The 63,408-nt window shown below is 40.0% G+C and overlaps 1 protein-coding gene across 1 annotated transcript; it reads right to left on the bottom strand.

The window, feature by feature from the left end:
- Positions 1 to 7,845: 7,845 nt before the first annotated feature.
- On the bottom strand, positions 7,846 to 62,705 carry malrd1 (MAM and LDL receptor class A domain containing 1; the record flags this gene model as incomplete). The annotated part of the gene is made up of 33 exons (XM_080514821.1): positions 7,846 to 7,899; positions 8,001 to 8,108; positions 8,994 to 9,054; positions 9,159 to 9,255; positions 9,350 to 9,438; positions 12,338 to 12,404; positions 14,111 to 14,239; positions 15,341 to 15,619; positions 16,120 to 16,321; positions 17,426 to 17,583; positions 21,298 to 21,459; positions 21,568 to 21,696; positions 24,262 to 24,442; positions 32,443 to 32,600; positions 33,969 to 34,214; positions 40,569 to 40,857; positions 42,753 to 43,000; positions 43,092 to 43,305; positions 44,213 to 44,323; positions 44,429 to 44,585; positions 45,668 to 45,824; positions 45,933 to 46,106; positions 46,201 to 46,288; positions 49,391 to 49,830; positions 49,913 to 50,280; positions 50,771 to 50,876; positions 52,501 to 52,653; positions 52,788 to 52,922; positions 58,019 to 58,121; positions 61,145 to 61,303; positions 61,645 to 61,733; positions 61,812 to 61,943; positions 62,543 to 62,705. 33 exons carry the CDS (start codon positions 62,703 to 62,705, stop codon positions 7,846 to 7,848), a joined length of 5,406 nt encoding a protein of 1,801 aa, XP_080370947.1.
- Between the last annotated feature and the right edge of the window lie 703 nt (positions 62,706 to 63,408).

Genomic DNA, 63,408 nt, shown 5'->3' with positions numbered 1-63,408 from the left:
GATGTCACACACTTTGGGCATGAGACATGTGCGACTTAAAATAAAGCACAGTGGCTTACTTGTATTATAGTATTCCTCTATTAAATAAAATATAAGTAAGTAATAATGTTGAACAAGAAACAGCAATGAGGCTTAAAATAGGAGTATAGTCTTGATGATTGGTGCTTTGTATATGTTCTCTGAGCCTTTCATCAAAACAAAAGAAATGAAAATACAGAAAATAAAGAAAATCAGCCGTAGCATTAAGACCACTGACATGAAATGAATAACAGTCGTCTTCTCAAATCTCCTGTCATATGGTGAGATTTATCAGGCATTTTGTCTTTTTCAGATTCTGTGTTAGAAGACAATAGCTTAATGACTGGACCAGGGAGTCTCTAAATCTAGTTTTTGTGAAGTGTTCTTCATCAGTATCAATTAAATATGGTCAAACGGGGAGATAAAAAAGAGTCTTAATTGTGACATGGTCACGGGCGAACAAGGTTTATTGACGTATGAGGAGAGAGAAGGCTGACCTGTGTGGTCCGATCCAACAGGCAAGCTACTGAGCTCAAATCAGTGCAAGTTTATAAATACTAAAAATGTCTATGAGGCTGCAGAACCACGGAGCAGCCAGGGTGTATATGCTGGTAATGATGTTATGGCAGCCCCGTCTACAGTCTTTTTGTCTGCTCAAAAATCAGCGTGTCATGTTGGGTGATTACAAACTCCTTCAGAGACAGGACAGAGGTTTACATGGTGAGGTTTGGAGCATTCTGAATAGAAATGTCAAAGACCAAACACTGGAAAGAAGAACAGAAACAAGCAATTGTGCGAGAATTGGTGAGTATGTTAATGAATGTTTTCACCACAGAAATGCCTGTAAACAAGTGTGGGTTGTCTGCTGTGTAAGTTGTCTTTCATTGTGGCATTGTGCGTGTGTGGGGGAAATTGTTGCACTCTTGTTGCCCAATTACACACAAGTTGTAGATGTTATGATGGGACAGAATTTAGAAGGGTTTTCTTCTTTAAATGATGCACCTCACAAGGTGAAAAACAATCAATATTGTCAAATGTCATATCTTCTTTGTCCACGTGTTGTTGGAAACGGCCTTGCTATCGCCAAAACAATATTGTTTGAAAAGTAATTCCCTACCGGCTGTTAATGTATGAAGAGAATTTATAGACGACAAGCAAAGGCTTCTTCAAAAATCATCATAAAAGAGCCGGAAAACCAGAAAAAAACTGAAACATTATAATTTAGGAGCGTGCAGTAGGTCACAACAGTAAATGGAAATAAACAGCACATCAATGAATACAAGAAAGTCACCTTGACTTCATGATACACAGGTGGAAACAATCTGGAGAGGGAAGCCGCGATCACTAAACCAGATGAAACACCAAAACACAAGAAATGAGAATATGCAGAAGCACAAATAAAGAAAGGAGTGGATGAGCTTTTGTATATATTTTAATCCTTTAGTTCACTTTGTTCTTTTACACCAAACAATGTTACTGTTCCTGATCTGTGCTTAAATTTTCAAATCTGACAGCTTTTATATGCAAACAAATTTTCAGAGGGTGCAGCGTTCAGGGTGAATGAGCCATTTATTGTGTCTCCCTTCACTTGTAGAGCAAAACAATAAACAAGCTAGACTTCTGCTCTCCGGATGGCTGAAAACTGATCCTCCAGGACCAGGAGGGCCACAGTCAGCACTGTGTAATCCACCACAAAGTAGAAAACTGTTTGTTTTCTGGAGGTCAAGGAGAAAATGTGTCAAGTCCCAAACCCAGGCTGAGGAAAATGAATAATATAATCTATTTCTGGGGAGAGAGAGAACACATTTCTCTGTTCTTGGGGAGTATTATTATAGTAAAGATAAATATCCAGTACTCATTAATATATAAAAAGGTTTGGTGATCCAAGTGGCCAAAGGTTTGATTCTTGTATTTGTCATTGTAACAAACAAACACCAACGTCATCAGGTTGTTCGTTATCAAACATCTCCAATCTGATAGTGGAGAAAGTGATTTATGTTTTCAAGCCTGAATTAAGGGTGGATGATAAAACCACAAATAGTTTATCCAGAATTATTGTCACGTGCTTTCTCCGATTGCTGTGAAGAACTACCAAGCTGGCTCTGACCAGCAAATAGTGCTATCATGTTGTGAAAATTACCACGAGGAGCTGATTTTATTTCTAGCTTGCAACAGAAGAAACTACCGACAGAGGCATTTTCCCTCCACGCAGTCAATATAAAAAACATGGAGCTCAGAATAAACAAACAAAATCTAACTTTGCACCAGCATATTGAAAATACGTTCAGCTGTGTTATGCACCATCAGATAAGTTGAACTGTATGTTCAGTCACAGTCAGTGTTTCAGACATCAATGGTTGCCATTGGGACTGTCTTGGCAGAGGCACACAGACAGGTGGGGATGGGGATCGAACCACTAATCTTAGAATTGGAAGTCAAACCTCTATGCCACCTGAGCCAAAGCCATCTGTTCTAATAAAGGTATGCAGCACGAGACAGGTCAATGTTTATAGCACACCAGAAAAGGGTGTAATTGGTTGCACAAGGCACATAAAACAGTCTTTACAGTATCTTTCAAGCCATAATAAACGACATGATTGTATGACATGGGAGGTAGTTAAGAGGTAGATAAAATTATTTTATAACCTAAAAGACCAATAAGAGACATCTGGGTGGTGTCTTCTCTCTACAGCTAGAAAGCCCCAAAAGAGGGAGTGGTTTCTGACAAACGGTTAGAGGATGGCCCCCTGGGCCCATTGCCATCCCCTCTCACATAATAAATCAGAACCATTCATGAGACATTTTTCTCTGTCCTCAAGACAAAGAGGAGGAGGGAACTGATTCAGATGTACCATCTCTGAGAGCTGTTGGGCGGGTTGCATGACCCTGGTCCCTAACTTCTGACTGATAACAGGCTGACAAACTGGGATGAGCGGGCTGAGAAGTAAGTGGAAGTAACTGGATAGTTGTGCAAATAACACCAAAATATGGCAGAAGAAGCTCCTGAAGGGCGTCTTGGTTGGACACTACAGGAGTGCTTTCATTACCAAGGGGCCTCTCGGAGCAGAGAGGTACACAAACAAAACAGTGACCTTTAGATGGACCCTGCTCTGATTAGCAAAACTGTGACAACAATAGCCACAGTGGAAAAAAAGAGAAAGAAAAGCTGACTAACGTTGCTTTCCCGACAACACAAAGACAAAGGCTGTTGGTCTGCAGCCGCCCTGCCGCATGCTATTCAACCGCCCGAATAACGAAAGCGCCAGAGAAGAAACATTGATAGCTGCACATTCTCAGTCAGCAGGCCGTCATGTGAGAGCATGCGAGCTGAGCGAGGCGAGTGGAAGGTGGCATTGTTTGACTGCATGTGGTGGTGTGTTAGGGGGACTGGGTTTTGTGCAGAGCATTGATTGTTGTTTTGTTAGGTCAAATGTCAGCAGGGAGAGACAAACAAACATTGATGTAAGGGCTGTGAAAAGGCTGAGCTGGTGTATTTGGATGCTTTTTAAAAAAATTAAAGCTACAGCTTGATTCATGGTGAAATAGATGGCTTAATCTGCATTTTTACTCATACAAATGGATATTCTTTAGTTAATGAACTGTTACACCCTAGGGTGATATCAGTGTGCTACTCTCCCTGACAAGCTATTTTCATTATTAATGAAAAATTGATATTAAAGGATTTCTGTCGACGAAGATCTACTAAGATGTAATGGTTTTGAGCATTTTGTTAAACTGGTTCAATAATTCAAGTCAAGTTAAGTTATGTTTTGTTCATAAATGTATGTGGACAAGTCAACAATCTGTTTTAAATTGTTTTGATATTGAAGCATTTTCTGTGTCCAGTCTTAAGTCAACCAAGCCTGACCAAACATGCAGTTCACTGCATGTTGGTTTTTGAGGGGCAGCATCAATCCAGAGAAAAAGGCAGTGAGCCAACAAAATATCAGGACACAAACAATAAAAAAAAAAAACCACAAAAAAAACGAGGAGCAGCTCAAAGGATGAAATTGATCCTACTGCCCTCTGATAAATGCCTGACCCCAAATCCACCTACAGACTCAGCAGAGACTCTGCAGCGATGGAGTTTCAGACTGAACAGTAATGGCACTGGGGATTGTGGTCACATAAAGTTTGAAATTAAAGATTTATAATGTGGACCAAAATGAAAGAATTGGAGTGTTTTGATGGGATTTCACTAAGTGCACTCATGGGCGGATACCAACACATCTACCTGACATTTATTATAAATGGGACAGAGCCTAGCTGCAGTGGGTCTTTAAGTGCATGTTTGTGCCAACTTATAAAAGCCTGCAGACCCCCCCAAAAAAAAAAAAAATGAAAAGAGGTCAGCTCAAAAAAAAAAAAAACAATAACAAGCTATAAGCCTGCAAGACACCATGGCAAGTATCCTGAAGAAGTAATCCTCAGCATGAATGATAGATATCCTACAATTTATATCCTGATACAAAACGCTTCTGTTGACAGTTAAATAGGCTACAAAACCATTTTTCCTGTATATGCGAGTTGGAAACATTACAGCTTGGCCGAGATCGAACTAAATAAAGCTTCACATTTGACTCAAAGCTGAGCCAAGCAAATGTAAGATGGCAGATAAGTGCATATTTAACAGACAGTTACAGTATAAGAATAGCATCAATCTTATCACGTAACGCTTGGCGAGAAACACTTGACAGTCTGGGTACTGTAGGAAGCTTCCTACAAGGTCACTGAATGTGAAATCCACCGAGGTCCTGGCTGACCATCTTGAATGCAGCTCACATTTTATATAAGTTATGGAATTGTTCTGAACAACTAGTGTGCCAAACTCTAAGCTTCTGTTTTAGAGTTTGTAAAACATGGAGGCATTGCAGTGGAGCTGTAATTGACATTTTAATCAAATTTACTGATTAAATAAAGTAATTGCATGTGTTATAAGGTGTGAGAGAATGACCTTTCAGATCGTCCCCCATTTTTCAACGACTTTGAACAATTATCAAAACAGTAAACGCAAAAAATCTCACTGAGAGGCTTTAATCTGCAGCTGTTCTTACACTGTTTTGCACTAAAGTTTATCTTATTATTTACCTTTATCTCCATTACATTTACAAAACAGCCAACAATAAAAGAAAATTGCCTTTAACAACACGTTAATAATAGTTTAGGTTAAAAAATAAATAAATCTGCACAGGAAAGGCTCACTGGATTGCCCAAGGGGAAGACAGCCTTACACTATGAGAACCACTATAATAACCCATCAATCATACAATGCAGTTTCAAGAAATACAAAAGAAAAACAAAAAAACAAGAAATAATGTTTGTCGCTGCTCATCTGGAGAAACACCAGGAGGGACCAAACAAAGCAGATGGGAGTTTTGGAGTCACTATGAAGACGCATTAATGATACTCAGATTTAGTGATTGTACTTACATTGTTTTTCTCATCCCCCCAAACACACTGTTGCATAAAGCGCTGTTGGGATGCACAATGGTGGAGCGTCCGACACTCTCAACTCACAGTGAAATTGTAACTTGTTCAATTGCATGTTCTCCCTGTGTATACATGAATATTTCTGGGCAGCCCAGTTTCCTCGCATAGTGCAAAACATGAATTTTATATGAACTGGTTTGTATATTAATAATGCTGCACTATATAAACTGCTCAGCCTACAGATAAGATTCTTACACTGTGAGTGTGAAAGAGTCTTTGTGATGACCTTCAAATACGACAGAACTAATGACATAACTGAAAAGTGTTATTACTGGACACTTGTGAAAATTATAACAGATTGGTTTAACCCAGTTTTTATGATCCATCTACTCTGTGCTGGTGGAAGAAGAGAGTCAATTGTCATCCCACACAAACAGCTGCTGCAGGATGTCATCTTGTAATGGATTTTAATTAGCAAATAAAACAGGGGCAAACTACTTTATTTGAACTTGTGATCTTTAAAATGGAGCACTAATGAAGTCTGCGCTCCATTTGGAGGCTATGAGTGTTCAAGTGGAGTATCGCAATTCAGTAAGCATGATGTTTTCTGCTTTTTTCCAGCACTAAAGAAAACCTTTAATCATCATTCACGAGGCATCCACGAGCATTTCTGGGGCCGGGAATATTACAGCACGTAATTAATAAGTAGCTCTAGTGGCTGCATTTAGTGTCCAAAACGTCTTTCTGGGGTTTGGGCCAAAGCTCTTTGGATCTGGTTCAATAAAACATTTGATCGTATTTAAAGAAAAATATCAAGATGTCTGCTTTTAAATGACAATCTCAAGGAATACATGTAGATTTAGTTGACTCTAGAATATGGGGAGAAGATACACACCACAGTTATATTGATGCAGTAAATATGAAGCAGCAGATTCAGGATGCTGAATCCCCGAGCTAAACCACAGTACAACTCATAAACCTACTCTACAATCTCAATCTTCAATTGTTTTTTGTGAACGAGACGAAGAAAAGCCTTTTTATTTTTGCACTTAATGGAATTATGTGGAATTTAAATCGCATCCCGACAATGAGAGACTCCTTGTGTTTGTATTCATGTCTGCTCATGAGGTATAGAATCCCCACAATGCTCTTAAAACTCTTTCACTGACACCTTGAAATATGTTTATATACGCCTGAGGAAGCTCCTGTGAGAAGTAGAGGAACTCCTCCTCACTTCTTACACCTCGTGAAATCGAATATAATAAATATCTCCTTATTTTTTCTTTTTTCAGCAGTGGAATGGGAATTCATTTTGTTTGAAGGAAATGGCCTGGAGAGAATTTGAATCTTTTTTTTTTCTTTTCAACATTTGCAGCCGTGTGATCTGTAATGTTAATTTTTGCATTTTATTGAATTTGATTTGTCATCATGTTTTAAAAGTCTTGAAAAAGATTTAAATGACCATGTCTAGTTATTGTATGTACCACTTAATCCGATTCAGGACCAATGGGGGGATAGAGAAGATCCCAGCTAACTACTGTTGAGGGCCGGTACGCCCATAAAGATAGTCACACACACTCACATTCATAACTATGGACCATTTAGAGCAACCACAAGACTTCAAATGCATGTTTTTGAACTATGGGAGGAATCCAGAGTCCCCAAACAAAACCCACTCATGCACAAACAACATGCAAACTCCAAACAGAAACGCCCTGGGCAGCCGGTTCTTGTTGTAATGCAACACCATGTGGCCCACATACCAGTTCTCGGTAATCACAGGCAGAGTTTGTTTCCTTTGGACCAAAACTAGATTCCCTTTTTGTTTTGTTTTCCTGTCCTTGTAGCCTCATATACATCCAAACGAATGCAGCAATCGTCTTGATTCTCTCATTGGATTGTCAGAACAAAAGCAACCAAGAACTACAGTTGATAACACATTCAGAGTTTTATTGATACTTATTTACACCTCTTGGATTCAGAACTTTAAGATAAAGATAAAAATCAACTTATAGTGTCGATTTAGATCCACTCCAGTAGAAATTGTTACATCGAGTTAAAAAATGACGGGCGACAGTTTGAACCAGAGCAACCGGAAACAATCTCACCAAATGTTAGCAACGATTGTGATGCAGAAGGACTGCAGCTACTGTCAATGCAAAAAAAGACATCAGGGAGAGAAGGTGTTGAATGGGCAGCACATGGTCTAAAATGTTGACAAATCCCCTGTTCAGCTCCAGTTTGGCCCGAACCTCTGGTGTACGTCATTTCTGTCCATCACTACAGCTCCATCCGAACAAAGGCAAGATGCCAAAGCACTAACCTTGGATATAAACCTTGCGTTCCTCATTTTTCTGACTCTGAGCCTTTATAGTCAGCATCACTAAAATCAAGGCGCTAATTGTACAATGGGTTGGGGAAAGACAGCTTGGGTTCCTTACAGTTGGAGCCCTGCAGTGAACAAACAGACACAAAGGGACATACATCACGTCACTGACTTCTGCAAAGACAATTAAGAGTAAAGGCCAGCTGGCCAAGTGCAGACACCTCACCCCTTCCTCCCTCCACCAGGGGTAGACACTGATAGAGAGCCCGCGACCTTCACTCCTCCTGGGGTTAATACGAGGACAAATGCCTGCTCTGTCATCCATGGAGGGGAGCTGGGGGAAAGAAAGACCATGTATACACTTTTAAAATCAGATTAGCATGAATGTGAAAGTGTGCATGAAGTGCAGGTACAATTAAACTTCACAGCCAGCCAGGCAGTGCGTCCATAAGTACACCTCTAACCTCCATAACACGTCTCATCATCGCTCCAGAGGTGCGATAATCACCGGCTGTTTCCACCGCTCGGTAAAACAAGTGTTGAGTCTGTGTTGTGGCGATATCACTTCACTCCTACACCTCTCTATTTATAGCAACGTCCTCAGCAAAAGCCACATGAAAGTAAACGAGCACAAACGAGCCAGTTCAGGTAAAGAATGTAACGACATGCATTTAAATGCAACATTATGTCGGCATCACATCCCCGGAAGAAAAACAGTTTCCAGTTGTTAAAGTCTTTCTGCTATTTTTTGTGATGTTTTCTGTTATTTCAGTGAAAGATCATGTAGAGCAAAGACTTCAAATGTAGTTTTGGGTCAGTGGTCATATATACCATAACCTCATTTGGACCTTGCATTAACGTCCATAAATAGTCTTTTATTAACCTTTATTAATATTTATTAAATTAACCTTTTATGTATAGATGACAAGCAGAAAACTGTTGCTAAAGTGTTTTTTTTTTACTATTGTAGCTTGTGCCAATGCTCAACATTATATCATGGGGTTATGTGTATGTGCTTGCTCTACACTGTGTGCATACAACACGTACGCTGCAAAATCAATAACTCTAAATCAAAAATCTAATTTAGCAGAAAGGCTCCTCAAATGTTAAATCCTCATATTGAATAAACAGGAGAAAAATTTGATTTGTCCAGCTGAGAAACCCAGCGTTACTCCAGATGAATTCACGAATGATTGATTAGACGTTTGTGTGGGCTGACCTCTGCCCTCCAGTCATAGTCCGGGTCATCCATCACCCCGTAGTCCATCGGGTTGGACCTTCTGTGGAGCCAGTGAACGCACTCATCATCACCATCATCATGAACCGAATCCTCATCAGATTAAACGGGACAAAATGTCACAATATCACCGCTGCCAGAACTTACACGCAGTGACATTTTTTCTTGCATGAGGCCAGAATACACACGGCAATCCCGACGATGAGCAGCACCATACCCATGCCGATGCCGAAGTACACAGAATCTGAATGAGGGGGAGACATTTCACGGTGCCGACATTAAAGCAGTGTGTAAAGACACAGCAGTTAGGCTCAGGTGAGTGTGTGGCTCTTTATTACCCAGTTGTGTGTCCTGTGGTGTGGGCAATGAGGTGGAGGATGGTTTCTCCTTCACATGGCAGCGGTTTCCAGTCCATCCTGGATTACACCTTCAATCAGGCACAAAAAGACAGCGCACGGGTTGAATTAAATGCAGGAAGCTCAGTTTGCAGGGTGGTATGGAGCGCCTCCAAAGAGCAAACTGATTTCCAGAGACGAACAAATTACATCACAGTTTGAGTATGACAACTGATAGTGAGGTTTATAGTGATTTTCAAAGGCAATCTGCTCTCATGGCCACAGCATGAATTTGGAAAAACTTGCCGTTTCCTCAGCTCCAACACTGCTGGAGCTTAATATATAAACCAACTCACAGTTTAACTTTGTAACCTGATCACAAAGGTCAAAAGTCAAGGTCACTGTCACCATGTCTGTAATCCTGTGATGTGATTTCCCTGCAAGACCTCAAGGGAATTTGCTCAAATTTGCCCCACACATTAACTCTGACTCAAAGATGAATTACTTTGAGGTTAAAAGTCACTTTGATTTCACGTTAGTTCCATATATCATGAAAGACTCTGGACACAGTGTCTCGATTAGGTTTACATTTCGTAGCTGACAAAGCAGGGTTTGGTATGCAGAGAAAGGATCCAAGGGCCCTGAAAAAGGAGTATCCAAACAAAAGGCAAATGCAATTATAACCATGAAACAAGAAATCTGATTACCGAAGACTAAAGATTCCTCACAGCTCCCTGTCATACAATTTAAGACATATCTTCACAAGATACACATCAATACCTTTCTAAATGGAGGATACCTACAATCATAACATTGTTATCCTGCTTTTTATACACTAAAAATGTAATAACATTTTAGAATAAAGTGAACAAAATGCCCCTGTGTGCATCAGAATTATCCACATACACAACCTATGGTGACATATCGACAAATGGGTGAAGATTTATCTGCTGGATATCCACCAATGGAAACACAGACTGATTGCAAATAGTTTGCTTGGACTGCTGAGCAGCATCTTGGGAAGAAAAGCAAGTTCTTGTTCTCCCAAAACAGAGACTGTGCTCCAAGCCAACATCTGTTCAGTATCAGCATGATTTCTCAGCAACACTGATCTTCTAATGTGAAGCACACAGCTCCTCATAAAGCAGGACTTTGTCATTATCATTCAGAAGGAGTCCAAGTACATATTGTGAGACAGTCTAGCCGTGGCAGTAGGCTGCTCCTGGCCCGGTTCCCTGGTGGATCCCGCTCAGCACAGTGGAAGAACGTGACACTACTACTGAGCCAGAGGTGCTTTTCCACTGGGAAGGGTTAGGGTCCAGATCCAGAAGGATTGTTATCAATGCTGGAGCAGCTACAGGAGCTCCATAACACACCGGGCAGAGAACAGTGGTGGTAAAGTTGTGCTCGAAGACATAATGGTGGTGCTGGGAATGAATATGAAAGGAAATCCAACGACACTGGGATAATGATGGCAAAATGTACAGATGACCTTTTCAGACAAAAAAAAGAAAAAAACCCATCTCAGTGCAAGTGTAAGAAATGCTGCTTCTGGACGGGCATTTCAGTGTCTGATTGACAGCAGCTGAGCTCTGGCAGGAAAATTAGAGACAAAGTAAAGAAATATGTGGTGCTGCACACATGTCACGAGCAGACAGCCTGTTGTGAGTGATACTGAAGAGCAAAAACCACACCAGCATCCAAAGAGCACATTAGCAGGTATCTTCATATTAGGCATGTGATTACTATACTGCAATGCAACATCAGCAGCACATTTCTGTGCTCATAGACAGGCAGGCTTATTATCTTAGAACAACGGAAAAACCTTACTATATTGATTATGATTAAATTGCTTCTAGTCTTTTGTGAAAATGACAGGCCGGGTGTTTTACATCAGCTAAATGTGTCTTGTCAAGGAAATGTCAGCTAAAGGCTAATGTGGGGCCATTCAAAGCCAGATTTATTTTTGCTCTATAGCATTTAGACAGTTCTACTGTCTTTCATAAAGACAATGTTAAAACTGACTGCTAACGTAGTGATGTGATCATCTATATTTGCTTCATATTTGTGGAAAACAAATGTTTGAAAAAACGAATATGTACAAAATAAAAACATTTCCCATGAATTATTTGAAGAAATGCAGGGCAAATAATTTACAAAACACATGTGTTTGTTGCAGCCGGAAAAATAGAATATAATTTTAAGTCGACTGCAATTTGTTGCATTAGCAGCAGTGGGTTGCTCTGGTTGGGCTTTTGACATACTCTGCAGGTAATAATGTGTCTGTAGCAAAAAGGTATTAGACCTGCAGCACAATTCCCATCCACTTTCTGGCAAATTGGATTTCTCAACAGATTAAAGTAGATATGTGATTTTTCAGTGGTGCATTATGACGTTAGCAGATCCAGGAGCAAGACTCAAGGTTGCATTTTCACGTTCATATTGAAATATCTCAAAGCGGACAAGTCAAGCTGCTGCTTTAGAAAACTGACTACATTCATACACTGATTCGAAAATCTTCAACAAAGTGAGCTAATAAAGTGAGTATGGTATATGTCTGGAATGTATTTTGGAGATATAGACACTAGTATTGTGGCACGATAATCTAATGCATGGTATTTCTATGGGGTACCCACCAAAGCCCCTGAAAGCGCAGACTGTGTTTAAATATTGACCAGGAGAATCTATCAGGAATCCCGAGGAAAACACTGCGCTGGTGGATAAATGAAGGCAGAACCACCCTGTTTAATCTGCTGGGGATAAGCAGATTCCCACATGCTTCACGAAGCGTGTCTTTTCCAGGGGAAGAAACAAGACTGATGGGATTTCCATGTTTTAAGTCTCACAGAGCGAGAGAGTGGGTAGGAGGGAGAGTGGGAAGAGTAGACATGATACTAATCTTTGTTTGTTCATGTTTATAAATGTGCTTAAGATGGTGGGTCTGTTTGCTTATAAATGCTTGTCGTCCTGTGGAGGTGAGGCTTAGCTTACACACAAACAGGCCCGTGTTGGTCCACAAGGCATGGGCCTCGATCCAGGCAATACATCAGCGGGCAATCTGCAAAAGATTTTAAAAAAAAACACGAACATACAGAATATCATATTACACAGGAGAAATTAGATCTTCCACTCTTGCTCCTTCTTTTTCTGCACTGCCCCTCGTTTCTGTCTTCACCTGACAGGATACACACACACACACACACACACACAAGCATAAGACCATGAAGTTGGTAAATTATGTTGTTGAAAGAAACGGTGTTCTGCTGAGCATTAACCCTAGAGGTGCAGCATGTGCAGCACAGCGCATTAAATGTAAAATGAGGATGCCTTCAAAAACAATGCCACAAAATGCAATCTTTCGCAATCTGTCAGGTGAGTCTGGTCTATCTTTCCCTGTATTTGAAGATACTTTGGTCATGACCTTGATCCAAACATGAAGGCAAGGACTCAGCGGTTTCAGTCTCTTCATGTTATCCCACATGGGCTCTGCGATGCTAAGATCAGGCTCTGTAGGGGCCGTACCATCTGCTGCAAGTCTCTTTGTTCCTGTCATGGCTGAAAATTTTATGCTTTTTTTTTCAGATTTCCTGATAATTCTGCAGGTTGGATAAGAATCCTTACATCTGAAGACCTATGGTATTCACACAGTTGTGGAGATCAAATCAATTTTCTATGTTTTTCTTTTTGTATCCATCGTGACATTTCTCGAATAGATTAGTCAGCCACAGTCTGGAATAACGTGTTGAAAAAACCCAAACTGTACTACTGCTGCTTTTGACCGTTGCATGCAAGCAACCTAACTAGGAAATCAACAACACTTATGATTAGTGAAGTTTTCGGAAGATTTTTTTCTCATCTCTACTGCATCACTATTTTGTGAATAAACCCATTCCCTCGTATGAAACTTGTGTCTCACTCGCTTGAGCCAGTAAAGATTAAAAAAAAATACTCAACTTCGCTATTGCAAATGCCTGATGAATTAAAACTCAGGCTTAATGTGTCATGGCCACACCACAATGATAAAACTGTGTGACATTATGAAGAATTCCTAATTGAGAGGGACAATTAAAAGAACTGATTTTCTGCAACCTGCACAACACTGGCCACAGGTCGACAGGGCTGCCTGTTAAATAGTCATTATGTCTTAAACACCATTAGAAGACCCTGAAGTTCCACTCAGCGTGTGATGAAGTGTCTCTGGTTTGGCAGTTGAAGGCAGACTTAATGGGAGGTTTGGTCCTGAATCACATGGAAACGGAGGTTTTTATTGGATTGGATTTTGGCAGATTGTAGGAACCTGTGAGGTGTGCCTTGAAGACTAAAGAGCCTTGAAAACGTCCTGAGAGTCAGCGCTTAAGCATGAAAAAGATTGACTGCTTGTCTTGTTTTAGGCAGAGCTTGAGTCAAAACTGAATAGTGACATAAAAAAATAACAAATGTATGTAGTGGAAGGTAATTTTATGTACGTACATAAACACAGAAATTAAGGGAAACTTGTCTGTGAAATTGAGGAATATGTGAACTAAAAGTTACCATCATTGACATGAAAATATCTGAGCCTTAACATGCAATACAGTCACTGATTGAGATAAGCGACGATACATTATAAGAGGAAAAGTGAAACACATAGACTTGATAGTCTTGATACCGCGATAGCAGATGTAGAATAAATATTATTATGCTTTCGTAGAACATCATAAAAAGGACACTCGTTAACTGCATGGTGCTCGGGAACTGAATGGTAGGGGAAAAAAATCACAATACCATGGCAGCTGGACTCGTCTGAGTGGAACGGCAGACAGTCGGCCGAGCGGTCGCAACGGTTCTGGCGTGGGATACAACCCGGTGAAGTCTCACACACCAGTTCTCCCAGTGCACACTGCAACAGAGCAGCTGGAAGAAGGAGGAGATATTAGAGGAGGTGACAGCTGATCCCACAGATTGTAATGCATTCAACAATAAACATGGCAGCAGAACACAGGCCTGCTGCCTTGAAAGTCTTGAGATTATTGTCTGGTTTTCCAGAGCTAATTGTACAAAATACAAAAAAACTTAGCTTTTTTTCCCAAAATTATTTCTTGTCTTATTATAATTAATTTTTCATTCAATAACTCACCCACACATATTTTATGAATCTGTTTTGTCTAATTTCCCTCACCCCAATTAAAGTTTTAAGCTACAATTGTGCTTGTTAGACCAAATTCAAAGAGCTCACTGTCTTCCTCCAAAAAGACTTGTGTGACTGCCAGGCGCCATAAACCTGCTGCTTTCAATCAAGGACGCAGTAACATTGACTGGATCCAAAAAGCTCAGTTTAAAACAATGAGTTCTGGCAAAGCACAGCGAAAACTAACAGAAAATAAAGTAGCTCTTCTATTACCCGCTGATATAAAAGCACATAATACCAAATCATCACAGCATGGTAAAGGACTTTGAATTCAAAAGGTGATCTATGAGAAGAAGTGAGAGGGAATACAGATGGGAACAGATCTGCTCCAATCACTAATGAGCATACATACATACATACATTATTATTTTACTCGATTTTTGCATCCACTGCACTCAATTGAAGTGAATAGAACTGAGTGAATGAAGCATATATTTTAACTCAGTTGTAGCTGTCGTCTCTTCAGAAACAGTGCTGTCGCTGCGTTGAATAATCGCCATAACACGCTGTCAACAGTTTTTATGTTTCATATTTTGCAGTGAAAAACAGTTCCAGTGAAAGCAGTTCACAGCGAGGTCTGTGGATTATCCAGAAGGAACCATTATGTTTCTTGGACAGATACGATGGTGTTGAATTCTTAAACAATTTTGTTCGACTGCCAACATGCTTGAGGGATGAACAAGAAGCTCTCATTCACAATGGGTGTATCATATACTTGAGAGGTTATTTCCCCACTATTTATTTAAAGTGAAACAATGTTAAATTCACTTTCTACCCAAAAAATGCGCCGCAATTTTCAAAGTCATGCATCGGGAAGAGCCACTCACGACATCCGTGCTCGTCCTCTCCAATGGGACAGTCGAGGACTCCATCGCAGCGCAATATGGAGGGGATGCAGCTGCTGTTCCAACACTGATAAAACCCATCAGGACAGTCTCCCTGGGGAGGAACGATTCCAGGAACCACAGTCGGGCACTGCTCCTCGTCGGACTGATCGACGCAGTCCGGCTCCCCGTCGCAGTGCCAGCTCTCTGGGATGCACTGATGCAGGTACTCACACTGGAACTGGTCCACAGCGCAGGTCAGGGGTTGAGGAGTCACGGGTCCTGAGGGCAAAAATTATTAAATGAAATATCCACACAGACAGCCTCACACATGACACAGTGAATCCCAATGAGAGGTATTTGCTTTAAGACAAAGATAGTGAGGACATATGCTAGTGCTTGCTTTGAGATCATGAAAGCTGCTTCCTCTGATAGTCAGTTGATGCGATAGTCCAGAGGTGAAAGGAGGCCCTCATGGTGGATGTGAGGAAACAATACAAAATAAATGTAATTGCTTTTCCTCCTCATTGCCCTCAGTCCTCTCCCTCAGCGCTGACCCTGTCTCTGCAGTGAATTTATACGGACCTACAGGGCAACAGGCTCCATTAACTTTCTACACTCTCCCCCAAGGGTCCACAGAAACTGTGGAAAGGAGGACAAATGTTGGAGGACAGAAAATGGAAGGGGGCGGGAAAAAAAAAAGAAACAGGACAGGGTGAAAATTGAGGGTGATGAAATGGAGGTAGTTTCTGGAAGGATGAGATATACTTTAATCTCTGTACCTCCGACCGAACACTCCGCGGTGTAGGAGACGTCATCCAGAGCGATGTCTGTCCACATGTCTCCACCCACCTCCGCGTGGAAGGACACCCTGAAGGGCGCCGGGTTGGACAGGACCACATGGGCGTACGTCCACTGCTTGCCATGGTTACCGGTGGTGGCCCACATTAACAGTCTGGTACCGCTCGGTCCGACAGTGTAGACCTGTCAGGTTTGGGCGACAGTAAGTGGCATTTAGGTGTGATATTTTCAGCAAATGGTCAGCAAATTTAAATGTCAAACTCTATTTTCGGCCTGCAAGTAACAATACCTTTTTTTATTTCAATGTGGTACTCATGTTCAATATTCTGCCCCGACTTTAATTTCAACCTGCCATCCTAAAGCCTCAAGCTATTTTGTGGTGTACCCACTCTGAACACTCTGCTTATGCTCCGAAGTCAGATATCTGCTTTTACTTAAACTAGTTTCCAGTTGCACAGGAGAAGCAAAAAACACATGACTTTATTACTTTGTTCACCTTTCATTAATGCCGTTTATAATGTGGCTTTTGTCGATTTTCTGTCAGAAAATGATGCAAGTATCAAACAATTGTTCAACTAATTTCTTCAAGAAGAAATTCCAGACTTCAGGCTTCAATGAAGACCTGCATGAGTTCCTGTTGCCCAAGAAATGACAAAGCTGATGTTAAATAACAGGCTCTTAATGTTTCATGTTGGTAGACTCAAGACTTTTGAAAAATAGAATGAGCAGAGAGAAGCTGGCCAATAGTGATATGCTGATGAACACAGTTTGCTTTAAGGGCCCAGTAAAACATACATTTATATTCAGTTGAAGCTGGTTGTTGATGCCAGAAAAGTATTTATAATATATCAGGACATTTTTAAAATTTGTTTATATTGCAGAAAATATCTTGAGCGTCTCGTTTATGTTCACATGAGGAGCACACTTCCAGTTTAATTAAGTTTCTTCTTTTTTAGTATTTCCTTCATGTTTGTTGTTTTCAAATTAACCCAGCCAAACAAAGAGACCTAAAAACAACATGAAAAGACGGATATGCTAATTGAGTGTGTGAGGCGACGTGCTCTGATGGATTGTTTGCCGGCAGCGAGACTTTCATGGCCCTCCTGTGTGGCTCAGGTGATTGACAGTAAGCAGTAGAAGAGGACAGAAATGAGACTTCAAGTTGGACTGTGATGGATCATTTGATGGCAAATGAAAAGTAAAAAAAAAAAAAGAAGTAACTTGATGATTAAACCATGCCACAAAGACTTTGAATCATTTATGGAAATGAAACTCGGATTAGATCACCTTCAGCGTTCCCATCCTGTCAGAGCCGTTCATGAAGAACCAGAAGCGTAGGTGACACAGGCCGATGCTGGCGGGAAATGGACTCCTGGACGTCACCCGAGCAACATCTCCTTCCTTTTGAACCGCAGAGTGGATGTACAAGAACTTCCCTCCTCCACCTTTTGTGAGATAAAAGCAGGCCAGAAACATTTGAAGCGCATTTATGTAACATATGAGGTATATTTCAAAGTGATGATTGTTGAAACAGAGACAGTGTAGGAGAATCCACAGCTAAACCACCAGCTTTTACTAACAAAAAAAAAAAAACTCAAACAAAAGAAGGGAGTTACAGCATTGAAATGTTGCAGCCCGCAGCCAAAAGCTGCAGAGCTTCTTTTGCTTGGCTAGGCTTGGAGATGATCAGCGCCCAGGCAATGCCAGAACAAAGTGGGAGTTTTCCACATGAGTTCAAAAGGATTTAAGGCCCCTCACAATCCACAGTGCACAGTTTACCCGGCTCCAGCCCACAATTCTGAGATTTTGCACTGTAACTCAAAACGTAACATCAAACCACAGTCTGAGCATTCAGAAAGAGATTGTTTTTCTGGGAGTGTCTGGGTGCACACAGGCTGCTCTATCATCCCGACCTCGACATCAAGCAATAACACGAGTGAGGGATGCATGCAGACTCCTGTCTTGTTCTGACATATTTTACGTGTGCCTTACAGATAGCCGGCTTCATCGATCGCCTCTGTAGTGAGATCATGCATTCATCCAGTTCCCAAATGTCCACATTCATCCCTGCAATCAATAGGCTCAGCTAGCCAATCAGGGACAAGTATGAACTGAATAACCCATCGACACACAATACGAGGAGGACGTACAGCGTCAGAGCAGGAGAGATGGTTCATGGTCAGCCATGACATAATGTTTTGTTCTCTTCTCTATGGTCAGTAAATGTTGTCTTGGTTCACAAAGCCTCACAAAGGAAGCAAAAATGAAATCTTTATTTTTTTGGATTCCTTTACATTTTATGTTTAGTTTTCAGTGAACTTCACTGTATTTCAGACTGCTTGCAACATGTTCAGTGCTGCTTAAGAAGCTTTGACGACTTTGTCGTCCTAATAAAACCACAACTCACCTTTGCCTTTTTAGTTTTACAGTGCAAGTTTACCATTCATAATGGTGTATGGGTTCACCCAAAGAAGCACTAAGATGGATAGTATACACAGTAAAAGATTAAAATATTTTTACTGATACCAAAATGGTGATCCAGCATTTCTGTGGCTCGATGATGATTTCAGCAATTGTAAGGTTTCTTCTGTTCAATGCTCAGTTCAGTATTTGAGTAAACTTGCATCTATTTAGTCCATATAAATGTGAGGGTGGAAGGCAGATCGCTCAACAGTCATCCATGGAAATGTAAATCTGCACAAAAATGTTCAAATAGCAATATAAAACAGAATGTTCCATTTATCATAATACTAGAAATATTATTCTTCACTCACTGAAATTCATTGTCATCACAGTGTTCCCACACTGCTTTTGCTTGTTTATCAAGGTCATATTTTTATCATAAAGAGTGATTTTTTTTTTATATAGCTTTCAACATCTGACAGTGTGGAGCATCAACGAGCAGAATAATCTCAGACAGCACCGTCATTATTTAATTCAAATTAAGGGTAAAGTCAAATGGAAATGTATACTGCTGTGTTTTGATGAGGGCAATTGTGACCTTAAGCTCAATTAATTTTCAATTAATCTGTGGAAAATGAGGTTTGACTCAGCAGCAAAGCTGTGCACAAGATAAACAACTAGTCTGTTGGTGTTTAGCTCAGTTTGACTTGCTGACATTGATCAGGGTGTTTTATTAACCCTGCCGTCACACGCATCGTCAGGCTCCTGTTTCCTTGCTGTCAAGTTGTAATTACAAAGGCTTTGCACTGAGCTGCTGGAAAACTAAAAACATGGAAGATGTCAGTGAGGACACAATGTTTTGTTGTTACAAATTTTGAAATGTTTTTGTTTTTCACAGCATTAGCCTATTACAATTTCGGGAAAATACAGGAAGAGCAGGAAATACATGCACTATTTTATTTTTTTTTGCATTAAGAGAAACCCAGCAGTAAAGAGGTTAAAGGTCAATAAAACTTTTTCCATATTTTATTTAAGTCAAGTAAAATTGAAGTGCATGAGTGAGGAGGTGGAAATATTGACATTGGAGTTTGGAGCTTGCATATGAATCTGTTTCAAAAACACTTTGTTTGAGGTTTGGAAAATATCATGATGTTGGTTAAATCTTTTTTTTATGATTTTCACCAAGACAAAGCTGTTTACCAACTTTATAGGCATATAATGTCTTTTTTTAAATGGAAAATAAATAAAACCCTAACTAACAAGCTGAATGAAGACAACAGCCATGACATCTTCTCAAAAAGTGTTGTGTTATGTGCTACAGGTCAGAAAATTCAATTTTTCGACTTCTCAAAGCATTGAAGAAGCAGCAGGGGGAAAAGTTAATGCAATAATTTGCTAAAGCTCTCACTTCATATTTGCTACAGAGGTTGAACCATCAGCATGAATATCTAAATCATTATGTCTGACAGTGAATAATACATCTCCAGATACAATTAAGAAACTTCATAGCATTTAAGCATTCGATATTTTCTTCTCTCAAAGCTTATGTTGTTTTGAACACAAATACTATTAGTCCAGTAAAAAAGTCATGTTTTCAAAAATATCTTAACTCAATCTAAGACCAATACCAACAGCAAGCACTGATTCAAGTTTAAAATATATCTGTAGAAAATAGCTATATGTTCAAAGCATTTAAAACTGATGTAATAGTGACAAAATAGATAAAAGCAGAGGTTTAAAAAAAAAAAAAAAACTTATAAGCCACAAAAACAAACACAGAAAACGTTGTGTGCATACTCAGTATTGACTCACAATTTCATAAGATTTCATGGTGTGAGGTAAATTGAAGTATGTTATAAACTTCCCAAATTACATTGCAGTGCATTTGTCTATAACTGTGCCTATGATATGTCCAACAACCCAGACTTGTCAGAATGAAAATGAAGGACTGTGAACATAACACAGGCATTTATGACAACCGAATTGGACTTTGGTAAATGGATTTGACTAACTCTGCATTTTACTGCTTCAGCAGGCTGAATGTGCTTTACAGTCACATTCACCAGTTCGCTCACTTTATCATTCACACACAAATGGCACTGGCTGCCATGTGATATGCTGCTTGGAGAGACTCAATGTTTAGTGTCTTTCCTAAAGACACTTGGACACATGGTCAGGGAAAGATGGTTCATCAAACTGTCAGCACTGGGATTGGAATATAATTTGCTGTACCAACTGAGCTGATGAACCCAAGCAATGATGTTTTCCTGGACCCGACAATGTAGCCTTTCGCTGAACAAGATTTAATCAGAAACAATTCTGTGGATGCACAAGGGTTTAGTGGTGAGCACTCTCGCCTCAGAGTGAGAATATCCCCAGTCTGAGTACAAGCTTCGGGGCTTTTCCGTGTGTTCTCTCACTACATGTGTGGGTTTTCGCCTCTTTTCTCAAACAGGCCACAAAGAGGCATTTGAGGCAAGTTGGTGACTGCAGGTTTGAATCGAAGTGTGACTGTTTTTCAGTTTCCTCTGTGGTACGCTGGTAACCCATCCACACCTTACATTGTAAACACTCTGGGATTATAAGATGGACAGAGTGGAATAGAAGATAGTTTTGAAGAGAGTACTGACACATGATGCAATCACATCAGAAGATGTTCAGTGAGAGATCAACAATAAATTACTTATTTTGTCTTGTCACCAAGGATTTGGTGTGCGTATGTGGACATGTTTTTCTAGTTGACAGAGTTTGCAGACCTGGACTGTGATCGGCGTGCGGTCCGGCTCCAGGTGTCTGCACCCTGTGACTGATCCGCCAGTCAAAGTCATCGTCAGGATCTTGAGAGAGCTGGCAGCTTTCTTCCCACTGGTCAGCCTCCATGTTGAAATTACAAGCGCCGGGAGAGCCAATTACGTGGTCTACACAGGAGAAAGATGGAACAGAGGGGAGAGGAGTCTGAATTGAGAGTTGTCTCTCAATTTAATACCCTCACTGCCCGAGAAAGCTGTTTCCTATTTTCCACTCACTGCAGTCTATCTCATCAGATCCATCAGCACAGTCGGCTTTGTTGTCGCACACCAGGTGGGACTCAATGCAGTGGCGGCAGCTACACATGAAATCTGTGACTACAGGACAACTCAGCAGCTCCACAGTACCTGCAAACAGACAGATCTGAGGGTTAAACAACTGTCATTTGTAGTTTTTTTTTTTTTTCTACACTGATGAATTAAATCAATCATGAGAGATAAAGGCTCTGATGAACAACTGTGCACATTAAACTGCAGCATTTCTGTGCTCTTCACTAAAGGACACATCAGTGGAGATGACAGTATACACGAGCAGAGAAAGGCCTGTCAGGGAACTCAAAGACTCTTTCCTCCAGCTCTGCAGCATTTCAGATAGAACAGAGGAACGAAAAGAGATCAGGTGGATCAGAGGCAGCAAACATATTACTGTTTTATGTGTGTGTGTGTGTGTGTGCTGTTAAGCTTCAAAGGCAGAGATAGTAACTGATGGCTGAGATGACATAAAAAAGAGCTGAACTTGATTCCGGGAGGTCAGCGGGGTTAAAACCATCCCAGAATACACTGAAAAGACAAAACATGTGTTTGGAGTTGATGGAAGTTGTGCATAATTTGGTTCTGCAGAGCCTTGACTCAGATCGCCACACTGTGGGTCAGTGTTTATGGACGCGTGTGGATATTTGTTTGTTAGAAATGGAGAGGGCCTTGGCAGAGCGTAGAAAAATCTCGCATCGGGTCAAGCCTTATGCCAGGTCCGGTTTCATTTAGAACATCTGCCTCTGCCATCAGCATCAAAAGGCGTCTGTTGGCGACTGTCATAGCAAAGAAAAATCAAACGCCGTCCCTTCAAGACAGCCCGGCTCGCTCCCTCTCTCTTCCTCTCAGCGTGTCACTGGCCAAATCAATTTTATACGACCAAAATATCAGCTTGCAGGATCATGAAATAATTTCACGGCATAATTGTATCTCCCTGAGGGAGATCATTGGATGAACGGTTCGATGAAACAAAGATAAGAGATGAATTGTATGTTATTTGATCCACATTATGTAATCCTGGCTGAACTCTTCAGGTTTTTCTTTTCTATGTTGCTGCTCTAATGACTTATTCAGGTGCTTTCAGACACCTGGAATTGTCAAGGCTTTACATCATTCGTTAACCAAACTTTAATCTTGAATTTACAAAGAGACTGATTTATTGGTTGAATGAGCTTCAAAGACACGATTAATGATGATCAAAACTTTTTACACAAAGTTCGATGCAGGTCATCATGAACAGTCAATGAATTTCTAAAATATCTCTCCAAAAGGTTCAGTTAAATTAAAGCTACACACAGAAGCAATACAAGGGTTTTTTTTTCCTTTACCAACCTCGAGGGTGGCTAATTTCCACTGAATGAGAAGTTCATTTATAACGAGTGTTTGCAATAATGGTGCTCAGGGTAAAAACAATGTTCCCACTGCTGGTACATCTTCATATTGCAATATTAATCTCCAGATTTAATGGGGGCTGAGTGAGGCTGTTTGCAGACAGTGGCTATACAAGCTGGCTAATGTTTAGCAGGTGAGGTGTGTGTGCATCCTTTAATTGCCTGGTTAACAACAGAACAGAACACAAAGCACCAGTAGCAGATGGAGGAAGCCTGAAGGTTGAGGAATTCAAAATATTGGATGAAAAACAAATTGTCATAAAATACCATAAAACACCAAATTATATATAGAATTAACTTTATTTTGCTATTGTTCTAATTATTGGGATTATGATTTTAAGGCTCTTTAATAATTCAGTTAATTGTCATAATTGTGTCATATGATTGTCACACTATGATGACATGGAGTCCATGGGCAGAGTTTCTCACTGGGTGTGTGGGGGATTTGTTTTCCAGGATACTCCATATTACTTGCAAAATCCAAACACATGTGCTTAGTGACGATCCTAAAGTTGCCCATAGGTGAGGATATTAATATCCCTCTGTCTTTTCACTGTCATACGCTGTTGATCTTTCCAGGCTGTACCCTGCCTTTGCTCGCCGGCAGCTGGAATCGGCTCCAGTGATCTGCAACACGAAGTGGATGAAGTGATACAATGGGAAAGTCCTGGTAAGTGGCCCAACATTTTTCTTTTTTTTCCCCCTTGTCCCGTTTGGCAGCTTGGGCAAACAATATTATGTGATTGAGAGCCTCAGAGTGTCTTGCACTCAAAACGACAATTGTCAGCTCCAGAGGAACTGATGGAAGTGTGAATGTTAGAAGGAGTTTTTACCCAGGAAACGAATGATTGGATAAAATCTTATGACAATCGATCCAACAAACCTTTTTTTTTTTATTAACAGACATACATTCCTAACTTCAGAGGCAAACTTAAAACTAAGATAGAAAATGAATGATCTATATTGCTTATACATCTTCCGCCTTCCTCCTGACCATCAGACGAGAGCCATTCTCCAGTTTGACCCAAGGGCCACAGGTTGAAGACGACCATCAGACAAACCCGGGACCCGATGGCTCGGCGTCATTACAGGCGACCTCCAACAACATGGAGCTGCTGTGGAGAATGCAGAGCGGCTGGCAGAAGACCGCCAGCTCTGGAAAGAACTGGTTCATCTGGTAGGCTCAACGCAACCTACCCCCTACCCCCCGCAGGAGCCCTAAGTTAGTACGTAATATTTCTTTTATGTAGTGTTGGTGCTTGTCACCTACTTGGGGCACAGTTTGTGAACTCCAGGTCGTCGAGGGCAGCTCCTCCGCTCATGTCGATTGAGCGGATGCCTTCAAATATCACCTCAAAGCTCCTCAGGTTCCTCAGGGGGACCTCTGCTCTGAACCATTCTTTCCCCTGATGCCCTGTTTTGTTCCACACCTCCAGGAGAGCGTCCTCCGTCTGTGGAAAAAAGCAACAAGAGAATCATGCAGCAGCAGCTCTCATGCTGCTCTGGTTACAGGTCTAACGTCAATGGAAATATACTTTCTAAGAGCCTCGAAGTCTGTAGGCGATCCTCAAACTCTCATTCAGTCACATGTCAGGAATGAAGAACTTTAGGTAAAAATGAGCTGAGATTAAGTTTTGGACAGACATGCTGTTGCCGAGGAACAGGGAATGCCACCAAAGAGGAGACATTAAAGTCTCGTTAGCATAACATGGCACTAATGGGTTCCCTGCCTTGAGACTTGCTATTCAGACTGAAACACCGCTCTCCCTCAGTTATGGTAATGGATTTCTCTCATGACACACATGGAACATATTAGGAGACAGACCAACATGTATCCCTTTGTAAATCCACTCAGTCTTTTCCCATGGTGCAGGCCAGGCTCTAAATCACAAGTAATACAGCTTTGAAACACTGAATGTGCCTTTGAAAAGAGGCTTTGTGGATGTGAGTCTTTTATGAGACAGCATCTGACCGCCTGTTTTCATTGTCAAGTCATATGTGTCAACAAGACATTTATGTGAGGTGTATTACATAATAGAATTCAGTCTATTCTTACAAATATGTAGAAAGAAAAGAGCAAATGGGAAGCACACAAATGAAAATGTCTACATAATTATGTTGACGAATAACCGATGGCAAACATAATTAACCATGTATAAGCTTCCTACTGTCTTTTTCCATCAATACATTTGAAAGTGTACGATGAAGTCTGACTTCAGACTACTTCTATAATGAATTATTGTGGAGTTGATCATTTTGAGTCATTACTACTTTAAAGATCAGGGTTAAGACTTCCCTACTTAATAAGGCTTATAGCGAGTGCTGCCTGAAGTCATCATGCATCGTTTTATGGTTGAGCTGTTGAGGTCTGGACTACTGGGGAACTTCTGCACTCTCTTCTATCACCATCTAAACATGGATGCAGCATCACTGCAGGTCAATAACTATCCCTCTCCTGTAGCCTGTAGCCTGTGTTCTGTCCTCATCAGTTTCTCTTCTGTGGCCTCATTAGATGGCACTATATTCATTGTTGTTTGATCTTTTCTCTCCCAATCTCTTCTAAACAGTTGCTTTTACTAACCAATGATATCAACCAGTTACAGCAGGTACCTACACCTCCCAGGTCTGCTTCTACAGGATATTTCCAAATAATGAGATTTTCTTCCAGTTGGTTGCTCATGTTTGCTCATGCAGGAGTCAATTTATTGGGGCCATTCCATTTTCATGACCTTAATATTGTAGTATTGTGAAATGACTTATCATAATAGACATGTATAAAAATTAATCAAATCATATTTTAATGTGTTTTTCTAAAATTTTGAAGAGTGAAAAGCCTATATATTTTCGTGGCTTCTTCTGTCTAATTGTCCTTTTGGCTGCTCCCTTCACAGGAGACTATCTGCCTCCGTCTCCCTCTTCACTCTGCCTCCTCAGATGTTACAACAACAACAACAACCCCATTACATCCTTCATTATATTGTCTCCTGCCTGGCAGTTTCATCTTCAACATATTTTCTCCAATATATCCTCTATTTCACCTCTGCACATGTCCAAACTATTTTTAGTCCTATCCATTGTGATTGCTTCAACTAAACATATCCACCTTTATTCTCCTATCTTTAAGAGACCACTGTCTCCAAACCAAAAAATAATTACAGTCCTGTAAGCTTTCTCCCCCAGTCTTACTGTCATATTTTGAGTTGGGACTGGGGCATGACTTTCCTGAATATCACTTGAGAACCAAACAAGATTTTGGAAACAGATTGTCATGTAAATATCGGCAGACAAAGAATCAATTGTGTTTGATAAAGTGAAATAAACTACTTCAAAAAGACAGGAAGTATTTCTTCAGCAGTCATTTCTTTGTTGTAACAGTACCTATTAGCAATAAATTAAAATACCATTTGAAAGCCAGATTATTTACTGTTTCAAATGGTGAACATCTGTAAAGAACACCCATGTGTGGTGAGGAGCAGAACTGAGGATGTGGGTTGGAAAATGTGCTCTTCTCTGCTAGTTCAAAGGGAAAAAAAGCTTTTCGACTAACTTTTGCCTGGTGTTGTTTGATGTATTTGCCTAAAGGTAACAAAAAAAAAAAGATCATACCTGAGTTTTACCATCGTCAGCTGATGGGATTTAGTTTGGTTGTTGTTTTTGATCAGCTAACATATGGCTGGATAGGTCAACCCTCTCATGAGTGAGAAAGAGGGCTCCATGTGGTACTAAAAGAAACTTCTGAACCCTCATCCCTTTCTAATGTGCTGCTTAGCCGCATAAACTTAATTGACCGACATCGCTAAAGTGTTTCACGTCTCTTTAAACCTTTCTGCAATATATAGAATTGGCTTAACATGATGAAAAGTGGCTTATAGACCAAGTTGTTTTATGGCTTTCCTGAAGAAAAGTTGGTGTTGCCCATTTCCAAAAATGTTCTTTGAACTGCAGGCATCTTTATCTGAGGCACATACAGTGAATTAAGGAAAGGATAAGAATGAAGTGCAAGCGCACACATGTACACAAACGCTTTCTGTCTTTGTTTTCTCACTTGAGGTGATTGAAGTGGATCTAATTAGGCCTCAGGTCAATACAGAGAATGTGAGCCTGGTTAAACCACCGTGTGTTTAATAGTGGATCATATAGATTTAACTACGCTGTGATTAATAGCAACTTCCTTGCCCTCTCCTTTATAAAGGTGACAGACTAATGTGAACGTCACACCAAGACCAGGCTTTTAGACAATAACACATCGGACTTTCTGGACTTGAAAGAGCAACATGTGACCAGAGACTCGACTGCAGTGGAAACAGACCAGGTCTAATGGACTCAGAACCAGAGGACGAGCAATGTCACATTCTACGCCGCCGTTTGAAAGCCTATTAAAATGCACCCTTGGGTGAGGCATGCACAGGCTGTCTCCTCTGCTTTCTGCCAATGGAGCCCTGGCTTGAAATAATCTTGTTACTGTGAGAGTAGAGCACAGATTAATAGGCAGCGTTACAGCAGGACTTATCCAGATTTATGTCGCGGAGTAAAGGCTCAATCCATCAAAGCAGCCTGAGAGCGACGGATGACTACATGATACGTGATGATGCAGCTCAGGCCTGATGTTTGGGAGGTTGGTCAGTCCAGGTGTTTATCCGATCAATTTGAAGCATCATTTCCGAAATTTGCAGACAGAAAAGATTCGGTTTGACTCATTTGCATTATTTTATTTTATTATTCACCAAAAGAAAATTAAGTGGTTAAAAAAAAAGAAAGAAAGCTAAACAATATTCACACAGAAATTTATATTTTAAGAAAGAAAAAAGTAATCTCAAATGTCTTAACCATATACTGAATATTCCACTGAGCTGGAATCCAATTTGTATTCATGACTTTTTCATTTTATGCAACACTGCAGCTGTTTTCCTGTGGACACACCTTGCTTTTCAAGCACATTTATTTCTTTTTTCTACGTGGTCTGTGCTCAGTTGAAAAAAATATTACAACAGTGAGTCAATGTGAGCGTATCGTTTCTGTGATAGGACTGTGTTAAACATTAGGGCCATGTATGAGTGATTATTCTTGCCATGCTGTGTTTCACCTGAGTACAACCTCCTCTGACTGGCAGATGTTTGGCTGACCATAATGGCGAGCCACATGTGAATCCACAAATGCCATATTTCAGTACATAAATGAGCAAATAGCAGGCGATGCTGTGATTTCACTCAATCACTGCAACTCCTTGCTGATTCGAAATGCATCTGTCGGTGAGGCAAACAAACACACTGCTTTCATAAAATGCGATGAAATATGCATGACGCCTGAAAAGGAGAGTGACAGATCTACCAAGTGAAAGGGAAAACATACTTTTCCTCAAGACAAAAGCTTTATACTGTCCATAGACAACAAAACAGGGAACCGTTTGATATCAATTTCATGTAGATAGAGACATGTTTACACACTTATCTCAGTTTCACAAAGAAGGACTCCGATTGAATAATTCAACATTTTGGGAAATGAATGTATCTGCTGAGAGGAAGTTGATAGTACTCTTATGTCTGTGCAGTTAAGATTAAGATGTTGCTTGCAGGCTTGTTGTTTTATGCTGCTTAAACTAAACAGGCAAATTGTGTTACTTCAGGACGGAGCAAGATTAAAGGCAGCCTGCTGTGTTTAACAAAAACCAAGGTTTTTGACAGTTCTGTCATGTTTAGTTTTCTCCCATCAAACATTTATCAAACTGAACCATCTTTAACTTGGAGAAAGATTCCATGTGAACAAACATAGTCCAAAGAAAACCATGAATTTGGCCTTGGCATTAGTTAGTTGCAAACATATGTAGAAATGATGCACACATAGTTTTATTTTGTTATTCCTCATTTAAACCAGATACATTGTAGTGCAGCAAACATTTATTTTTAAAACTTCATAATATTCATGTTTGAGTCTGCTGATGTACTTGCAAACTAAGTGCAAGTTGTGATTATCATTTGTTTTTTTGTGCTGATTTACAATCAAAGCACAACAACAGTACTGGTATTAACTGATATCTGATGACCAATGTCAGCTGATATATAGATGGTATTGAATATTTTCTTGGACCCAAAGGAATACCTTTGACAAATGACACAACTCAATGGATTGGATCCCAGAGCTCGGGGACATTAAGGGAGTTGTAAGAAATGTATAAATGTGTTGAAAAATGTAGGTTTTTGCTCCATCCTGCACATTTCTTTCCTCAAAAGTGACATTAAAAGGGGAGATGACAACAGAGTAAAACAGACTGATGTTGTTTTTAAACAGTTTTGATCTCTCGAATTGGGACTTCTACACGACCGTTTCCCCCCATGATAGTTGCACCAATGTTCTTTACATGATTTTATTTCATGTTGACTCTTGTACACACAGTATCTTTACTTGTGTCCAGGGCGGCATATAATGGAAGCAAACCATCAATAGTTTAGATGCAGCACCTGGAACATGCATGCTCCAAACTGAAGACCATGCATGCAGGCTCGCAGAGGTTTGGGAATTTGAAAACTGGCAGCTGTGCAGTATTGATTTAACCATGGGGCATCCACCTTTTGTTCAGCTTCTTGTCTTACATTTCCAGTCCACTTGGCCGTTGAAGACAGACAGTGAGGGTGATAAATAACAACTCCGAGGCACAGTTCACAGGTCTGGTGATATAAATAGACCCGTCTGTTGAGCCCCATCTCAACTTCAGGGAGGGAAACACTTTCCAGGTAAATATAACACCTCCACTTTGTCACACCAGTATCATTACTCCCTTTTCAGTTCAATAAACCTTTATAGATTGCTTACACCATTTGCACTGCAAAGTTTGCACAGAGTATGACTGTGTGTGTTGCTAGTCTCGTCTGTGCAAGTGCATTTGCATGTTTGTATTGAGGTGGCTGCCGGGACTCAAGGCAACATGGAAGCCATAAAAATGCTATAATATTGTAACTGATATCACAAAGCAATAATCTGTCAGTGCTAACGCTTTTGAACCTTCGAGGTCATACATGCACTTAACATCATTTACGTCTTGCGGGAAGATGTGTGCACATAATACCGGTGTCAGATATTGGTTATCGCTCAGTCTCTGTCTCCCAACATCCACCCATCCACCCCACACACCCCCCACACACGGTCTAACAATATGCAGGATGATTCTGAACTCACCACTCTCTCCGTCTATGCCCCAGTGTGCAAACGGTTTCCCCACCTCATTTCAGTGTCGAGAGCCAACCTTCTCCAAAAGGCCACATTGTGCATTCTCCATCCATATGTGAACAAGGTGAACATGTAAAGTGGCCCACATGCATTCATCATCTCCTGCCTCTCAGGGAGACACATAATCAATCAAATGCTTTGTGAGCTGGACTCAAAAAACGGGGAATTCCCATCATTTGCATTTATAAGTCCAGGAAAGGTCCATCTGCACCAGGCTGTAAAGGTAAAATCAATAGCATAGAGCACTCTAACTAATCACTGAATTAAAATGAGCATTTTAATGAAAACATTATCGACAATCAGAGGTGTTAGGGCAAGAATAAATGCAGGTTACGGGAAACGTAAACTGACATGTTCCTTCACTAGTAAAACATTTCACTTCAGCAGAAGCCCACAGTCTATAAAACTTAAAATTGAATTCACAAAAGAACAAGCATCAAAGGCACTTTGGGCATAGAAGTTACCATACCAGACTAAATGCTGAAGACTGGCCTCACATTATAATTGCTAAAAACTGGTTGCATCATCCATCCTATTTAATTAAGAGCGCATTCACAGGACAGCAAACACAGGGCAGAGCAAAGCAGTGTCCATTACATTGTTTAGTGTGTTGACTGTTTATGGTGTGTACGAGATGGACTATCCATTTCTTCTGATGGCCACATCAATAATGAACTGTTAGAATCAGGTGGTCATCTCTTTTCTTTTAAAATGATCTCCAAAGGTTTCTTTCTGTTAAAATATTTTTTTCTTTTCCACTCTCATTTGTACTTTCCCATGTGGATTTTTACTCTGTAAAAGTGCCTTGAAATGATTGTGTTGTATTTGGCTCTACATAAATAAAACTAAATTGGAGTAATGAAGAAGTGTCTGAAAGTCTGGTAACATTCACAGTGGTTGGCTTTTCCTTTGTGTGAGTCACAGAGTCTTGTTAATGTGTTGCCATGTTTCAAATTTCAAAATATTTGCTTTCATTTGCAAAATATCCTCATAGTCATTGCAGATATCTCAAATCAATCTGGAACCCTTCTCAATTTAGTTCTAACACCTGATGAGAAACAAGTCCGTAACGTTTCAATCTGGTCTTCATCCAACAGCCTTCACACTTCTTTTGTGTGATCAGTGATCAGTTTTGTTTGATGTTTGATGACAAATTGATGTTTGGACTGGGAAGAGATCCCGTGTTAATTGTGGGAGTGGTCATTTCAAGTATAGCCAGGAATATTTGTTGATATTCATGGTCTTGAAGTATGTAGATATTAAGTTTAAATTACCTAATAAATATACATTTTGAATCACCTCAAATGACTATTGCATGACATTCATGTGTCCAAAATGTTCATTGTGAACATCAAAATGTATTATTTTTATCTGGTAAATTTTATGCAAAGCTTGCAAAAGTATTGTGCGACATGCACACTACATTGGCATTTTGGTCCAAATTTGACATGGCATTTCAGGTATCTTTGTGACATTCACATGACAGACACAATGCACCCGCCCATTGTAATTCTAAGTGAAATTTGGATTTTGGAATTTCGTGCATTTCCAACTAGTCCTGACTATCAGTTGCCTGAACTACACAGAAACACATGCTGGTGGTCCTCCTCTTGCTCTATATACAGGGCAATATTTTACCAAACACTCCCACTTGGAAGAAATGATCTACTCAAGCAAAACATAACAAAGTTGATTTAAGCGTATCGGCGCCACGGGATGGAGGACAGAATAAATCAGCCAAATTTCAATGGCAGAAAGCTACAAGCAGAGACCCTGAAATAATCCCTGAAAGTCAACCCCGCATGCACAAACTAGATGGATGAACGTCTAACAAGCAAGAAGCCTTAAGAGCTGGCAGGGATGGAGTGTGCCCAGACGGAGGGGTAGGACAGCGTTGGAGTGACCATGATCCGCACCACTCTTATCCACCCGTAACAGATGCCCAATAGATCTAACAAGCACTGGCAGGGAGATTGACAGCCCCACTTGTCTTTTTACCAAGTTACAGACCTTACAACACAGCAGTACTGATATGATGTGATTACTGCTTTCATTAACATAATTAAATGTAATCAAGTTCTATTTCTGTCTGAGCATTTCCATGGTAACAACGTGTCACAGATGGCGGGGAGTCTTTCACAGGCCACTGTCATTTGGCGTTTTTTGAAACACAAATGTAGGGAAATGGAGTGAAGCCACACCTGAATCATGACAAAGTCTTCTGGCTTACCTTAATGAGCAGTCGGATGGTTCCTGAGGCCTTGTGGGAGATGTAGTACCAGAATGAGAGGTGACAGATGGCACTTGACTCTTTCCAAACAGAACTTCTCATATGGGCTTTATCTCCTTTCAGTCCTACTGGTGTGGCTTCCAGAAACATAAAATGACCTCAAAAAAGACAAACAGACAAGACGTGATGAAGAGGAGGAACAATATGGTTTTAGACATCACTGACACGACAGCAAGGTCACACAGAGCACTAAGGAGTGAGAACCAGGGGGCAAAGAGCAGTATTTGATCCTTAGTGTTATATCAGACACTCTTGAACTATGAGGGTCATTTTAATTCTCAAGTCAGAAAATCTGAATAAAAAGTTGATTTAGCTTTGTTTGAAAACAGTGTATGAATTAATTACTTTTTGAATGACAGTCTGATTCTATCAAATGTTATTAACTCATTAAATCATTTGCCCTCAGGTGCATATTTTTTATGGCTTCATGCAAATTACCAATAAAAAAACCATTTCATATCTTTGTGGAGACACTGGCGCTTTAGTTTATATGGCTTTGGATGATCATTCTTTCAATGTCTTGTCTGTTGATATGTATGTTGTATGTCTGCTATGGATATAGTACGAGTCTGAAATAAAGTTTTGATTGATTGATTGATTGATTTACTTCCAGTTCTCAATTTCCTGCCGAATGTGACAAACACATAAGCCAAATCATAAAATCTGAATTTCGTTTGCATATATGAAAGCTGTTTAGTGTGAAAATGTTCATTGCTGAATGATACAAATCAAATGAGAATACAATTTTGTTTGCAATGCTTCAGTAAAATTTTTATTAAATCTGATTTATGGCCTTCATTTGCCAGTAATGCCATTCCAGACTGAAATTCACAAATGGTGTTCGCAAAGTGGGTTCAATTCACAAATATTCCAGCATGTTTTTGAAGAAAACATTCAGTTTGTGTGTGTAATGGGAGAAGAGGAAACAATAAGCCACTCTTCTTGTTGGTGACAAATCCTGTCTGCACTGTAAATAGTTTCTACCCACACTTTCTATTTCCTGGACTAAGTAGGAACATCATTTTCAATAGCTACTGCCCATTGTGGGAACCAAGAATTCAACTAAGAAGAAAATCTTTTAGGTTTACATTAATACGATTAAAGCATTAGCGCTTCCTTAACGTCTCCTTATGTGATATATGCAGGTTTGTTTATTTATTCATGCATCTAGCGACTTACTATGCACATTGTATAATCGAATCATCAATCACCTGAATTATTACCTGCTGTACGTTCACACAGTGAGAAGGAGGTCATTGATTTTACCTCTGAAGTGGCAAAAAACTTGAATTAAACATGAGAGAGAGAGCTGGCACTGCATTTTATACGCAATCTGGATCTTCTCAAATATACAATGGCATTTTAAAAAGGACTAAAAAGGTGAAGGTAATTTTTCTTCACGAAGAATGTCATTGGCTGCCTTTTTAAGTTTGTGTGCTGTTTGAAGAAAGACAGCAAAAACATACCACTCTCACTCGTCAGCGTGTGATCATAAGGAGGCCTGATGCTTTGAATGGATCCAGTACCGAGTATCCAGTCAAACTCATCAGCCAGGGAGCTCTTCCAGCCACAGTGGCCGCTCTCAAAGGAGCAGGAAGTCCCACAATCCTTTTCATCGGTGCCATCGCCACAGTCATCTGTGAAGTCACAAATCTGTCCCCGAGTGTAACACCTGCCATTCCCACAAGGCAGAAACCCTGTAGGACAGAGCCCTGGGAATAAAACACACATGTAATTTAGTTATAACATAGCACAGTGGAATTTGAAGTGGTTCCGGGGTCAAATGGTAAGTATGTTGGCTCGTGCGGAATTTTTTTCCTTCAAGAGCAAGACACATCAGAGGTCAAAAGAGGACACTGACATCAAAAATGAAATATTTATGAGGAATGGGGGATCTTTCTTTTTATTTCCTGGTTGCCAATCGATCACAGGGCAAACACAGAGACAGTCTCTCTCACAAGTCACACACGCAATTCAGCGCCACCAAAATTAACCACAAACACAATCTCTGTACAGAAGCCGGAGGACCCGAAATAATTTAATGGGAACAGCATGCAAACCCCACACTTAAAGACCCCCAAGTCTAGAATAAACCTGCGATATTTTCACAGTGAGGCAAGAGTACTAACCACTAAACACCAAATGGCTGCACAAAAATCAGCAAGCCATATTCATTTAAGTTTTATGTGATGTACAATTATGCTACATTTTTAGGCTTGTCGCTGTTTGTACCTAAACATTTTCACTTTCCACCTCTTCCACTAAGTAATGAAAGCTAATGTGCACTGCTGAAACTATTAAAGGACTTTAACCAATGACGGTAATCATATTGTTATTTCTTAACTAAAAAAAACAAAAGAAACAACCCCCGCCTGCTTCAGCAGATTAACCTGCACTGCAAGGCTTTAGTTTTAGAGCAGGAGAAGTCAAGCCAAGTGGACGACCATTTGCATGCAGCATCAGGGTCTCTTTAAGAGGCTTAGGATAACAAAGAAACATGGCACTCTAAGCCCAAATCACTGCATCATCAGGTGGCAGTGCTGGAGGGGGCAGGAATCTGCCTTTTTTGTAGCCAGGCATTCCAGCAGGGTCACTGCTTGGCTTTGAGGAGTGTGATAAAGAGAGATGAGGCATGATGAAGAGGGGTGGTCACTGTAATTAAAGGAGGGAAAGGGGGCATAAGTCCTTCCTAATCCTTTGTTCCTCTTCAGACGCACAGGACCAGAAGCAATGAGTCTCAACAAAAGCACGTAGGAAGCCAGGAAGCCACCGCTCCTGGCTGTGAAGCCAGGAGCGGTGGCTAGATCAGGTTCAGTATACAGAACCTGATCTGTTTTTCATTTTGTGAAGCTAATAACACTGTTTCAGTCACAATATCTCTACACGTACCACGGCATGGCTACAGACCCTTATTAATTCACATAATTCACATATTTTTTCACACATGTTTTGAGCCTGAATTTTACACACTGCAGTGCAATGAGACCTTCTTACCAAGGACCCTCCTCAGTTGGTGCTTCAAACACCCAGAACAACATACTGCCCCCTGGTGCAAAGGTGCCGTTTGAGAGTCTCGGACACCAATCAGTCACATAATGGCCTCTGACAGGTGAAGTAACATTTATTGTAGTAATATGACATCCATTGGTCGGTCGGTCAGTTGGGGAACAAGAGAACATTGTATCCTAAAATTTGATATTTGAAAAAGTGGCAAAGGTAAAGATTTGATTAACTTAAAAAACAAAACAAAAACAAATTCTGTTGGTAAACTCCAAGGCTATTGATGTGTTCATTGATTTGTTCATTGATCCCATGGGGCCAAATCTTGTAGGTCACGTTCCAATTCCCAAACTTGGTAGTCAATCCTCATCTTCATCAGTCTCATGGTGTAACTATGAGACTGCTGAAGAGAGGAAATGTGCTATACTAGTAAAGTCCAATTACCATAAAGAGTGGGCTGCTAATGTGTTGGTGCCAGATACTACAGCATAGCTTTAGAAGTATGAATTTCATATTTCAACAAATCAGAGCCACTTTGGCAGCAAAAGCTGCTGCATCCCATCTTAGGCAAGTTGTTAAAATGTTATGGCTGATCGGTGTCTGAAGAAACCGTAAATTATACAGAGATACTTCTGGAATTACATGTCTGATGAATAAAATTAACTGAGTGATGCCATTTAAACATGTCATTTAGACCAGTTTTATGGTCTGTCTTCATTTGGCAGCAACATGAAGCAGCATAAAAAAATAGGATGAGTTTTATTTTCACATTTGGAATTTACTTAAAAATCAGCTAAACATCTGGAGTTATTGTTCTAGAAGGTTTTCTTTATGAAAAAAAAACATCTATTTGATTAATCTTTCTTGTCATCCTCTATGTGAAACATACTAATTTAGCTTTGGTCACTATCAGCTCATTTTTGATTGACCACTATTCAGGAAGTTTATTCACATGTAAAATTGAGAGCTTGTAATTGGACACCAGCATCTAGAGTTTGCTACAGTTAAAGTACCGATACTTGAAACATCCACTTGATCACACTAAGAAAATATAAATACTTTGCGACTTGCCACATCTGCATGCCCTATCCCCATGCCCGAACCATGATCTCAGAAGAGAAACAATCATGCAGTTAGTAATTTTTGATATTATTCAATTATTATTATACAATTACAACAACATGAATAGATTAAATTAACATTTTAGCATATGATGTTCTACTTTTTCCCCAAACAGGCATAAATACATGGGAAAGCTGAGGGTAAAGGCAGCCATTGGTCAGTCATGTGTGATATACACAGTGGATTGAAGTAGTGAGGGAAAAAGCCTCAGCGGCTGCCATATATAATTAGTTTCTGCCGTCTTTGATCTCAACAATATTACTGTACATATATTGGAGCCCACAGTTTCATGCACACTCGCATCCCTTCTCCGTTGATGCTCTACAGCAGCGGGATGAACTTCACTTGACTGTCAGGGCAGCGCCGTTACTCCCTGACTTAACCTTCAAGTAACTCTTCATATCTCTCCTCTCTGTCAGATAATTTTTCCTTCCATTCCTATTTTCCTTTGGTTGCTTAACCTTTTTGTGCCCAGACAATGATCCCTTCATGTTTTAAAAAGAAGAAACATATCCTCTACAATTTTGGGAGTCACCATATTTTCCTGTTAAATAATTCACTGGAATGAAGGCCAGCGCTGGTTCTATCATACATTTAGATTCACTTTACAAAATTTGCTTTGTGGTTTCTCATCCTGCAACCTGAGGCTTTAACACAAAGATATTGAAAAAAAACCCCAATTAAAGCAAGAGGCATTACAAGATGACAAACTGCCAGTCAGATACTATGAGGATTAGTAGAATTAACACGGCATCATTGTTGGTGTGTGTTTTATCCTGCAGATCACAATAATAATTAATCGCCAACAGATTAACAGTCCTGCTCCTCTGTAATTAAACTCTTTCCTGTAAGCACTAAAACAGACAAATGCAAAGGTGAGAGCAACCTTACGATAAGAAAGAGAGAGAGAGATGGAATAAAAATCTTACATATCATACTATAACTTTTCAAGCTCAAAATAACAGAAGAACAAAATTTGATTCCCTTTCTCCTTATACACAATACTGATATTCAGATTTTTTCCCGATGCGAGAGAAAAACAGTTCATTTGATCGACAAATTATATCCACTGTGCCAATGGTAACAAATCGTCTTTTGTTTTCCTCTCGTACTTTCATCAGACTGTTCCCTGATGAAAAATGAAAGAGATGAGAGACACTTCTAATAGCTGGAGTGTATTCCAACACCGAGCTGAGATACAGTGAATGATGAGTTCACTTTAGTGGGAGCTCAGACAGCATCTTGGTGAAATGTTTTAGTCTCTCCTTGCTCCAGCTCACAGTATAGATCAATAAATATGATTCATATCAAACGAAAACAATGTTATTGGATGTAAATACAGCTCTGGCTAACGTGTGTTTAAATGATGGCAAAATGTAGATCAGTGTTGCATATCCTGAAATACTTTTTCAGATACATTTTTAGAGGATTTTCAGAGGTTCATCCCCAGAATAGGTTGTTCACACAGAGACAGAAAAACAAATTGGAAATATGACCTCGATTTCTAATGATCCTACACTTGTTTTGGTCATACCATCTAGATTAGCCGAGTTGATGCAATATTTTCACCAGAAGTATTGCATCGAAGTCTGAAATTTCCTTTAGTCAAATGAAGGTTGTAATAGCCCAGAAGCCATTTATCCTCTACTCATATGGGACAAACTATTTTGCTGAAATTTATTAAACTTGTTATTAGCTGCATATTAGTGGGATAGGACTTTTCTTGAATCTGTAAAATGACTGAATTTTACTCTTGGGATGCAGCTGCACCTGTTAATGTTAGTAGAAACAGAAGTGGTGGTTATTTAAAAAAGTAAGAAAACGACTACAGTCCCACCCCTTCCTGCGCAACCTCAATTAAAAAGACACTATTAAAAGGCCAGGACTTTAGAACAATAATAAAAATAATATGTTCCGGCTACAGCCTGGCCTTCATCTGGGGAATCGGTCATTTGGAGAAATGCACTGGCATTTCATTACAGCCCCAGTGTGAACAAGCTAGGCTTTTACTGCAATCCTTTTTTTTTTTTTTTGGCAAGGACAGGGCCTTGTTTGGACTCTGAGTTTATCTTACTGGACTTTCAACTGTAACAATGCACACATCCAATGACTCTTTGGACTTCAGGGGTCCATTTGAACAAAAGACCTTCACAAAAGACGAAGTGGGTTAATGATTGCTCAGTTCCTTTAGGTGTCCCCCTAACAGTGAGCCAACATAAATAAAAGAAGAAACTCCCCAAAGTGTAAGGCAGATGTTATTAGTTGGCCTGTATTTTCTGCAATGCCAGGACCAATTGTCCCCTGGGGAATAGGTCAAGGCTTGCTCTTCACGTCCATGATGAGGAAAGGAGAAAGATACAACAAGATGAAAAGAAACGAGACAAATACACATCTATTTTCCTCCTTGAAAAGATGAAGCAAATAAGCAAAATAAGATCATCCCTAAAAATACAAAATACTTTTGCTTATCAGTGCTATGAGCTGAATGGTGCAATAGAAACTGTTGTCCTGAGTATCATTTTGATAGGATTTTCTAATCAGCAAAAAAATTATAATAAATAAATAAATTGAAAAAAGACTTGCTGAGCCATTTTATCAAAAGAAATTGATGTACTTTTAGTCTGACTAATAAAATGGCAGAGAGCCATTATTGCTCCTGTAATTTATCCTGACTTGAGAATTCAATTAATCAGTGAATAAATAGGACAGTTGGGGAAAAAAATACTGGTGCACAATTACCAAAGCTATTAAATTTCTACTTATGTCTGGATAGAAACTTAAAGAACCGAAATACAACATATAGACAGCCGGTCAGTATTGAAGATGGACTTTTTAACTCGGCTATTGGAACTTGCGTTCTTTCCAAACCGCATCACGAAAGAAACTTGCTCAGAGTCTGATCGGGAATCTGAATTAATGCACCACTGATTCTTAACACCACCAATGAGAATATATCATCTCAATTCCTTTGTCCCTTCAGTCATCAGGCTGCAGAACCTCGAGAGCTTTGCAGAGGATGACATATCTTCTAATATGAATAGAAATGTACTGCATTTTTAATGTGCCTCTGTCACTGTGGTATATTGTTGTATATGTATTTATTTATCTGTTCTTTCTTGGCTATGCTGAGGAAACTACTGAACTAAATTGCCTTGATTATAATTAATGAAGATGTCCAACAGTCAAAACAGTGTGTGAAGCCTGACGTGGTTTGTTATGAAACGGTCATGCACAGCTGGGATAACTTCACCTCAACTGGAGAGATATGAGTGCAACGATCGGAATAAACCACCTCTCTTGTTCAGAATAAATTATCCTTGTGAATGGACTCTATTGGTTCTTCTAAAAGACCAATTCATACGAAGAATTTTCATTCTGATCCACGTAAACATGCCTACTGATATGTGGAGTGAATAACAACGATCAGGCAGCAGGTGAACAGTCCTCGAAGTCAATAAGTTAGAAGCTGGGAAACGTACCACTGTGTTGGAACATTTTGAAAACTACAGCTCGTATGGGGGTCAGTGGCTGTCAAAAGTAGTTCATTGAAGGAAAAGCATGAACTGGTAACAACATTCAAGGTAGCCACAGCTCATCGATCCATGTGTTCTTTGGAAATTACAGCACTTAAAGGATCTGCTGCTAACATCTTGGTGCCAGATACCACAGCACAGCATCAGAGGTCTGGTGGAGTCCATGACCTAATAAGTCAGGGTTTTTTTGGTAGCAAAAATGAATGTTACAAACCAAAACTGGTGGTCAAAGTGTAAAAGCTGATTATTATTGGCTATAACACAATGCATGTAAAAGCTTTGCTGTAAGTCAAACGATTGGTGTGAGGAGAACTTCTTATGAAAGCAGAGGAAGAGGGATGAGTAGAAAAACTGTGAGGAAAAAACGCCAAAACGAGTTATGTGTGAAATAAACAGGAGCAAACTGTGTACCTGAAGGAGGCGGAGGAGGGCTGACTGGCAATTCACTAGAAGAGGCAAGGAGACAGCCAGGAGAAAAGGAGATATCATCCAAGCAGATGTCTCCCTTTTGACTTCGGCCCACCTTTCCCTCCAACATGACCTGGAAGTCAGTGGAGGAGCTCAGCGGGATCTCCCTCAGCTGCCAGTAGTTCCCTTGATCACCCGTCAGGTTCAGCAGGTGCTGACGGTGTCCTTCACTTTTACTGAATACGCTGAGCGTCCCGATACCGTCTCCGGACATGTGAAAGTAGAAACGAATCTAGTGAAAGATGAAAAATGAAAGACGTTCAGCTATGTCAATGAATACTATATGATTAACGTATTTGTTTGATCTCAATAATTTGCAATAACTATTTTGAGTATCATCATTTCCAAATAATATCTGGAAATTGATTATAACTGTTCGTGCTTGGCATGGTTGTAGAGCTTTTTATTTCCCAAATTGTCAATTGTCTGGCAGAATAAAGACAAAAGAGCATTGGCATACATAGTTAATTGAGTTTTAATCCACTCAGTCAACAGATCCATGCCCTTTTTCACTCAGTTGTCCACTAAATTAAAGTGTGGTTGTGTTCTGCCTTTGAAAATCACTGAGGTTGTGATATTTTTCATAGGCTTCCCTGTCGAACAGAGCCATGCTCATAAACTACAGCAGGACTGCTTCTCCCTCCCGGCCTCTCTCCCCTTGAGACAGGCCGGGTGGTCGTCCTTCTCTGCTTCTCATTTCCCTCTGCACAGCCGTTCTCTCAGTTTAATTGGAGCCTTTCTGCTGACTGAGTGATTGATTGACAGGTCAGAAGTGGGATGAGACAGAAGCAACACACAGAGCAAACTGGGCAGTCAATCAAGAAGTCATTGTCAGTGGAGCATCAGGCTGGAAGGATACACACACACACACACACACACACACACACACACACACACACACACACACACACACACACACACACACACACACACACACACACACACATATACACACACATACACACACACACACTAATTGCCGTTTAGTTACATCACATTTTCAGCTTAAAATGCAAGTACAAGTAGGTCATGTTTTCATAATGTATTCCTTAAGACTAACAACTGCAGGCTAATGGGGAGAGTTAAACTGTTAGAGAAACACATTTAGACATTTCTTGTTAACATTTTCTGAGACTAAATTTGAAGAACCTCATTGTTGTGGCATGAAAGAGAAAAAACATTTTATCTTATGCAACCTGAATAGCTGCTGTGACCTCTATCCATCCTTTTTGTTAAGGTAAGCATTCTAACTTCCTTCTTTTATCATCTTGTTGCAAGAAAAAAAAAACATTATTAAAGAGGTTCTCGCAAAAAATGCCAACAGGATGATGTATTTTGGTGGACTAATCCAGAAGGTATCAATGCACTCTTTCCACAACAGAAAGTCAATGACAGTTCATTCCTGTTTTGGGGATTTCAGAATCTGGAAGGAGATTGAGAATCTCTCTGCGAGAATCAGTGAATTCACAAAACAACTGTGAAAGAAATGGTGGTCATGTCTCAAAGTACCAGCGTCCCAGATGATCATACATACAGAACAGTTTGGAGAACAAGCTAACACAGATAGGAGAGAAGAAAAAAAAAACTGCCGGAACAACAAAACAAAGGACAGACTGTGGGAGAAAAAGAAATGAAAAGAAGAGAGCAGCCAAAAGAAGGACAAGAGCCAACTGCAGGTAGATAAGAACTGACTTGTGATGTGAATTAATGAACAATATGATTGAAGCTGGATGAACGTTCTTGAAGGTAAGAAGAAAATGTAATACATAGTTGTGGAAGAGACAAAAATATTAGAAGAACAGGAACAGAATCCATCTTGCTAAATAGGAAAATCAAACCACAAAAGGGGAACATTCATTATTGTTTGTGGTTTGGCCAAATCTGTTACATGTGCTTGATTATTTAGTAAAATCTATCTATATTAATAAATATTTACTTGTAATTCGACATATAGTGGCCAATACTGAAATAAAATTAAACGTGAGGTTGAGTTTTGTAAAACTGACATAAATTGTTTCCTCTGTGTGGTCAATGTTGCTTTGAACTCTGATCAGACTAGTAGTTTAATCATGTGTAAATCCATAAGTCGCGTGTAACTGTTGTCTTCCCCCTTGCCCTTGTACTGACCTTGCATTTGGAGCTCCTGTGGCTCAGAAGAGGTCCACTTATCCGGGCGGTGTCCCCAAACGCCTGAGGGAAAGAGCTCTCCAGGTAGATGTAGTGTCCAGATGGGTCTCTCAGGGTGTGGTCACTCGACGGCCCGGTCCCAAGTGTCGGAGTGCTGCCTGATTTGATCTGCCAATCAAAGTCATCCTGTATGCACTGGCGCCAAGAGCAGAGGTCGAATTCAAAACTGCAGCGTCCGCTGAAGCCCTCTGAAACATCGTGAGGAAACACATAAATCTGGAAAACACTCTTTCACTCGGGAGGCATCAGTCAGACGTTAATGGGGGGGGGGGGCCTCACTGCAGATGTAGGGGTCCTCGTCCGAGTTGTCCCCGCAGTGGTTGATGAAGTCACACAGGTTGTCCTGAGGAATGCAGTGGCCGTTTGTGCAGGCGTACTCCTCCGAAGTGCACGGCCGGTCTGAAGGAAGAGGCGGGGAGCAGTCCAGGAAGCTCACATCATCTATCACTACATCACCCATGTAGCTGATTCCACGTTTTGCTCTGAACACCACCTGATACAGGGACAACACATTAACTCTGGATCTGCACTCTCACAAAAACATAATCTTGCTTTCATACACCAAAGTAGAAACCATTACCAGACAAGCCAGTGCAACACAAAAACACCCTCACATCTGAAATGAAGTATGAGAATCTAGAAATGAGGAAAAGAGCCCTTGTAATGTTAAAGGGAGACTCTGAAGTCTGGTGTGAAAAAGCCATTCGTCTGCTGTTTGTGCCATCAACGCTGGTCTGAGTCTCCAGTATGACAAAGGTTAATGTGCATTAGTGACAATGTGCAAAGGCCATGGTATTTGGCCTAAAGGATGACTTCTCCTGAGCAATCAAGCCACTAGAGCGGAGAGTGGATTTCTGTCTTCCTGCACTCACCTGGGATAACCTCAGCCAGGAGACAGCCAGCACACCGTGACTCTCACATCCGCTACTAAAGACTCATTAAGTCAAATTAGACTCAGTCCGTTCATCATTGATCGTCAGGTAAGCATGTCCAATTCTGTACGCTGTGGCTTATACTAGCTCAATAGCACTAATCTGTGAGTAGTTTTAGAGGCTGTCCTTCAACTCACGCTCTAAGTCAACAATCTCAATCACTTGTGCGTGATTAGAAAACCAAACAGCGACGGAAATACATCTTCTCACAACGGCTCCCCCCAAAAAAAGAATACGATGGAAAAGATCAATTCACTCTGGCAATAAAGAAGGAAAGTTTCATAGTAGCCTTTGTCTGCAAAAATGTACCCCTGAACTGAATTATCGGTGGATTCCAAATCATCACATGAGGCCACATGAGGACTCAATAAACGTAGAACTCACACCTGATGTAGTGTATATATACATGCTGACCAAATGCATTTCCATTTTATTAAGTGAAATTGTCATTAAAAATCAAATACAGACCTGGAAGTTGTTTGATAACCCCAAAAACACTTCTCCCCGTCTCCATTTGTTGCCTTGGTTACCAGCCTGAGACCAAACCTCTTGAGTGACGTTTCCTCGCTTCAGCAGCACCTGCAGATATTACATAAAGGAAAAAGTGTGAATACATTTCTGTAACTCAATAAGACCCTGTGCATCAAAATGAGGAGTAATGATGAGTGCGCCGTCTCCTCTTACCTGCAGCGATCCAACAGTGAACCCACTCATGTGGTACCAGAAGACCAGGGTGCACTGTGGCCCAGTGGAGGAGATGACAGGCGTCTGCAGGTCAGTGACTTGACCGTAGCCACCATTAGAACTGTCTGCATACATGTACCAACCCTCAGGGCTGTTACTATGAGAGGAACATGCGGAAACACAGAAAATCTCAGATTGAGAAATGGGTTTTCTTCATGAATAATGTGTGTTCACTTCCTCTGGCTTCCTCTAATGCAACGTTACTGATTACTTTCATGTTGTGCCAATCATTCCCATTTACTACAGGCCTAATTAAAAGAAAGTACAAGACTTAAAAGACAGTGCAAGACTTATATTAAAAAAAGACCCCCAAATATATTTGGGGGTCTTTCACAAACAATTTAACTGATCTGATGGAAAACTCATCATCGGCACTGTGTGTTTTGATATTAAATGGAAAACAACATTCAGTTGCCTCACAAATTAAATAAATAACTTCAATGAAAAGTTCTGGCTCAAATTGTAGGCCTACCTCAATACAAAATTGTTGATACGTCTACCCAATCAAGCTAAAATCTGACCATCTTAAAGATGTCCACAAAACAACGATAAGATGAATTGTGCGAAAACTGCCTTAACTGGTCTCATCTATCCTACCAGGCTTATTTCTGCTCAAACCTTTGGGGGCCCATTCTGTTAGATGCCCCCTGAATGGTGTGGCTCGGTGTGGGTTACATAAGGCACAGCTTGTCTTTTCTATTTCACTCGTCCTTCATCTATTTAGAGCCATTTGGAGCTGCTGCAGAAGCAAGAATCTGAGCTTAAGTTTGATGGAGAGGTTATGAAAGAAGATTGAGCCTGCAATTCTGGCTGAGAGAAGAAATTACCAAAAAGTATCAGACAGAAAAATGGTGCTGCCATCCGTCTGCTTTTACCACCCACTCAGTGAAACAGAAATCAGAACAATCAGGTCACTGTGCATCTGCTGTAGATTGGCTGTAAGCACAGGCAGTAAGTCATCATATATTTCTGAGGGTCTCCAGCAAAAAGTAAGATATTTTATTTGTAATTTGCACTGCAAATGAATCAATCACATGATTCAATTTAAGTTAAAGTAACTCAAGCATATTTTATATAAATTGGCTTATAACAAAGATTCCCTTGAGATCCTTCATAAATATACATTCAGATAATATTATGTCTTTTTTTTTTAAGTGTCATCAATATATATGCACTTACAGTGTATGGTCATGGACAGGACGATGGTACTGCTCTCCTGTGTGAATACTTTCACCTTGATCAGGTGACCAGCTGAATGCATGGATTGAGGCAAAAGATGGGTCGACCGTATTCCAACCACAGGTGTCACTGCCTTCAAAACCACAGCTTTCCTTCACTGACGAAAGAGAAAAAAATAAAACAGAGTAAGAGGCATAAAAATGTGTCAAAAATAGAAAACACAATAAAAAGAAGACACTACAAATAATGTAATTGTGATTTTTACCACAATTTAATTCATCTGATCCATCAGAGCAGTCCTTTCTGAAGTCACACACTTGGTTAATGGGAATGCATTCTCCATGAGTCCCACAAACAAATTCTTCTGCACCACAGTAATGGGGCTGAACTGTCGGAGGGGCCACTGTGGGGATCGTAGCCGTCTGTTTTGGGAGCTCTCCTATAAAAATAAATAGTTGGGGAAAAGAAACTCTGCAAGTAACTTTACTTTAATACAAACAAACAAAATCAATCTTTAGTGTATGATCACCTACCATCATAAGGGTCACAATCCAGAAAAGAAAGGTCATCAATGGCAATATCTCCGTGAAAATCATCTCCAACTGTACCCTCGATTAAAATCTGGGACAGGATTAAAAACATCAATACGCTATAATAATCAGTAGACAAGCCAAGATTGAAGTTCGTGAGTTCAGTTTGTTTGGACTATTCCTCATACACCCTCAGTCCAATCACAGAACATGGTCCTATTTCTGTTACGGGCAGTAGGGCAGTCTCCCAATCGGAGGGTTGCATGTTCTATTCCCATCTCCACCTGTCCACATGCCAAAGTGTCGTTGGGAAAGACACTGAACCCCAATCTGCTCCCATTGGAGTGACAGTGTCTTGCATGGCTGTGGCCTCAATTGGTGTGTGAATGTGAATGTGAATGTGAATGGGTGAATGATGTAAAGCACTTTGAGGCTGCTCACCCAGTTGAAAGGTACTATATACTGTAAGTGAAGTCCATTTATCATTTATAACTACATACAATCAGCACATTATAGAAAGAAATACACTGCAGAAAAGAGGTATCCGAAATATGAGATGTAAACACTAAAGTTAAGAAGAAAATTACTTACAGCTAGTAACATTATCTGTCCATGCAGCAAGAAAACGTTACTTGATAAGAAAAAATAATCACTGGTACAGTCACAAAAAATGAAAATAATGACTAAAATAATAATGTGCCTTCTGTAAAGAAACTAAAACTAAATAATAGCTGTCTTTTCAATTCCTATGATGGAATAAAATAGGAAAGGCAATAAATGGAGAAGTTTTTCTACAGTTCTTCTGAAAAGCAACACTTGTGCTTTGACATTTTGTGGGCTGATAGAAGCAATGCTGCTCTAACATCTGCTCTCTATATTACAAGGTGGCGTCTGGGGGATTGCATCACATGCATCAATGTATCACAGTATTCTGTGAAAAAAAACAAATAAAATGGAGATGTTCAATGTATTGAAAACATTGCTCGATACAAACAAAAGAAAACATTCATACTCATATTTGATGAATGCCTTTACAAAAAAACAAACACTAAAACTAAAGGCTACTGTTGCTATTGTTAAAGAGATTACCTTAATCACTAATATAGCAGCATAACCAATGAAGCCAGTAATTTATTCACCAACCACACTCTGCTGAGAAGTACAATATAATTTGAAAATAATTGATATAGAGACTTTGCCAGCACTTAAAGCGCAAAATAGCTTAAACCTTGAAAGTAATGTTTTTCTTCTGATAATGTAATATTTAATAATCAAACTGGTCTATGTGTGCACAGCATAAAATGACTCATACAATAGGAAAATAAAGCCTGTTCAAGCAGCATCTGAAGGAGGCAACAGCTGAGTATTTAGGTTCTTGAGTTATCATATTAGCATGATTAAAGCACCAGTGTTTTGCAAACAAACATTGAAATGTTTATTTAAATAATCAGACATTTCCACTACCTGCCTCCGCAAACAATGTGTCTTGAAAAACAATATAATTAACTCTCGTGCTGAGATGTAATCCAAAAGCCTTGCAAAAAGCTACAAAAGTGAGTCAAATTGTTCTCCATAAATTCTCAGTAAAAGTCATGTTATAGAACTGTATATTGACAGGTTTGATGTCCCATCATTTTAATAGTCATTAAAAGGCAGCATTAAGGCAAATAGATCACAGTTAAATCTGAATTTCATTAAGAGGTGTCTCTTTTTTTCTACATTTACCCTTTCGGAAGTCAATTAACTTTACAAACTGAGCGCCTGTTGTAAATGCCACAGTGGAGGGAAAACTCTTTAACTGCCCCATCAAGTTATACTCACTCACGAGTAATAACACCAGAGCATCAATCTTGAGGGATCGATGTGGAGCAGTGAGGCTATTAAACGGATCTTCATCAGGAAATGCTGGAGTGCACTCTTGGAAACAGACTCTTGGCTGGACGGTCAGAGCATTGCATCCTGTTGTGAGACTGTGTTTACCTGAGCTCAGATCTATATGTCTTTGTTTTCACTGCGTGAAACAAGGATATGACTCAGTGGGATGAGCTGTGGCTGCGATTCATATAAACAAGCAAATCACCAATGTTGCATTTTAATCAAAACGTAAAAGGAAATCATTTATGTACTGTAAAGTTTTGAGGTTTGCCCTCCCTTCTCTTGATGTGATGTACTTTTTTTCACTCATTATTTAATATTATGTTTTTGTGTTTTATATTTGGCTGATTTTCTTGTTTTTAGTTTTTAGGCCATGGCCAATTTTTCCATTGCTCGTCTGTTTTCATAAAGTCTTTTTTACAAACTGGCCACAGTGTGGGGTGGGGTTGTTATTTATGTGCATTTTGCAATGACAGTGCTGTGCGGGACCATAGACATATGGCTCAAGTTTATAACCAAGTTTTGAAAACCAAGTAACAACGGGTGACATTATCAGGAACAAAAAAGATGAAGTGACGATACATAAACCTGGGGAAGAGGCACTGTGACAACAATCAGGAGCAATAAGGTGAAGGATCACAGGAGAGGACTGAACACAGGCAGTGAACATGAAACTATAAAACATCAGGAAACACAAGAGAATACAAATCATAGAAACAGGGCTCAGCACTAAACCGCAAATTTATGGTTGCAAATACAGATTGAAGTGAACACAGAAATAGACACACTTGGAGAGAGTGTATATGTCACCTGACGCTATCTATTAGTTTATCAAAAAACTAAAAGCAATAAAAAATGTATCCAAAAACCTCGTTAAAACTCAATATTCATTTTTGTAAGTTACCGGTAATTGAAAGAGCATCTTGCAGAGTTATTGTTTTCAACCAGGTCATGATAAGAGCTTAAACATGTCAAACCTGCCTGTGGAGCTTGCCCCGCAAGCAGCAGCAGCAACATTATGTGCAGGATGATACATACTGTAAATGCTTCACTTGAATGTGGTTTTGCTTTGCTCACATGGGTTTCTTGTGGCACAGCCTACATGCTACTGATTGAGGTGGTGTAACCGACAATGTGCATATGTGCATGTCTGCAATACCTTAACTTTATTTTTTTTTTTTACAATTTTTTTATGAACTTGTCTTTCTTAAACTTGTTGAGTTAATAATATTCATACATTTGTCAACTCTGGCCAGAAATCCATCAGGGCTCATTTAAAGTATCTCATTGTTAAATATACATAGAGGTAGTGAGTTACCTGGAATGGTCGGGCACTGCTGATGTAGAGAGTCTTCCTGTGCCACAGGTTTCCCTGGTCTCCATATCGTCCCCACAACAGGTAACCACGACCCGTAGCATGGGTCCGCTTGTACACGGTGAGACAGAACACGTGTGATCCGTACATGTGGTAATGGAAGCGGAAAACACAGCGATGGCGGGGCTTGGATGCGTTTTGCAAGTTGGTGGGCTGGAAGACTGGACTTATCAATACAGCAGTGTCCTTGAACTCCTGTGGGGTTGAAGACTCAATGTACAGGTAGTGGCCATAACTTGTGCCCAGCGTGTGGTCCTTCCAGGGGCCTGTACGCAGGGACGGTGTTGGACCTTGGATGGGGGTCCAGTCAAACACATCTTCTCCACTCTGTTCCTGCTTCCAGCCGCACAGCCCGTCTTCGAAGTTGCATTGCAGCTCAGGAGCTGAAAGACAAGTAAGAATGACTTCCTGCACTTTTGAGAGGACATGTACTGTATATGTACTTGTAATATTTGATGCACTCACAGCATCCCTCCTCATCTGATCCGTCCCCGCAGTCATCCACAAGATCACAGAGCCGCAGATGCTCCACACACGCTTTAGTGTGCGTGCAATGGAAATGTTTGCGCGCGGGGCACTTGGCCATGGCCGGGGGCATCGAACAGTTCCTGAAGGTGACATCATCCAATGCAGAGACGCCGTCAAACACACCCAGGCTAATTTTAGACAGAGCGATCTGGAATGGCTTGTTGATGCGTCCCAGCTGCACGGTGGCCTGGTACCAGCGAGTTCCTTGGTCATACAGTGTTCTCCATATCGTAGTTTTGTTTTGATCTCCATCGATTCGAAGGTACATTTCAGCTGCCCCAACAGATATACCTGAGTTGTAGTGCCTAAGGGGGAGAAGAAATGGATGGTTAAGTTTATACAGTGGGGCATAATAGCACATTGACTCCAATATGTTAAAGTTTTGAAATGATCTCCACTTTAAGATTCCACTTGTGATAATGCAAATGCTTGTTGGACATAAAACATGAGGACTTTTGCGTAATGTGAAGAAAAAGGACAACTATAAACCTCTGGCACTTGTCTGCCTGAAGAACTTCAATCGCACCCTGGAAAAATATAATTTGTCATCTGTCATAAATGTTCAGGGGCCACAAAACTGTCAAAGCCTGACAGATTCAGATGTGTATCATTGTGCGACACTGTGAAATGAGAGAAATGCTAAGAGAGAAGAGCTGAGACAGGTGAAGTGATTTTTACAAATGCAAAACCTCCTGAGAGTGCGTGAAGCTGCAGATGGAATATTATAATAAATAGTTTTAAATGTATTTGTTAACTTGCAAAATATGAGGTATGGAACTACAGCGTGGCTCTCACCAGAAGGTCATGGTACAGCCAGAAGCCGACTGCTGGAACCAGGGTCCTCGGAGAGCTGCTCTTGGATACAGACTGCTGCTGTTTTTCAGTATGAACATAAAATGACCTGCAGTGAGTGAGACGACAATTAATATTCAAATCATACCCTGCATCTACTTCCTTTTAGTTCCACAAACAACCAGGCTGTCGGTGAGTCACCTTTAAAAAAAATGCTGAAACTATTGCAGGGGTTTATTTACTGAAATGCCATCTTGCATTGTTATTGTTGCCAGACGGGTCATGAATACCTCTACCTCTGGGATGTTTATGCACGACAATGTCTGGTCTATAAGAATAAAATATCAACAAAATATATATCGAGAGCAAAGGAAGCTGCCGCGAGGTGTTAATCAGACAGGTCAAGGTTTGTTTACTCGCAGCCACAGTAAATGTGTGAACAGCAGCTCAGGAAGGGATTAGCAACAGCCACCAGATTATTCTATTTTACACAAATCACCAAACTTTTCTGGTTTATAAACAAATGTAGATACTTAATATACAATAAACACATGAATAAATGAGGAATGGGTTCCTGCTTTCCATTAGAAAATTGTACAGAATGATGAGTCTGCATCTCAAACGTCAAAGTTAAAAACTATATATACACCAACATCGTTAATTGGCATGTGTCTTTTTTTCCCTTTGAAAATATAAAATAAATAGATATAGTTAAGATGTCAGATTAATTAACTAAATTGAGAGGCTAACCACAGCGATGGCTCCTTTGTGCATTATACGACAATCAGCTCTGTCGCTGTGCTTTTAAACCTAGTAAAGACTGAAAACTGCTGCTGACTGGTAACATGGGCTAAATTCAATGCAATTCTTTTGGTACAATGTAAGGAATGAAAACTATAGCTAAATTAATTTTCAAACATAAATTAATTTTTGCTCTGGTTAATCATTGCCATGTGAGCCAACTTGGTTTCTTACACAGTAGATCCTCTAACTTTGTAAACAACTTAATTTTGTCTATAAATGTACATTTGACAGATTTTAGTCCCAGATTACTGGATAAAAGTTGAAATATTTTCATCAGTATTTGCCATATATTGTAAATTTTTTCTTAAAAATCTATTTATATGGTCAGTATTTTCATCTGTAGATTATTATTTTAAAAGACATGAGATAAAATACAGTAACAAAGGTTTTGTTTTGTTTCACCTGTTTCCATAAGTCGAGTAAAAATAGACCTTATCTGAAGCAGCGCATGAGGAACTTCATAGCTGATTTCTTGGCTGATATTCAGTTGCAAACTGCCAAATAAATTGTTTGAAGAGCTCCACAAACCTGCACGTTACTGCAGAGGAGATACATCTTAGAAAGGCCCACAATAGTATTTTCTCAAGCTTTAAACTGTGTGTCCAGTCTCCAAATCTCGACAAGACAAGAGCGTCAATTCACAGCATGTTCCTACAATGTACAAAAAGGGACAGATGACAATGAGAACAAAACTCCTTGTTAAATCCTGGAAGGGTCTGTTCTGGAGGATAGAGGTGGTAGAGCATAAACATGTATTGAGGTGGAATATAATGTAGTGTAGAGCATCTCATTTATTTGAAAATATGAATTATGTTAATTTGCTGATTGGGAATTAATGTATTCAGATTACCAGAAAGCCTCCTTTCATGAGGTCCCAATCGCTCAAAAAACACATTTCTGTTACAATTTGGGATGTTTCTTTGATCTACCTTCACTGCTGTTTGTGGAGTGGTCCAGTGGTGGCGGGCGACCATAGTATTCTGGAGGAACCTCCAGAGATGAGCCCCTGACCCAGTCAAAGCCGTCACCAAGTGTGAGCTCATACCAGCCACAGAGGCCGTCCTCAAAGTCACACTCAGAGGCTGAAAGAGCAGAATGAAGACGGAGGTTACGTAAAATGTCCTTGCTTGTGTATCTACGTTTATTTGTGGCTTTAAAGGGAGTGCCTACAGATCCACAAACAGTTTATTTTCAGACACATCATAAAGGGACTTACGACATCCGGCTTCGTCCTCTCCGCGGGGGCAGTGTGGGGTGAAGTCACACACTTTGCTCTCCTCGATGCACTTCCCATCATGACAGGCAAACCATGGAGGAGGGCAGGAGGGAGCGGTGGGTGAACTGCTCTCAGCTTCAGGAATCGGAAAACAGATATTAATACAAAGATAGACTGGCAGGATTCAGTACTTTGATAAGCTGAAGCTTTTAAATCAAATGTAGACTCTCCACACACCGAGTTACCGCTGTTATCACGGGACTCTTGTCATGTCATTTTATCATTAAAATGCTTTATCAGGGCATCATAGTGGATTAATATAGATGTGCTCAGCTGCGTCCAGAACAGAGTAACTACATTAGCTCTGTTATGGAAGATTAGATTCGACTGTAAAGTGATGAATGAAGAACAGATGTTTTGATCAATAAAAGTCTCAGACCTCATCTTTAAAATGAACTCCATTTTACTTTCAGCTTATGAAAAGTATTGGAGACGTATTTGAAAAATGGCTCAGTACTTAAATGACTTTTGGCTCACTGCTGAAAAGAAGTCTCTGAAAGGTTGCTGTTTTTAGGTTTTTGTTGTAACTGATGTTTGAAATGACTCTTAAAGGAGCAGACGCCAGTGAAAGGCATTAATACAGAAAAGGATTTGGATTAGTGCAGCTTTAATTCGTACAAATTGGCATGATGTCAAGAAGTACTCTGATGTCTTTAACACAATGGAGTAAAAACAAGACTGTGCTTTGCAGGAAAGATTTGCCTGTTATGTTTTGCATAACAAATAACCCAAATCCAGGGGAAATGAGGGACACTGACAAGGATCGGAGGACAAAAGACCTGAGGATTCAGGCGGGAATCAAAGGAAAGTTCACACTGAGCACTGATAAAGACCAACAGACAAACTGACACCGACAAGCCTGGCCAGAAAAGGCTGACAACAATCGGTGGTCATCAGGGATTTGAGTGACACAGAGGAAGACACAAGGTCAGAGCTATAAGACACTCAACTGAACACTGGCAGGGAACATCAAACCAGACGTCAACTATAACTACAAACTATCACAGAACCAGAAAGATGTCATAAATGATGAGAAAACAACTAGGAAAGTAACACCACTGCATGGCCACCTACATTATATGTTCGTCATTTCAATAATAAAGCCATACTGTCAGTTTCTTATATTTGGGAAAGATCATTTTAACATCAGTCATGCTTAGCCCCTTGCGACATGGAACAAAACAGGAGTGAGTACAAACACTTTTCAAAAGAAAGCCACACTTAAAACCCTCACACTTCTCAGCAATTCACATCTAAGAAAACCTCCTAATGCCCACTACTTAACAAACATGCTGCATTTTCTTCAGTGGCTTCCAAACAAGTTCAGAGTCCGATGTAGGTCACTTTTTCACAGTGACGACCTACATACTAGGGAAGTATGCTCATCACCAGAAGCTTGCTGGTTTGAAAACTACCACCACTGTGACTCCCTGGGCAAGGTCTTTAGCCCCCAACTCCTCAGGTTGCTTTGGGAAGGGCATTTGGGATAAAAACTTGTGTTAAATCAATCAATTTGCTTCCATCTGCAATGAGAGCGGAAGAAACGCATTGCCTCTCTTCTGTCTTTTAACTGTACACAGCCAGTCACCTATTTGTTTTTCTGAAACTCTTAGACACCTCAATAATAACCAATGCTGATTGTACAGAATCCGGTCAAGGCTCCAAAAAGAAGAAAACATTCTTGCTACCTTTAAAGCAGCACCTAAATATTTTAAATGGTAAAACCATTTTACACAATCCAATAGACTTTCATATCGATCATCCAACAGCACCATCACACTGGTCACCTCCTATAAGGACGACAGTATGTATTACTGTATTGCTCTAATGCTACTGTCATTCAAAATGCTACCGCCCAGCTCATCACCAGAACAACATTCATTCCTCGATAGATGAGGCAATGACTCAGTTGATAGAAGTTGGTAGTTGCCTCTCATTCGGAAAGTTGCAGGTTCGACCCACCCCCCCCAGCTATCCATATATCCATAAGAACCTCCAAGTAAATGTACTAAGCACCTTGCATGGCAGCCTTCATTGTTGTGAAAATGGGTGAATGGAACTAACATTATAAAGTGATTTGAGGGCTGTTAAAGAAGTGAAGGAAGGGATTTATAGTGGAACTCCAATTACTATTTACATCCGTCACATAACTCACATCCTCCAAAATCTCCACTGGCTTCCAAATCAGCAACGCATCCACTTCAAAGTTCTGCTTCTCACATTCAAGGCTATCCATAACCGCACTCCCCTACACCTCATTGACCTCCTCTTTTGAAACTCACCCAGTGGACCTCAGATCTGCCTCCTTTATCTGCCTCACTGCCCCTCCCACCCAACATCCAAAGCATTTTATCCTTGGACACCTTTGTCTATTCATGCTGAAAGTTATTGGTCTCCTACAAACTCCTGAATGTATTTCATAATGTATGGTAACTTCAAAGCCCTTATAAAGTGTTTTATTATGAGCATCATTATTAAAGATATATGAAACTTTTAACTTAAAGTAAAACATTAGTTAAGAACTTCAGTTACTGTACGCCTAACCACAAATTATTCAGCTTACAAACATCTTATTAGCATGCATTACATACATTTCATACATCATAACATGAATAAAATGATGCACATTCAGGCAATTCATTATGTGTGTGACCATAGCATCCTTATAAAGAAAGAACAAAAAACAATAACACAGACACATAATTTCCACACAAATAGGTAATAAATCCTAACTGGCGAGCTCCCAAAACATGACAAACACACACCCTTGAGGCTTGGAAACAGTTTGATTTATGTTAACACATTGTGTAAAGGAGGTGTCAAACCTCATCAGGAAACATAATTTTCACCACACAACCATTTTGTTACAAGCAATTCAATTATTTAATCATTATATAGCTCTTATTTGTGACAGTGGCCTTAATCTATATTCACTGATGCCGTGAGCCCATATTTCAATACAATAAATGCATCGTGTCTCTAAGAAAGAGGATAATAAAGAACAAGAGACAAGAATTATCTGTAAGTGACTGTAATGACCTGTAGTTAGGGATATCAGATGTGAGCCACATATGGAGCTGGAATGATGCCTCATACATAGTTTTTCTTGTGTAGTCTAAATTTACAGAGAATTTAATGTCTTAAGTTATCCGTCCGTTGCAAGAAATTTAACAATAAAAAGAAATTAGGTTGGCTTCAGTGCGATATTTTCAGGTTTAATATTCCTTTGTGAAGTCTTGTGAAGTAAGAAAGATGCTAATCCTTTTTGTCAAAGTTCAGGGTATTTGATAAATCCACTGCCGAGAAGAGAAGACAGATGGAAACAAAGGGACCATTTTCCAAGGTGACACTGACTTGTCTCATCCACTCAGACGTGTTAAACTCAGCTACGTAATGGTCCAATGAACTTTCCAGTCTGCCACACCAATAACTGTGTCTTATGACTTTAATTACCACTTTCATTCAAGTTAAATCAAGACAAAGTGGATTTTTTTCCCAAATAGAAGAGGCAGCAGCAAAACAGCGCTGAGCGCAAAACTGAAAGCCCTGATATTGATGGCATGAGAGCAGCTATTTGTAATTTGATCCAGTATTCTCTCCCCCTCGAGCTCTGCGTGATCTCTGTGTTGGTCTCATTAGATGCTATGTGGTGCTAATCGCTCATAATCTTTGTAATTCGATGCTAAAAAGACACAGTAAAACAAAGCTTTTGATAACTGGCAAGAGCAAAACAAATCGTGGGACATTAAAACTAAAAACAACAAGCTTAAAAGTCCCGACATGCTCTGAAGTGACTGCTCAGTTCTATGATTTTCATGATGCCATTTATTTGATTGTGAACATAAAAACCTCCATTACAGCCACTTTCAGCTTTCAGCTGCAGAAATAAGGTTCAGCAAATGTTCAATAACCCTCTTCTGGTGTATTTATTTCCATTCTTTCTGTTCTTACTGTTAAACGTCTGAATTACAATTAAATTTTTCTTCTGCAGCAGCCAAACATTCATCTTCATCAGAACCGGAATCCATTGTTCTCTAGACTGAGCTCATCAGCAGTCCTGCTTCACATCACAGCCACCTGGATTCAAGCTCCGCCCGCACTAGTGTCTAGACAGTATCAGGGTATATTCCTGTGCAGCTCACGATATCGTCACCCACTGCAACGCAGTTACATTACGCTGTAGTCTAATTGTCCAAGAGATTCCTCAACTTTTTCTTCCTGTGCACTCTAAACCAAATAAATCATGTAACGTCTCATTAGGCACTTCTGTCATTTCAATCCTGGGTGAGGTATCTGGCTCCAAAAAAAGGTTAAAGAAGTAATCAATAAGACTCAAGTTTCCATGAATAGGAAGGAGAAGTCCAAGATGGCTCAACACAAAGGAAACCTGAGGCTGTTGGGCATGGAGCAAAATAATTTGATGAATTGTGAAAATTTGAGTATTCAGCATTGTGGCGGTAAATAATCCTGAATTGCAACATGATAGTATTTCATAGCAATCCATCAAGTAGACATTTCACTCAGAACCTCACATTTTAGCTGCAAACATGGCAACATTAGATCTTTTGAGGAAAATATCATATTTAGACGAGGCAGCTCTTGACATCCACCCAGGAAAGACAGGAAGATAAAAATGCTTAGAAGAAAAAAAATGGCAAAAGCCACAGGTTGTACTCTGAACACCGCAATCAATCAGCTGCTGTTTATTTTATGGCGAGAGAGCTGGAACATCATCCTATATGAGATGAATAATAGCACCTGTGAAAATACATTGTGCCGGCGGCCGTATATAACTGCATATCTCCAAAGCAACATGTTCATATTCTGTCCAAGTGGACGCTGCTTTATCGAACACTCCCAAACAAGATGTTGAGCTACTATACATCATGTTCATTACTGAGCCACAGGCAGCTTGCTATAAACGACACAAATACGGTCATACATTGAGGCCACGACGGCTCCATATTCAATGTGAGGAAATGTGCAGTAAGCACTATTCTAACGATTCAGTTATTCTTTTATGAATCCCACCCCGGATGTTTTAGTGTCTATTGCACCTTTTCATCAGTATTCTAAACAAGGTTGTGGTGGTCTGTTTATGTGTGGTGATATTTCAAAATGTCAAGGCCCGGGCAAGTCCAGCCTGTGCAGTGAGATGTTATTAATGGTACCTGTACCAGATACAATCATGCAGCCCGGACTGAAGGATAAGTCATCGATGGCAAGGATTTCAGAGGCTTCGCTGTCAGCTGAAAGTTTCCCTCGAATTACCACCTGGTTGATACACAGAAGGAAAAGAAAACATTTCAACCTGTCAGGGCTGGTGTGCTTGTCAGGATAAAATATAACCTGCCATAAAAACAAAAACAATCATCATACAAGAATCCTTTGGATTGCAATGAAATATATTAAATATATAGTTTGACAAAATACAAGCAAGAAATGCATTACTATGCAAATCTAACAAATAATTTCCTGTGAAACTGAATTGCAACCTTTTCCCATATTATTAAATGTTTCAACAAGTTCATATAGTTATCAGAGGTCCTCCAAAGTTGTATTCAGAGTGTATTGCCAGAAGACCAGCCTTAGTTTTGAATTTCACTCCGTGTAAAAGTCCCTCTAATGAGCTCTAATGTGAACAGGACATTTCTATGTCTGCACCTTTAAATGCGAATGAGCTGTGGCTGCCCACGCTCCCTCCATGTTTGTTTTCCTCTTTCATTTGAAAGGAGGAAAAAATGGCGCTGTTCGTCATTTTAAAAGGCAGAGCTCATCTGCCTGTGGGAGGGTCAAAAGGAGAATCCATAATCAGAGGGAGTCGTTATTTCCCTCTATGGTGTCATGAAGGGAAAGTTTCTGATTGTCCAGTCACTAAAATAGAGTAAGCAAATGACAGAGATGACACTTTCTTCACTTCTGGCACCTCATACACAGGCTATTGGGACACATATCCCCATTAGAAAACCATTAAAAGGGGAATTTTGCTTAATATGTGACCTTTAAATTATCATGAAAGACTAAATGAAAGCAATCTTAGTTAATCAAGTTGTGTCACGTTTACTGAAAGTATTATTGAGTTATAGCCACATAATGTGCCTTGTGAAATGACAGTCACCTTGAACACATGGATATCATTAATGCATTGCTGAGCACATGTGAATATTTGCAGGGGATTAAAAGCAGTTTAGTAAGAGTAAAAGCAACTACATTCCATTTTTTTAATGAATGAGCAAGAATATGTCCAGAAAACAAGTAATTATTTGGTTTTATCTTTTGGATTTTGTCAATATGTGTAAAATGCTGTGAGAGTCCATTTCATAGCCATACAATAATAGAGGGCAGCTGTAGCTCAGTTAGTAGGGAAAAAAAGCATATTTTAATCCTAAGATTTGATTGATTCCATTGTCAAGTACTTATGAACAAGATGGTTGTTGCTATGGGTGTGTGAATGAGTGAATGTCAATAATTATGGTGAAGTGTGACCAATTAGGGATGTAAAGAAGGTGCATTCACTGACAAGTATCACCAACACAATGCTAAAATGATTAAATCTGCCCAGGTCCAGGTCCAAGTCCACACAACAGCTTTATCTTCACCAGCACTGTTTTACTGCCTGGTGTTTATGACCAATACAAACAACCGGCAGTCTGTGTCACCATAGCCATTGTGAAAAATATAACTTAAAGCAGTGAACGTGCAGAATTCTTCATTCATTATTTTCTTTTCAAACCCTTGTGCCTATCTGATCCAGACAATATAGCCTCGCTCTCTGAAAATCTTGGGGTACTTTTATCTACAAAGTCACTTATTTTTTTGTCTGTGAAAGCCGCTCAACAAAATTCCCCTTTAATCATATCGTAGATTAGACTTTCTGCTTTCAGTTGCGGGCCAAATGTGTATCGATGAGTATTATATATACTTTAAACTATAAAGCGTCTTTGCGACAGAGTTGGAAAAACAACCTCAAGTTGAGCTCGTTAAGCAAACAAAGTGGAACTAAGATCTTCAAAAATCATGGCACTAAATAAAAACCCAATTAACTAAACTACCCTAGAAACAGGATGTGGATGAATGAAGAGGAAAGTGAATGTTGGTGATGACCCGTATTTACTCTGGCTGTAGTTGGTGACAGATGGTGAAGGCAGAGGAGAAGAGAAGGTGACACACTGACACTGTCTGAGGATACTGGAAGGATACAAGCAGCAGGCTGCAGGGGACTCCAGATGGCCTCTGAGGGTTTCCAGTTGGGTCGATACTCTCTTACCACACGTAAACACGACACTCCTGGAGTGCGACTCGCTTTTACTTCATCATCTTGAAGGAACCTCGCTCATAGCATGTCAATACCCAAGAAAAATATGAACAAATGTGTCAGATTTTGTGTAATGTAATGTGAAAATGGGGCGACTAAACCCTCCCCTTGTCATCTTTGGGCAGAAAACAATTATTTACAAATAAAATAGAGCAGCCAACTCTCACAGATTTAAACATGGATGGATGGATATTATAAGCAACTCTCCATCTGGTCCCTCCTGGTTTATGACAATAACCTTATTTTGTTCCACTCAGCCTCAGTAGAAAAACATGATAATTCATTCAGTCATGTTTTTAAAGGCAGAAGCATCAGTATTTCTTCCACTTCTATCCTGGCTTGGCTGGTTCAAGTCATTATGAAAGTTTTCCAATATTTGCAAGACATTACAGCAATTTCAGGTCATTTGAGATGTGCATTCTTCAAAACCGATGGGGGGGTCTTTTGGAAACATTGGTCAGTTTCAGTTTTAAAACAAAGTTTGTCTTAATGCAAATAAGTTCCATTCATTAGAAGTGCGTTTCAGGATTTGGTAACATCAGGGTTCATTGTGTCACCATTCTTTTCTCTCAGTCCTGGTTTGGGGGTTTACACAGTTCCTTCTCAACACATCATCTGGACAGAAGTATTTTGTTCTGTGATGTTGAACAACAATTTGAATTGGGCCGAGTTATTGCAGAAATGTGGGGAGCTTGCCGCCTACATTCACTTTTCCTCCCAGGAGGCTGCACATAGTTTCTCATAAATGATTCTCATTTTTGTCACCTTCGGAAACAAATCCACATTCAATAGTCGCCCAAAGCAAACTTCAGGAGCAAGATGATGCTATTCTTAAAATGTGCTAAAATATGTGACCTTAAAGATGCATATTTTGCTGCGTTCACAAGCTAATCACTAACTTTATATCGTTTGCTAGTCATACTTTTTCAGTGTTAAACAGAAAGGCAAAACGTTATTCTGACCATCTGTGCTTGTTACAGACCTGAAAGTTGTGGTCGCTGGAAAGGTGAATCTGGGTCCGCAGCCACATTGACCTCTGTGTGGATTGTTTCCAGACCTCTGTGCTCTGACCAGTTGTATGAGTCACAACCAGCAGCTGCAGATCTCCATGTGTTGCTGCAGCGTAATGGCAGAAACTCATCTGATGAATGAACGTGAGAGGGAGTTGATCACTCCACGTCAGAAGATGTTTGCGCCATTCAAAGCATTTGAAATCAAACTCTAGTCATGTGGCCCTTTTCAAGTAAGAGTGCAACACAAAGTGCTTCACACAGAATTAAAAACACATTTCAGAAGCAAGCCTCATGGAAACACGCAGATCGCATATCGACTTGATAAAAAGAGATATTCAACACAGGAAACAAAAATAGCAGATAGATTGTCTGAGTACAGGAATAGAAGCTATTGGCTGACTTAAGGTTAATAAAGGCACGAATAATCAAAACATTAGTTGAAAGTGTGAATAAAACATGAAAAGTGAACCTTGCAGGTCTGACTGGGCAGGAATACTGGACTGTACAAGTCTGCAGTGGTTTGGTTTCCTCCAACAGGCGACAGAGACAGAAAATATGCTGAGGGAGTGAGAAGAAGCAACTCAGTCATTCATGACACACATCCTTCTTTAATGCTGAACTATCAGCCGCTCCCACCTGAAGTCCTGTTTGTGTGGTCATGTTTGAGTCCTGTGACCTCTGCAGTTCTGCTCCACTCAGAAGTCTCCCCTGAGCTTTGGACGAAGTCACAGAAATCCTCCTCAAAGTCGCATCTCTTGTACGTGGAACCTGTGACAGTAACACGTAACTCTCAGAAAAGCTCAAACACCCAAAACCAAACTGCCAGAGCAGCGAAGAGAATCTAAACAAAATGTAGCTTTGAAATTCTGAAGTCGGTGAAGTAGTTCAATTAGATGAAAAGAAATATCTGTGAAAAGCAAGAAATAGGTGAGAAAATGCTGCTTTAATGGACACAAACATTAGTTCAAAGTACAAATTTGCTCAGAAAATGTACACATAAGGAAATATTGATTAAACAAATGTAGTTTTTAGTAGGAATGTGAGGTATGTGTTACTTATCTCAGGAATGGCCTGTTTTATCGAAGCTCATCACATATTTTTTTAAGCTGTTTTGGCTAGATAGTTATAAAGGAATCGCCTTAGTGGCATATCACAGATATGTTCAATCATCTTAAAAGAGTGGAAATTTACCCTCCAAAACAGTTAATATCTCCTCGATCTTGTACATTTACATAATCAATGAAGTGTAGCCCCCTGTAAATTAGAAATAACCCCCATCCAGAATATAAAACAATGCATTTAGTCTGCTTCACTTGAATTCTCCCTCTCAATATTCACTCTCTGATAGATTCACATTTTGTACTTACAGTTGTTTTCATCGCTGCCGTCTCCGCAGTCATCGGTGAAATCACACACAGAGTCCTCAGTCACACATGAACCCTGAGAGCAGGTGAACTCCTGAACCGAACAGGCTCCGAAACGCTGAAAGGCCACAGTGAAGGCCAGAAACAACGGCAGCAGAAACGCCATCAGCAGGCTGATGTTCTTCAAATGAATCACCTTATATTTAAGCTCAGCATTTTGCCGTCACGAGATACAGAATAATTCCTGGCTCGGCAGAGCTTTTCCTCTCTCTTACAGCTAACCTCAAGCTTGGATTGATCCAGTGTGTGTACTCAGGCGCTGGGCATGTCGTAAAAGGCAGTAAATGACCCTTTATGGCTCTTAGTCAATGGAGGTAGCCATGTCACTTCAAGGAAATACATTTTTCAACAGGCAAAATCTTTCGGTTGTCCCAAGATGGTGAAACATGACAATTACATTTCAGGTAGTTGAGTAGAAAGTTCAATAGCTTGAGTCAGATGGTCTGCATAGCTGGCTCTTCAGACCCTGACAAGTGGCTCCCTGACACTTTCACTAAACTTTGGCTATTGAATTATTTAATCTTATTTTTGTTTTTTATTAATACACTAGATTATTTGCAAAAAAAGGAAAATAAGTAAATAAATAAGGCAAACCTGTTAAAATGCCAAAGAGTACTAAACACAGCATTAAAGAATTGTCAAGAATTGTAAAAATAGCTGAAACCCACAAGAATATGTGTTAAATAAATGCACTATAATGTTTAGCATTATAAATTCAAATGAAACTTCAATACAACAAAGGATACAAATGTTCTAGCTATAACAAAACTTCACTAATTTAAAGATCCATGAACCAAACAAATAAAAAA

The sequence above is a fragment of the Blennius ocellaris genome (assembly GCF_963422515.1).
Source record: "Blennius ocellaris genome assembly, chromosome: 19".
Lineage (NCBI taxonomy): Eukaryota > Metazoa > Chordata > Actinopteri > Blenniiformes > Blenniidae > Blennius > Blennius ocellaris.
The sequence above is the reverse complement of the archived record's forward strand: the minus strand, read 5'-3'. Positions and strand labels throughout refer to the sequence as shown.